Consider the following 72,089-nt stretch of genomic DNA (forward strand, 5'->3'; position numbering starts at 1 on the left):
CAGTTGCTAATAAAGGTGCAAGTGATTTAGAAGCACACATTAGCTCTGGGAAGCATAAAGGGTCAGCAAAAGGTGAAAGGGCTGTTGGTCTTGTGCCCTATCATCAACGGTCGGTCAACAGTTTCACAAAAAAATGCATTCGATTTCGGTTTGTTTCTCACCAAACCTTATCGTATGCTTTCATCTCAATCATGAGTCTCAGGGAATAATTTATTTGACTTCTGATTATTCTTTTGCATTCTTTTGAAGCTTGAAGATGTAGTCGCCATAAACTGCCATTGTATGACATTCACTGAGCACAACATTTTTCACAATTTCTCCCTTTGTGTTAAGAAAAAGAAAGAAAGTCATATATGATTATGACAACACAGGGATGAGTAAACAATGACAGAGTTATTTATTTATTTGTGTGAACTATCCTTTTAAGAGTTCCATTCATTCAAAAAGGCAGTCGGAAGTCAGCTGCCTAGGTTTTCAGATGCAGCCCTTGAAACTTTATTCGTTATTGCCTCCTAGTGGTCATTGAAATATTAGTAGTATGTTACAAGGACAGTGTATTGGGGTAAACAGTTCAGAGTTGGCATCTTTTTCAGTTGATATTAGGCTACTGTTTAAATATCACCTGTACATAGAAATTATAATTACAGTAACGAACCTTACAATTCCTTAATAGAAGTTAAATTAGAAGCTTCCTATGAAAGCTGTTTACCTTAGAGATTTAAGAGAAATTCTAAATAAAAAATGATGTCCCGAGCTTAAGAGCTTTTAGAGAATGCTACATGCCACATGCCAAGAGATGAAATAAAGCAAATGCACATAACTGACGATGTCGTTTTGGAGAATACAGTTTACATGCTAAACTTCCGTTATAGTAAATTTACTTCTCATGCAGAACCATATTTATAAATTCATAACCATTTCGGCCGTCACTGATTGTTGAGATTTCACGCTGATTTTGACATCTTGAGTCTGACAAGACGTTGATGTTGTTGTTATACAAAAGTAAATCACTAGAGGGCGTTAACACTATAGTAAATACACAGTTTCTGTTTCTTTTTGTGTCTTAATGCTGTTGGCGTTTGCTGTACGTTGTCAAAAAAAAAAAAAAAAAAAAAAAATCTTAAACATTTTTTCTCCACTTAGCCATGGTGATGTTTCGTATTTCCTCAACGACGAGGTCAAGTAGTGAGAATGAATCAGTTTGGGTTTTTTTAATGTTGCAATTCCAGTAATATACTGTAACAATAAAAGTGTTTTAAAGAGTATAAATCCACAAAACCTAATACTTACAAAGTAAATGTTTAGTGCGTTATTGCCTATATCATATGCAGCATCATGTTAGACATGCCAAAATAACCAAGTAGCAAATACATGAGGTTTGTTTACAGGCAGCACATAAACACAAAAAGTGTTTATGCCTCTTTGCACAAGACTCCTCCCAGTGGTTGGGTCATTTCCAGCTGTTTTCAGAAGAAGGAAGAACTCTGTTTGGAGTTCACAGACTGGAGTTCTTTCACAGGCAAAAAAAAAAAAGAGAGAGTGAGAAAAGCTAAAAAGAGAGGAGGAGGCAGAACTCTGAGGATACCTGATTGGCTGCCTGGCTCTTCTGCTATGAGACAGACACTTCCTCCATAGCCCAGCAGTTGTATTTTAAACTCTTTGGCCCTGTGCAAACCATGTGATTGTTGTTTAGCTTGTCCAAGCGTTGCAACCTTGACAGGGCACCTTTATCTGCCTGCTTCCCCAGTCATACTGGAATAGTCTGGAATGTCATGGCAGAATCCAGTGAGAATAGTGATACCACTCTGGTTTGAGAGTTGCCATTTCCAGTGACAGAAGAGGAGTGGCTGTGCAGGTTTTCACAGAGGAAAGTTGTTGCTATCTGCAGAATACTGAAGAAGCCCTGTTTTTGAAGGTACTCTCTATCTGTCATCTCACTGTTGTGTCTCATCTCCATCTGGTTTGTCACTAACTTTTTCATTTTGATGTCCTCAGTAGCTGGACATGTTCGCCGTCACTGTCACAATGCTCCGGCGAGGAGCTTGGAGATACTGGGACAGTCAGTGCCCCATAGCAACCATTGTGTCCGGCAATAAGACATCACAGTGAGTTTGAGTGTCTGAGTGCAAGGGCCCCTGCAGATGTAGGAATCAGACAGATCAACTGTCATTCATCTCTTTATGTCCAGACAGGTGAGGGAAAGACTGAAGAAGGAGATAGCAGAGATGAAGAATCAGTTCCCAGGATCTAGGCCAGGCCTGGTTGTGCTGCAGGTCAGTCTGCATCTCTCTCTCATTAATTTGCCCCATATAATTGGGGAAAATATATATGGGTGAGTAAATCATTATTATTCATCATAACCTGTAGTTGAATAGAGTAGTGGCATTTTAATTTAGAGTCTTTGTTGCTATTGTTACATCCCTGCTTTATACAAAAATGTTTGTCATATTTCTCATTATATTTTTTTAAGTGAACAACAGTGATTAAATGCATAATTTTAAATTGAATATTTGATTATGGTTTTTTTACATTAGTGATGTTTTAATGATATCAGATCTATTTTATAATACTTCTGTAAAAAAATTATGAAAACTGGGATAAGTTTTCCCATGTTGGCCTCTTACCCCAGGTAGGGGGTTATCTTATCTCAGTAGTGGGGCAATGACAACTCTATTAAATTTTTTTCCATTTATTTCTAATATACTAATCAGGAACTAAAAACGGTTCAAAGAACGAAAACAAAAATCAAAATAAAAACAAAAAAAAAACAAAAACAAACTCAATTTTTAGCAGAACGTACCCTAGAAAACGGAACAATGTGATTTTCAATTGTTCTGGAGTGAAAACGTTATTTTGAAATGCCTGGAAACCGGTTATATCCGGTTAAATTTGTTCTGAAAATGTTTTCATGAAACTTAAGGTCAAAGGGTTTATCTTAGTATATTTATGGAACTACACCACTTCATGTTGCCCGAATAAATGAAACATGTGCTTTGAACCTGAAGGAAACTGCTGCTAATTGCCCGTTGTGGATTTCATATTCTGTGAATGAAGACCTTTTTAACAACTATGTATAGTTACTACATTTACATGCACGGTTAATTCAGAAACAAGGAAAACATTATTAGATGTAAAAAATACTTTTCTTAGTTGTTTCCAAGTCTTCACTGAATTATTGTTAGATATGATGTATTAATACAGATTTTATGCTGCCAGGTTTTGACTCAGAAGCAGATCTTTAATTACAATTTTACTTAACTGTTAATTAACTGAATGCTTGTTATGATTTCTATTGTGATAAATCGCAATGTTTTTGTTTGTTTTGAGGCAAGTGGCTTATTTTGAGCTTGTTTTTCCAGACCAGATTGCTTGCTTCTCTTGTGAGATCTGGCAATGCTGCATTTGGTATTTCACCCACCCCATAGCGCACAGTATTGCCATTTTAAAAAATAACGTTATTATCCATTTTTTTGCTTTTAACTTTTATTTTGTTCTAACCGATAACTATTTGGAAAGGAGGCTGCGGAACTTTTGAACCAGAACGAAAATTTGTTTTTGCTCAGAACGAACCGAAATGAAAAACATTTCATTTTTAGTCCCTGATACTAATAATATTCAGTAACATTATCCTGTATATGCTGAACTGACATACATGTATGTTACCATTTTTAGCAAATGCACATATGTAGTTCTTAAGGGGGTAGTCTTACCCCATCTTCCCCTACACTTTGTGGCAGTAGCTGTATGATTTCATCTCTCCTGATAATCTGACTCATTCTTTTTCTTTATTCTTTTTTCCTCTCGCTCTACTCCACATGGTCATTTGGTAATGTGCCATTTTCTTTTCTATCATGGTTGTGGGTGTTGTGTTAAAATAGATTATCTCCCTATGCTTTTATGGCCATGTGTTGATAAATGCAATAGTGTGCAACGTGTTTGTGGAAGAAAGGTGTGTTGGTTTAAGGTCACATGGATAAGATAACATTTAATATTGGTCTGTCTGTGACTCATGGCTTCATCCATAATAATTTCACTGCTTGAGCTGTGTTAGTTTATACATTTTTAAAAAACACTTTTTTCTAAACGTTACATACAAATAACACAAATAAACAGCATAAACACATCAATATTAGACATAAGAATAATAATGCATTATTTTGTAAATTTCTAACTAACATTGCATTTGAGTGATTTGTTTACTGATTCTGTTTCACAGGATGGTCTACAAGTGTTAGAGTAATAATGTGTCATTTATGCAAATACTGTATACTAGATATCAGTTGAGATTTCTACCTTCATCTGCACACTCTCTTGTGTCCTGGGGTGTTTTGTGGTTTGTTCTAGGTCGGGGACAGAGATGACTCAAACCTCTACATCAGCATGAAGCTCAAGGCAGCGGCTGAGGTTGAATGAGCTGATTTATAAATTGATTAATGTTTATCATAAAGCTCTCGCTGACACTGTCTCTCTCCTTTGTGTAGATTGGAATCAATGCGAACCACATTAGGCTTCCCAAGACAGCCACTGAAGATGAAGTAAATGCGACAGGACCTATTCAAAAACCAAAGCTTTTTTGCTGTCTTTTCTCCTTTTTATATCTGAGTAGCATTGCTCACAGTTCATTATCATGGAAATCAGAGGCACTGGAAGTCTTTTGTTCACATTAACTGGGCAGAGTTTTTGGGCCTTAACAGTATTGATCTATTTTTGGTCCAGGGCTGCATTTCCCAAAAGCATCGCAAGCTTAAGTTGATCGTAGAGACCATTGGTGCCAATTGTTTCTATGATCTACTTAGGCTCTGGTCTACCCAGATCTTTTCAGATGCTGGCCAAGTTCAGAATAGTAGATAACAAGCTTTCTGAAGTAAATGTGGCACATGGCAAATTAAACTTTATTTGGTGGTATGAAAAACAATTGATGCTTTCTGAAGGCTTTTGCTGCTAATATTCTTCAGGTTCTACGAAGCATAGTTGCAGTCAATGAGAATCCTGCAGTCCATGGTCTTATTGTACAACTGCCCCTCGACTCCATCAACCCAATAGACACTGAAAAAGTGACCAATGCTGTAGCCCCAGAGAAAGATGTTGATGGGTAAGTGAAATGCTATATTTTTCAAGAATGATACTATGTGGCTATATGGGGGAAAATGTGTCTGGTGGTGGACTAGACAGATAATATACAACAAAAAACACAGATCATAGTTTGTCGACTCATGTCTCAATTAGAGATGTATAAAACAGAATTCTGAGTGCTACTTCACAAGGTTGTGTTGTCACATTTTACACCCTCTCTTCCTTTCTCACTATTTGATCCATATGGCCACTTCTAATTCTAACCACTCTGTTTGGCTCCCTTATCTGTTTTTTTCCACCCAAAATCAGAGGTGGGTATGTTGAATATACTGCCCTTTTTACCAATTTCAGATTTGTTGTGTTATCTCAGTAAAAGTAGTCTTGGGTAGACTTTAAATCTGCACAAATGGGCAATACCCAGTTGCAGGATCTTTAGACATCATGTGATGGTTTCATCAGCATCATGAATGGATTAGGTAGAGCACTAGGGGATACATATTAGTTGTGTTACCATATGCAATCTAAAATTTTGACAATATATTCAGCACAGTGTTTACTGCTGCAGCGTATCTGCGATTACTGCTAAAGGCATGGGAGAAGTGAGCTAAAATTACCTTATCGTTAGCTCAGGGCTGGAAACTGCTGGTTATCATTTTCATACTCTCACAGTAACACCCTAGTGAGGCAGGACAAAAGAGAGAGATCATTTTAAGTGTATATTTTATATACTCTACCTGTTCATAAACAGTTTTACAGATCCTGTTTGTAAATTAGGAGTTTCCAAAATTAAAAAAAAAAAACTCAAATGAGCCATTAATTAGCTTTGACAGTATCTCAATTAATTTTCATTAAAACTTTCGTTCAAACCCCAAAATAAAAATGCATGTTACTCTCTCTGGCGTCCCCGGCTGCTCCTTATCTCTCTCTCCCACTGACTCTCACTCAGTGCCAGGCATGCACCCTCATGGCCCGGCCATGCCCTCCTCCTCATCACACTGATATTATGTGCTTCATAACCTAATTATGTTCAAATGTTTGAAATGTCCCAGCCTGACCAGTATCAATGCAGGCAAGCTGTCTCGTGGAGACCTGGGGAGCTGTTTCATCCCATGCACTCCTAACGGCTGTATGGAACTCATCAGTCAGACCGGTGGGTGGAAATCTTGTGAACCCTATGAGCTCTTCCCATCATCAATCAGTCACCTTATGAAAAGATATGGAAGGATAAATATTATTGTTTTAGACAATCCTCCAAAGATGAAGAAAGAGATATGGAGAAAAACACATAGGGAAAGAGAGAAATGGCATTTTCATGCTCCAAAAATTTATATCTCATGATATTGTGCATGCCATAATAATGTATCATGATGGTCTATCATAACTGACCATAGATGGTCAAAGAAAAGCAGCCAAGTAGTAGCCGGCATATATGGCATCCCAGGTGGCACCTAATGAAATTGGAGAGAATGCTCAGTGTGTGCAGAAATCTAGCTCTGAAGAAGCTAAAATAAACAATTGTTTTGATTTGTTTAAAATGTTTTGGTAACTACATAATTCCCAAACATCCATTTGTGCTTTTCATAGTTTTGATGACTTTACTAGTATTCTATAATGTGGAAAATAGTAATCATATGGAATGAGATGGTGTGTCCAACTTTAGAGTGATACAGTAGTAGGCAAAAATCTGACATTGATATTTAACTTAAACAGGTACCAATGTTTAATGTTTATGAATGCACCAGGCAGAGTTGATGTAACACTGTGCAGTGTGATTCATGTTGTGTGCAGGTGTGACTGTGTCTGGGAAGAATGCTGTTGTGATCGGCCGCAGTAAGATAGTTGGGGCTCCAATGCATGATCTGCTGTTATGGAACCATGCCACAGTAACCACCTGTCACTCAAAGACACTTGACCTTGCTGAACAGGTTGGTTCTGCTTTGGCTCTTTTTCCTGTTTCTCTCTCTCTCTCTCTCTTTCATCTCTTTTCCCTCAACCCTTATAGTTTTTGAGCCGAGTCAACCCCATAGTAAGATTTTACGAAGAAGAAAAAAAGAAAAGCTAATAACTCTGCTGTTTAAAGGTGCACACAGTAAATTTGTTTGTTGCGCTGGGCATATGACAGCTGTCTTGGACTTATAATGACATCTAGCAGCATGGATAAAGTATCACGCATAAACAACAGTCTTCAGCTACCAATGCCATTGTAGAAGTGCGCTGTTCACAGTCAGCTATAATTAATTTATTCCATGAGTGTAAGTGCCTGATAATTGGAGATAAAATGAGTAGTATTTAGCTGGTCATGTGAAAAAATACTGAGTGTACCTTTTAAAGACACACAATGTTTTTCTTGGGTGTAAGAAGATATGCAAATGTATGCTAAATTTAAAGGGATAGTTCACCCAAAACAGTTGATGACAGGCAGAAGAAAGCCAAGAAAGGCAGAATCTTAGCCTCCGTGATCATTCATTTTCATTGTGTGGAATATAATCTCAGCAAAAAAGAAACGTCCTCTCACTTTCAACTGCTTTTATTTTCAGCAAACTTAACGTGTAAATATTTGTATGAATATAAAAAGATTCAACAACTAAGACATAAACTGAACAAGTTTCACAGACATGTGACTAACAGAAATGGAATAATGTATGTGTCCCTGAACAAAGGGGGGGTGGGGATTAAAATCAAAAGTAACAGTCAGTATCTGGTGTGGCCACCAGCTGCATTAAGTACTACAGTGCATCTCCTCCTCATGGACTGCACCAGATTTGCCAGTTCTTGCTTAGAGATGTTACCCCACTCTTCCACCAAGGCACTTGCAAGTTCCCGGACATTTCTGGGGGAAATGGCCCTAGCCCTCACCCTCCGATCCAACAGGTCCCAGACATGCTCAATGGGATTGATGTCCGGGCTCTTCGCTGGCCATGGCAGAACACTGACATGCCTGTCTTGCAGGAAATCTTGCACAAAACGAGCAGTATGGCTGGTGGCATTGTCATGCTGGAGGGTCATGTCAGGATGAGCTTGCAGGAAGGGTACCACATGAGGGAGGAGGATGTCTTCCCTGTAATGCAGAGCGTTGAGATTGCCTGCAGTGACAACAAGCTCAGTCCGATGATGCTGTGACACACCGCTCCAGACCATGATGGACCCTCCACCTCCAGATCGATCCCGCTCCAGAGTACAGGCCTCTGTGTAACGCTCATTCCTTCGACGATAAATGCGAGTCCGACCATCACCCCTGGTGAGACAAAACAATTTTTGCCAGTCCTGTCTGGTCCAGCGAAGGTGGGTTTGTGACCATAGGCGATGTTGTTGCCGGTGATGTCTGGTAAGGATCTGCCTTACAACAGGCCTATAAGCCCTCAGTCCAGCCTCTCTCAGCCTATTGTGGACAGTCTGAGCACTGATGGAGGGATTGTGCGTTCCTGGTGGAACTCGGGAAGTTGTTGCCATCCTGTACCTGTCCCGCAGGTGTGATATTCGGATGTACCGATCCTGTGCAGGTGTTGTTACATGTGGTCTGCCACTGCAAGGATGATCAGCTGTCCTTCCAGTCTCCCTGTAGCGCTGTCTTAGGCATCTCACAGTATGGATATTGCAATTTATTGACCTGGCCACTTCTGCAGTACTCATGCCTCCATGCAGCATGCCTAAGGCACATTCACACAGATGAGCTGTGACTCTGGACATCTTTCTTTTGGTGTTTTTCAGAGTCAGTAGAAAGGTCTCTTTAGTGTCCTAAGTTTTTATGACTGTGACCTTAATTGCCTACCATCTGTAAGCTGTTAGTGTCTTAATGACCGTTCCACAGGTGCATGTTCATTAATTGTTTATGGTTCATTGAACAAGCATGGAAAACATTGTTTAAACCCTTTACAATAAAGATCTGTAAAGTTATTTGGATTTTTACAAAATTATCTTTAAAATACAGTGTCCTGAAAAGGGGGCGTCTTTAGATGCAGTGAAACTGAATGGTGACTGAGGCTAACATTCTACCTAACATCTCCTTTTGTATTCCATGAAAGAAGGAAAGTCATACAGGTTTGGAACAACATCAGTTTAACTAAATAATGACATGGCATGCAGTTTGGTGGAATGAATGTACTGTAGTAGGTGAAACTTAAAAATGTTTTCTTGTTTTCTTTAGGTGGGCAGAGCAGACATCTTGGTTGTGGGTGCTGGCAAAGCTGAGATGGTGATGGGAGAGTGGGTGAAGGAGGGGGCGGTGGTCATAGACTGTGGCATCAATTACATACCAGGTCCCTCAGCTTGAATGTATCTGCTTGTTTGAAAGCAGTTATGGAATACCAAATAGCTGCAGGTTTTAGCTCACATGTTCACCTTTTACACAAACAGATAGCAGTAAACCCAGTGGGAAACGTGTAGTGGGAGACGTGCACTACTCCACAGCTAAAGAGCGAGCTGGATTCATCACCCCAGTGCCTGGTGGAGTAGGACCCATGACTGTAGCCATGTTGATGAAGGTATAACATTGGGAAAAGTTGGATGGCTCGATGACTTGAATAGAAGCAAATTAATTAATATCTCTTAAATGAGCAAAGGACCCTAATGAGGTCAAGATACAGTACTAACTTATTGTTTTTAATAAGACAAAAAAAACAATTATATGTACAGATGTACAGTACTATGCATTTTCACAAACATGCATTCTCATACATTATATGTACTCAGTGATCTCTCCAGTCACAGTCATTGCACTGTCATTTGTATAAAAAAAAACATAGACATTGGACCGTGTATTTACTGCCCTTTGCTTAGTAATAATTGCTTAGACAAGCTGTGCACATTTAATTACTGAAAAATACTCATGTGTCACTTTCAAGTGACTTTTTTGAAATTGGTGGAAGGTTTAAGCTGCTTTCCCTGACCAATGTTTCTGTAATAAATTAAATAATATTATTGATATCACATATTAAATGATACTGTACAAACACAAGGCATGTTTTTACAAATGCTTATTTTATAAATACCGTATTTTAATTTGGATTTGGATCAGAATACAGTTGAAAGTGCAAAGCGGTTTCTGCAGACATACAGACCAGGGAAGTGGAACATAGTCTACGCAAAGAAGAAACCACAAAGGCCTCAGCCAAGGTACTGACATGGCTTGCATGTGTGTATGATATACAGTATTGGGAAAACTCTGTAATTGTGCTTTCATTAGTCCAATATTAATTTGTGTGATAATAAATTGAAGATAGGTAGCTAGCTGATGCAAATATTTACATTTAGCATTTTTTCAACGTTAAACGTTTAGGTTACAAATGTATATGAATGTATAGTGTTGTAACAAATGAAGTAATAAATAGGTTAAAAGTACAACTGTTCTATGTAGTCTTTCAATTTATATGAGATCAAAAATGCATTCATAATAATTATGGAAGGATTAGCAAAATGATGTTTAAAATATTTTTAGATGGAGTACAGCTTGTCACACCACTGGATATTTTATGTTCCCATGTACAGTATTTCCACTATCCACTTAAGTATGTAAAGGAAGATTGTTTTAAATATAAAGCATATTCATAACAAATTTTATTGAGTTTGTTGTACTATCATTGAAAAGAACTTCTGATGACCCTAGTGATTCTAAATTGACACTATGGTCACTGTAAAGTGGCTCTTGCTGATCCATGTATTAAAAAATGCCTGTTGCATCTCCTCAGTGATGTTGAAATCTCCCGTTCATGCTTGAGTAAACCAATTGGTCAGCTTGCGAGAGAGGTGGGCCTGTTTTCTGAGGAAGTGGAGCCATATGGCAGGAGCAAAGCAAAGATACGACTGGATGCCCTAAAACGAATGAAGAAACAGCCTGATGGGAAATATGTGGTTGTCACTGGGTAGGATGCATCTTGAAATATAAAAATGTATGTTAACATAATCTCATAGTATAGTAACTTTCCGCAAGCACCAAATGTGAGCCTGCAGTACTTCAACAAACCAGGCTAACACACTCTGTTTACATCCAGCTTAGACTGTAATTGAGAAGTTATAAAAGAAACCAAACAAAGAAACTAAGTAAAGAATAAATCTTTGTCACTCAAAATTAGAGTCTTAGGCTGATAGGAGCTACAAACCTAATGCATTGCTTTTCAAGGTCGGTCTGTCTGTGTTATTGTGATCAGAATTACTTCTACTCCAATGGGCGAGGGAAAACGCACCACTGCTCTTGGTTTGGCTCAGGCCTTAGGGGCCCACCTGAATATAAACACTTTTGCTTGTGTGCGAGAGCCTTCTCCAGGATCCCGTTTTGTTGTCAAGGGTGAGAAATATATATAATTTATTTATTTTTTTATTTATTTTTTGAGTTTCTAAGACTGCTGATATCTTTTTTTTTTGTTGAGAATGTGTTACGCAATATGGCCCTTAAAGGGATAGTTCACCCAAAAATGAAAATTCTCTCATCATTTACTCACCCCCATGCCATCCCAGATGTGTATGTGTAAGGCATTTGTGCTAAAAACAAACGAGAAAGATTTTTAGAAGAATATTTCAGCTCTGTAGGTCCATACAATGCAAGTGAATGATGGCATTTCAAGCCCCAAAAATCCCTTAAATGCAGCATAAAAGTAATTCATAAGACTCTAGTGGTTTAATCCATGTCTTCTGAAGTGATATGATAGTGTGGGTGAGAAACAGATCAATATTTAAATCCTTTTTTACCATAAATCTCCACTTTCGCTTTGACATACAAGTGAAAGTGTAAGTGGAGATTTAAAGTAAAAAAGGATTTAAATATTGATCTGGTTCTCTTAAAAAGCAATTGAATCTCTTCAGATTACATATATTAAATCACTGGAGTCGTATGGATTACTTTTATGCTGCCTTTGTGTGATTTTTGGAGCTTCAAAGGTCTGGTCACCATCCACTTGCATTGTATGGACCTAAAGAGCTGAGATATTCTTCTAAAAATCTTAGTTTGTGTTCAGCAGAAGAAAGAAAATCATACACATCTGAGTAAATCATGAGAGAATTTTCTTTTTTGGGTGAACTATCCTTTTAACCCTATCCAAACTCATGTAAAAGTTTTCTGTTTGTACAATATCAGTTGCTATGGTTAATCAGGTTCATTGTAAGTTGTCCAAATTATTTATTATAAAATTAATGTAGTTCTGACTCTAAATTCGAAGCCACTGTAAAATCACTATAAATGCACACCTGTGACCGCACATTCTATATGTATGCACCAAGTTGCTACATTGCTTGGCTACCGCAAACAGCCTACAGTTAGACTTGTGAACTATATTACTTGGCGAAATAATTATTTTTCTGATCATATTAATTATGAATTTAACAATTCTTTTTTTAGTTTATGAAACATCTGTGTTTATCATGTTGCTGTTCCTGCCGATTTGCATCATGCCCAAGAACACCAGGGGTATAATCACTGTAACACATGGCTTATTGCTTTATTTTATTTTTTTAATTGAGGCATAGCTTTTTGTTCACAGGGGTTGCTGTTGGAGGTGGATACTCACAAATTATTCCTTTGGAGGAGGTACTGTATGATTAGTTGTATGTTTAAAAACAAAAATCATAAAATGGAATGTGAATATGTTCCAACACATTTGAACACAGGTCAGTTTTCAGCCTTCAGGCCACAGTGAGGTCATCTCTACTGCCAGTAGACTGGTGATGGACACCATTAAAGCACATGCTCACTTTGAGACCAAGCTCTCTGAAAAGGTCAGGTTTGTATTTGTTTTATGTGGTTGTGGTGTGATGTGTGTGGATACCTTTGTGTTTGTATGATTTGCATTTAGTATAATATCACATGCTTGTATCTTACAGGCTTTGTTTGATTTATTGGTTCCTCTCAAAGTGGGTCAAAGGTCTGTCTCCCCAGCTCAGCTCAACCGACTAAAGGTAGGTCACACAAAACAAAACTTACAGTCAAACATCTATTTCAAAAACAGTGTAGAAGAATGTTGACATGATCACTGTGTCTTTTGTGATCTGTAGAAACTGGGCATTGAGAAATCTGACCCCTTGACCTTAACAAAGACTGAGATAAGACGCTTTGTTCAACTCGACATTGATCAAGCCACCACAACAGTATGTATCAATATCCCAATGTCAGTTTGTCCCTTTGCCATACAGCTGACATAGTGGCTGTAGTTTATTAAGTTTGTATGATTGTTTTGTTTTTTTATTATTATTTGCCAGTAATTCTGTCTATATCCCACAAACACCTTTTTATGTGATACCTATGTGCACTGTATTTTGGTTCATGTTTATTGTTATTTCAAAGTTATTGCCACATATTCTAAAAAATCTAAGTTTAGAAATCTTTTAAATAATGTTCATTATTTGTATATTTTATTCTCATTAAAGATAATACAATATTGAAAACATTTATTATACTAACCATTGTGCTTAGAGTGATCAGGAGTTATTTCAAGGTTAGGCCTGTAAGGGGGAGATGTGTTCCTTTAAGTGGGTGACTGTGCTTTTCAGGATTGTGGCTCTTTGGAAAATGAGATCATGGCTGTACTGTCACTAAGCAGCAGTGAGGAAGATATGCAGCAGAGGCTGACCAAGATAATAGTGGCTACAAACAAATCTGGAGATCCTGTTACCACTGAGGATTTGGTCAGTGTGTGTGTGTGTGTGTTAATGTGTATGTGTTTGTGTTTGTGTGTCTTTGTGTACAGTGGTGCTCAAAAGTTTGCATACCTTGGCAGAAATTGTGAAATTTTGGCATTGATTTTGAAAATATGACTGATCATGCAAAAACATTTTATTTAAGGATGTGATCATATGAAGCCATTTATCATCACATAGTTGTTTGGCTCCTTTTTAAATCATAATGATAACAGAAATCACCCAAATGGCCCTGATCAGAAGTTTACATACCCTTGAATGTTTGGCCTTGTTACAGACACACAAGGTGACACACACAGGTTTAAATGGCAATTAAAGGTTAATTTCCCACACCTGACTTTTAAAATTGCAATTAGTGCCTGTGTATAAATAGTCAATGAGTTTGTTAGCTCTCACGTGGATGCACTGAGCAGGCTAGATACTGAGCCATGGGGAGCAGAAAAGAACTGCGTAACAAGGTAATGGAACTTTATAAAGATGGAAAAGGATATAAAAAGATATCCAAATCCTTGAAAATGCCAGTCAGTACTGTATAATCACTTATTAAGAAGTGGAAAATTTGGGGATCTCTTGATACCAAGCCAAGGTCAGGTAGACCAAGAAAGATTTCAGCCACAACTGCCAGAAGAATTGTTTGGGATACAAAGATAAACCCACAGGTAACCTCAGGAGAAATACAGGCTGCTCTGGAAAAAGACAGTGTGGTTGTTTCAAGGAGCACAATACGACGATACTTGAACAAAAATGAGCTGCATGGTCGAGTTGCCAGAAAGAAGCCTTTTCTGCGCCAATGCCACAAAAAAGCCCGGTTACAATACGCCTGACAACACCTTGACACGCCTCACAGCTATCTGGCACACTGTAATTTGGAGTGACGAGACCAAAATAGAGCTTTATGGTCACAACCATAAGCGCTATGTTTGGAGAGGGGTCAACAAGGCCTATAGTGAAAAGAATGCCATCCCCACTGTGAAGCATGGTGATGGCTCACTGATGTTTTGGGGGTGTGTGAGCTCTAAAGGGATGGGGAATCTTGTGAAAATTGATGGCAAAATGAAAGCAGCATGTTATCAGAAAATACTAGCAGACAATTTGCATTTTTCTGCACGAAAGCTGCGCATGGGATGCTCTTGGACTTTCCAGCACGACAATGACCCTAAGCACAAGGCCAAGTTGACCCTCCAGTGGTTTCAGCAGAAATAGGTGAAGGTTCTGGAGTGGCCATCACAGTCTCCTGACCTTAATATCATCGAGCCACTCTGGGGAGATCTCAAACGTGTGGTTCATGCAAGACGACCAAAGACTTTGCATGACCTGGAGGCATTTTGCCAAGACGAATGGGCATCTATACCACCTGCAAGAATTTGGGGCCTCATAGACAACTATTACAAAAGACTGCATGCTGTCATTGATGCTAAAGGGGGCAATACACATTATTAAGAACTAAGGGTATGCAGACTTTTGAACAGGGGTCATTTAATTTTTTTCTTTGTTGCCATGTTTTGTTTTGTGATTGTGCCATTCTGTTATAACCTACAGTTGAATATGAATCCCATAAGAAATAAAAGAAATGTGTTTTGCCTGCTCACTCATGTTTTCTTTAAAAATGGTTCATATATTACCAATTCTCCAAGGGTATACAAACTTTTGAGCACAACTGTATATGTGTGATCTAATATACAAAACCTTGTCATCGCAGAATGTCAGTGGTGCATTGGCCATGCTATTGAAAGATGCACTACAACCCATCTTAATGCAGACTGTAGAGGTAAGATGTCATAATACAAAATGTCACACGACCACTGCGAATGTCTCAGAAAGAAATATGCTGAAAGATCGTTGTTTTTAAGAGCAATTATTCAGTATACACATTTCAGAATTACTGGTCACATAATTTCAGTATTTTCCCTTGAATTCTTATTTCTTGCTGTTGTCAAATTCTGTCTCACCACATCTCAGTCGTCCTCTCTAGGGTACACCAGTGTTTGTTCACACCAGCCCATTAGCAGACATTGCCCATGGCAGTCCCTCCATCCTGGCAGACAGAATGGCTTTAAAAATGGTTGGACCTGATGGATATGTAGGTGAGGTACACTTTCAGTAAATTCCAGTTCTTTTTTTAATTTAATGGATTCATAAATTTTTTTATTATTATTTCCATTTATGTTAGATGTAAAAATACTGTGCAAACACTAAATCAATCATATGGTGTTTGCTTTCACAGTATGTTTAAAGAGATGGTCTAGACTTCTGCAGCCTGTTGCAACAAACCCCTTATAGGGATAGTTCATCCAAAAATAAAAATACAAATTCTAATCATTTACTCACCCTCATGCCATCCCAGATGTTTATGACTTCTTTCTCCTGCTGAACACAAACAAAGAAGAATATCTCCACTCTGTAAGTCCAGAAATCCAAGTGAATGGTGACCAGAACTTTGAAGCTCCAAAAATCACATAAAGGCCACATAAACATAATCCATAAAACTCCAATGGTTTAATCCATGTCTTCAGAAGAGATATGATAGGTGTGGGTAAGTAACAGATCAATATTTAACTCCTTTTTGAAATGTGAAGTGAAATGGGATATTTATAGTAAAAAAGGACTTAAATGTTGATCTGTTTCTCACCCACACCTATCATATCGCTTCTGAAGACATGGATTAAATCACTGGAGTCTTTTGGATTACGTTTATGTGGCCTTTATCTCCTTTTTGGACCTTTACATTTCTGGTCACCATTCACTTGCACTGTAAGAACCAACAGAGCTGAGATATTCTTTGCATGTGTTCTGCAGAAGAAAGTAAGTCATACACATGATAATAATCTTACAATTGAAATTAAAGGGATAGTTCAACCAAAAATGTCATCATTTACTCCTCTTCTTGTTTTTCTAAACCAGTTTGACTTTCTTTAGTGGAACCCAAAAGGAGATATTTGACAGAATCTTATCCTTAAGCAAAATGCTAGCCTCCATCACCATAACTTCGTATGGAAACAGTGAATGGTGACTGAGCCTAACGTTCTGCCTAACATCTTATCCTATCCTCACCTGTTGTGTTAAATGGAAGAAAGGAAGTCATATTGTTTTGGAACACTTGAGGGTGTGTAAATGATGACAGAATTTTATTTTGGGTCAACTATCCTTTTAAGGCTTTTCTTAAGTTAAGGAGTTTGTTTCAACTGGACTGGAATATAAATTACAATAACAAATAAAATGTACAAACTATCACAATATCCAAAAACTAGCTGAACAAAAGCTCCTCTCTCAAATCTTTTTAGTCACTGTGTATGGTCATGGGGCTGACATTGGCTTGGAGAAATTCTTCAACATTAAATGCTGCTATTCAGACCTGCAGCCAGATGTTGTAGTGATGGTGACCACTGTTCGTACCTTGAAGATGCACGGTGGTGGCCCCACAGTGAGTCAGATCCACAAATCCATAGAGAGCTTTCTGTTATGGGTTCACTTGAGCCAATAACACATCAACTGTACTTAATTTAATCATCAAATTTGTGGTTTTTTGACTGAGGCAATATCTCGCATTGTCTTCATAATTATGTACATAGTGATTGATTGCATTTTTCCCTCATTAAAGCTATGAAATTCTGTTTACCTATTCTGCCCATGAGGTGTATACGATATTCTGAGGTCGTTTTTGAGATAGTCTCCTGGTATTTAAGGTTCAGTGAACATGATGAAAGAACTTAATGTCCACATTATCCACTTAATATTAGTTCTTATTTATAGGTCCAAGCAGGCTTGCCCTTTCCAAAAGAGGATTCACAGGAGGTAAGAATGTGCGCTGATAATAACCTATGATTTACTGAATGTTGATGTATGTCAGGTGGTAATTAGTAGAGTGATGTTTATTAAATTTTATGAGTTTTGAAAATGCACCTTGAGGTGTTTGCCCTGTTTCCAATGCAGAACCTCAAGCATCTAGAGAGAGGCTGTTGTCACTTGAGGAAACAGGTGGAGAATGCACAAGCATTTGGCTTGCCGGTTATAGTTGCTGTCAACAAATTCAGGTACAACATCAAATAGCCTACAAACAGTGCTTGTTGTGCTACATGTCGTCTATGTTTTTTGTCAAACTACTGTAACTGTTCATCAATTATTTATAAGTATAATTTCATTCTGTGTTCTTTCTAATCATATTTCTAACTGCACTGCAAAAAATATTTTCAAAATCAGTAGATCATTTGTCTTGTTATCCAGTGAAAATATCGCAATATTCTTAAAACAAAATCAATTTGCTTGAGAAGCAAAATCGCGTAAGATATTAAGACATTTCAGAGAATATGTATTGAATTAAGTTTGTTTTTCTTACTCGTTGGCAAAAAGTTTTTCTTGTTTTAAGCATATATTTAGCCAAAGGGTTTTGATGTTTGATTGCCAGTGGGTTGAAAAAGAAACTTAATTGAAGATCAATTCTCAAAATTCTTATTATCTATCTTATTATCACAGTTTTACTTCTCAAGTAAATTATCTTGTTTTAAGGATGTTTAGATATTACTCATTAAGAATAATTTTTTGCAGTGTGATCACAGTTACTGTAATAATATGAATGCTGGAGTAAGAGTAGATTTTTATCCTTGGGTACACTAATTTTATGGTCAGAAGCCAAACTGAACCACAAACAGCACTCCCACTCTGACTGAATATATGTGAACATGGGCTCTGACTGTATTTGCCATAGCTCTGATACCAATGCTGAACTGCAGCTGGTGTGTAGCCAGGCCAGGCAGGCTGGTGCCTTTGATGCAGTGCAGTGCACTAACTGGTCTGAGGGGGGCGCTGGAGCGCTGACTCTGGCTGAGGCTGTTCAGAGGGCTGTGCAAATGCCCAACCTGTTCAGGTTCCTTTATGACCCACAGGTAAGAAGTGCCATTGTGGGGGATAGTTCACCCAAAAATTAAAATTCTGTCATCATTTACTCGCTCTCATGTTGTTTTAAACATGTAATACTTGAAGGAAAGAAAGTCATATGGGTTGGGAACAACATGAGGGTGAGTGAATGATGTAAGAATTCATACCCCTTTTAGATTGTTAAGATCTGAGCTGATAACACAAAGAAAGGTTTGAACCCCACTGAGATTTCAATCCCATAACTATCACCTCTGTGCCGTTGAACAATGTTGCCCTTGGGGGACTTTTGCTGTATTGAAATCGCTTAATTAGAAATGAAGAAGAATATGGTTGAGCAGACGCTGGAGACAATTTACAGTAGAAATATTAAATATATGAAAAACAATCCATAAATGCCTTATGTTGTTTACTTTATTTTGTCATTCCACCCTTGAACAAGTATACAATTGAGCTATTTTATTTTTATTCAGGTTTAGAGTTTTTTGTTTTTATTATTATCTGTGCTCTGCTTTTCCACACTTTTTTTTTTAAGATCAATTAACACTTTATATAGAGAGTTGTTTTATTACCTGCCAATGATTTTATCATGCATGAAATCTTTTATAATTGACAAGGCCTAAATATAACCAGCATGAAAACTGCTCATCACACATATCCAGTTAATCTGCAGGAGGCTTGTATTTATTAAGTATAAAATAGTCCCATTAGAGGAATATGCTAAAATCCATTACTCAAACTAATGCACTATTTAATTCAGATAAATGTGATCTTTCAGATTCCAGCTGTCGATAAGTTAAGGACCGTGGCAAAAAGGATGTACAATGCGAAGGACATAGAGCTCTCACCAAAAGCCAAGGAGAAGCTTGCACTTTACACAAAACAGGTCAGTTTCCTTTCCTCAAAAAAGCAATTACATTTAACATACAATAAATGGATAGTTACACAAACAGCTCTGTAATGCACACTGGGACTATATTCATCTGATTTATAAAGATTTGTCTACTATAGCTGGCAACTGCATTGATCCAGATGGCACAAAATGAAAGTGAATTCTGTTTTCATAAAAGTCTTATTCTCCTTCCTCCTCCTTTCATTCTCTTTGTTTTTCCTCTCTACAAGGGCTTTGGGAATTTGCCAGTCTGCATAGCCAAGACACACCAGTCCTTGAATAATGACCCCATGCTGAAGGGGGAGCCCACTGACTTCTTCCTGCCCATTACAGATATCAAGGCCAATGCTGGAGCTGGATTCCTCTGCTGTTTGACTGGCTCTGTGAGTTTATACTTGTTCATCTGTTCAAAATAATACTAGAGCTTTTAAAAGCATACGATTCACACACATAATGTTCATAAAATCTGCAAGCAAAGCTTGATATCTCCAAATTGCATGTTTATATAGACCCATATTGACCATATAATGGTCAATATGGGTCATATAATTAGTGACTTTTTCAGCATTGTAATTTATTACATCCTATAACATGCACTACAAAGTCACAAGTTTGGATACACCTACTTATTCTTTATTATTACTATTTTTCACATCAAAACTATGAAATGATGCAAATGGAGGCATGGGAAATATGCGTCCATAAATAAAAAATAAAAAAAAACTCTGCTCACTTCTCTCTTAATCAACTTCATGAAGTATGGATGCTATTTAAACAGTATTGAATGAGTTCCCATGCATGCTAGGTACTTGTTGGCTACTTTTTCTTCACAATTTCATTCATTTAAAATTTTTAATTAAATTTTAAATTTGTCTGAAAAACTAATTTCACACATTAAAGATGCTGTAAGTGATTTTTTTGTCATGGAAAGGTATGCAAAAAAATGTCCTACTCCCTGAAAGATATTACTGAAATAAGGCCTGTGAGATATCTCACCGGTCTCTGTAACAGCAATAGACTATGTAAACAGCAAAAAAATGTGCTTTGATGCTTCCTGCCTGTCAGTTATTTTGCACATTCTCATAGTTTTGTAGTTGCAGCAAATTATTGAGGCTTAATTCCATTTTTATGCCATTTTATTCACAACAGTTGTCAGTTGAGGGCGCTATTTTCCTGCTGTTGTTTTAGATAACCACTTCTGCTCTCAGTAAAGCTCATTTGGTATTTTGGAGTGCAGGGCTTTGGAAAGAGAGGACATGGCTAATCCAACTGCTCAGCTTGTGGAACTTCTAGAATGGCAAAATCGCTTACAGCACATTTAAGCATAAGCCTTTAGATCAGAAGGTTTTTCATGATCATGAAAAACAGAAAATTCAGTCATGTTTGTCCAAAAGTTTTCTGGTAGTATATATAAAACTGCAAAATCAGATGAGCTCAATTGCACAATAGATCAGTTAAAATTAAGTAAAATCATGTTAACTTTAAAACATTAAAGTGATTGTATTTGGCCATGTCTTCAGTGCTAATAATCACTGGCTGAAATAGACACATCAGTGGTATCACCTCTATTTAGATGATACATCATTGGGTCAGTTCTATCCCATCTCCCTCAGACACTTAGATTGGATGAGTGTACCGTGTAGAATAGATAGAGAGAATATTTGGTCACACATGTTGTGGATATTTTTATCCAAACACGTTGCTAGGCTGCATGCCTGTGCTGAACATGAGCTGTTTCAACAAAATCCACTGGTGGTCCAAGTGACCTTCCCCAACATTTATGTTCATTTCAAATTACACATGTACTGTAAGTCAGTTTTTATAACTGCTCTCCAAGGTAGCAACCATTTCTATACACGATCATGGTTAACATGGCTCAGCATGTAGCCACATGGTTTTGTTTAGCTTGGTATTTTTTTTGTTCCTTGATGGCTTGATGTAGCTTTTGTTTTTTGTCTCAGTAAAAACATAATGAGTTACAGTATTAATCTAAATCTGCCTCCTTTATATTTGCATCACACTCACTAATTTCTTCAAACTCTCCAACAGAGAAATACAGAAATGGATGATCCCACGTGGCCCTGTTTCCATGACAACAACTTTTACAGTGACAAGTAGCTGAATGGTTACTTGCAAAGGTGGTCAAACTGAAATAGGTTTAATTAATGGTCAATCAAAGTTTTAATAATTGCAAGGAAATGTTTCTTTTTGATATGGTTAAATTATTTTTTTTTAACTCATGAAGACTCTTCAGTTGAATCATGGCATCAATTTTTGGCACCCTAGTCACCTGAAATCCAGGTGTTTTCACTCGAAAAAGTTCTAAACAATCTCTCAAAACTACATCCACTGTCCTGTTGTGACAGTAGTGCCCTCTCATTTTCCTTAACTTTTGGAGAAGACCAAATGTCCTCATATTTACACAAATGGTTCATTCATCAAATCTTCAAAATAAGGACTTTAGCAAGTTTTTGATCAGTAACTGTCTAATTGTATTGTTTTACATCCTATGAGAAAACAGTTAATTATCATTAACTGTTTCTGTTTATTATCTGTATATTTGCAAACTGTCAGTTGTTTTGCTGGGTGGAGCCAATTGACATCATTAGTGTATGACAAGAGAATGTTTTATTTTAGGAATTCTTCACTCCAGATCTCACAGTTATTACACTGTGTCTTGAAGGATAAGATATTTTTAGCCATTAATTTTTAGCCACGACCAAGCAGAACACAGATGTTGTGACAAGAACTGATTGTCTGTGTGTTTCTTATCAGTGTGTTCACTTGTGAAATCAAGTTAGTTTTAAGAAATTGCTGCTGTTATCTGATTGAGTCAGCTAAATGTCATTAGGCATAGCAGGTTGATGTTTGTCAGTATTATTGATAGATTTTTTTAGATAATGGGACACATTGATTCTAGTAGATAGCTTAGTCTCTATACATTTATTCTACATATTTACCTGTGCTGTCATCTCTCTCTCTTAAACAAAATCTTTTCTTGACCTTTAATGAAGTTCCTAGTTGCTATAGATACTAAGCTGACAGCCTTATTGTTGGCTATAATTAGATAATTGTATATTTGTTCAGCCTGTTAGTCCAGTTTAGTTTAGCCTGTTGTTGTCAAGAAACGTATTACCCTGCTGCTGTCTACTAGTCAATGTTCACTATCAGTAATCTATAAGTGTCCTTCCCAGACATCTGGGGCTGTGATTAAATCATGTAGCTGTGAGAGGTGTAATTCAAATGAGTTAAGAAAACTCTCATCTTTCCCTTTTATATCCATATAACATGAAACTTAAATTCCTCCATGATTTTGGCTTAAACCCGAATTCATTCCGAATTCAGTCAAGTAATTTTGTGTCTGTCCACTACATATTTGAAAGGGCAAAAATTTAAATGTATAAATTGCAGCATTGAATGATAAAATGTTTACTGTTGAATAAATGGGCTAATCTAAAGCTAAAGTTTTTGGAGTTTTTGCCTCTTGCCTTCTTGATATTTGTCTACAAGTTGTTGTGATTTTTATAATTTGTGCAAAAACTAGTGTACAGTGGCATGCAGTGTTTTTGCATTACAGTACATTGTGTCATCTCATACATATGTGAAACAAATCTGTGAAGTACTAGAAAACTTATACTTACTGTATGCATAAAACTGTTCAAAAGCATGTCTTCTTTGTATCCATATGCTGAAGGAAAATCTTAAAATAATAGGTATTATCATATTTCCCATTTTGAACTGAATATTAAACTGGTCTATCACTCTGTAACCAGATGTGAGATACTCACTGTGTTGCCTGGCCTGTTTCACTCAGGGGATAAGTTCAGGACATTGCCTTCAGGTTTACAATGCATTACGAGGTCACCCATTAAACATTCTCTGAGTGAACTACAGTAGGTAGGACAGAAGTTTTTGTTGAGTACTCTGTCCCACTAGTCAATTAATTTTTTTTTCTTCCTTTTCTAGAGAGGCTTTCAGGACACAGACCTCTGGGACCACATTCACTAAGCATTAGCATTGGTGTTTTTGAGCCTGAAATAATATTTTATGCATGATATGCCAAGATTTGTGCTCTTCTAAAGTCCCTCAGTCCCTATTCTAAATAAAGCTTAAAACATGGTGCCTAAATGCTAAAAAGGCTGTCCAACTAAAAGGTCCATAAGGAAATTTCTGCTGCCACCATGGCTATAAACAGCACCCCGAGAAAACTAAATAACTGAGGTTATATTTGCCCATATGTCATTCACAAACATCAAACCAGCTTCCAGATGAGAATTGAGTCCTGCATGCCACCTGCTTATCATTGTAAACTATGGCTGTGAATTATGGATTTTTTTTGTTTTTTTTTTTAAATCTTTGATGTAGAAGTATATGTATACGTGTCATAAAATCCGTGGACATGCTGTAATTGAATGTTGTGCAAAACCTTCTGCTGTTTTACAGTAGATGTTTTTAATAATCAAATGGGCAGATTTAGTACATATCAAGCTTTATTGGCAAGATAAACTTAAGTGTACATTGCCGATACATTATTAGACACTATACATACAGATATAAAACAAGCTGAATGCTGAAGTGTAATCTCAAACTAATATTTTCTCTGGCTGCCATTCAGTCTATATCAAGCAGGCTGTATCTTTCTCATGCGGTTTCGCTTTTTCAGATGACTGTGAGAGCATTTTTGGGCGATGCAAAGACATATGGCAGCTTGCCCATACCTCTCCCATTCCTGGCTCACCGCTTGCGGGTGAAGTCTCCATTCTCTGTACAGTAAATTGGCTCTCGTGTTTATAGTGTGCAACAGTCTGTTTCCAGAAGCAAAAATCCCATTCATTTTTTTCACAGATGAAAATCATTGATTTTCAACGATAACCTACCATGAGCTCTGAGGTTGTTCATCGATGGTATATGCTTCTGTTGAAGAGATCAGTCTGCGTTATATCAATTTCATTGTTTAAAATTTGTGTTTGATAGTGGAATTCCTGTTAAACAACTACATTACCCATGGTCCAGCAGAGAAAGCTTCACCAATCAGAGAACTGCAGCCAACATAGCCCACTAAACAAGCCCAGGAGTGACTGCCCACTCGAAAAACGCTTTGTGAATGACACAACCAAGTCAGTCTCCCTTCACCCTTAAACTACTTATATATTTGTACATAACACAGTATTTTGCAATAAATGTAAAATATATTGTTTTTTACACTACTAATCAACAACTTAAAATCAATAGTTTTATATATTCTTATAGTTTTTTATTTAATAACATAATTCACTGTGCTTCATGGGATTGTAGTTTGTGCTCTCATGAAAAACAGTAAGCACACAGTCTTGTACCCTTGTCTTTTGTCCAATTTTCAAATACTCAAAAAAAGGTTTGTAATGTATTGATTCACCTTGGAGCTGGTTGCTGTGGTTCACGGCTTACAACTCTTTTATGGAGGATTTTATGCAAAACATATGCATAAATTGAAGGGGGATAATACTTCCGGAACTCAGACGACTGAAAAAGTGTCCGAGCACTGTTGCGCTCTTTCATGCCCGGGACATGCGTTGCGCATAATCATAGGTGTCATTTACTGGTGGGATATGTCCCCACCACTTTTTGCCTTTGCCAATTTTGTACGGTACGTTGAGTGATAGCGGGCAGCGATGTTCTCTCGATGCACCTAGACACACACTCTTCTTGCTCCGCTGTTGAGCAGCTTGTGATCCTTTCAAGCGAAATCACAAAGCAAAATGCACACAGATGTGTCTCTGCCATAGGCAGAGCTTGTGTAAGCCTCCCCTGGACACGGGGCACAGGCATAGGGCTGCTAGGATCACTGTGACAACCGCCCCACCGCGGTGGTGGACTGCCACCGGCAGTGATGTGAACGTAAATGTATCAACTCATTAAACCGTGCGAAAACCTTAAATAAATTCATGATATAATAACATACAATCAGTAAAATATTAGATCCAGGGCCGTTTCTAGCTATAGACGGGTCGTTTTTTTAATTATTTATTTCTAAATATACTAAATGCTGCGAATAAGACTTAAACCATTACAGGGCACCCCTTGTAGCCAGAGAGGGAAGAGAGAATGTAACTGCAATTCTTGGTTGGACCTAAAAAATGTTTCAATATATTTCACTTAAGTTAGGCATAATGCCTTATTTTGCACATTGCAACTGTCCTAGTGTAGTGTTACAACTGTACCTGGTATGGGGACAGTTGTAACAAACGTGCTTCTTGTCTTCAAACACTAATTGCAGAAAACAATGTATGCAGGTTTTTGTTATTTATTTTGTTAATAGACATATATCTGATGTGAAAAAAAAAAAATCATGTTTATTCTGCTCTGTATTTGTGCAGTACAGCAAAAAGTGTTGCAACTGTACTCGGTCTGCCCTACATCTATGAGATGTCTGTTTTACATCTTTTCATCTTGAAAGCATCACAATCTAATCAACATCTGCAAAACATCTTACAAAGATCATTAACGTCTCAAAGACATCTGGTCAATGGCTTAATGACATCCAAGAGGAAACGTCTAATAGATGTATTGCAGATGAGCAAACAATGTAATAATAATAATGATAATATATATATATATATATATATATATATATATATATATATATATATATATATATATATATATATATATATATATATATATACATACACACACACACACACACACGTCATTTAACTGCAAGGTCAGACAGTTTATATTAATTAAATTGCATGTGCAATGAATATTGTATTGCCCACAGAAGTGAACTTAAGTCATTATGCATGATAAATATTTGGATGCTACTAATCCTGTTCTATTAATATTATAACATATTTTACATACCAATGTGAAGCAGTATTAGGAGAACAAAGAAAACTAATCTATAAGAGAATGCTTCATAGTGCCGTTCTTTTGACTTTTAAATGTGGACAAAGATAGCGAAAAGTAATTTTGTCTGCTAATAAAAATGTGCTGTTGTATGGAGTGTTATCTCAATGATGGATATCAACAATATTTTCGCATTGGCAGAGCCCTTGCTCTGTGATGGGTGGTTGGATGACCGAGACGCTCATGTAAAGTGTCAGTCAGCTGGTCGTCATGGTAACAGATAGGCGCGTAACCAGCTGAGTGAAGGCAGCAGTCTGAGCGCGCGGTGCATCTGCGAGGGGATTTATAAACGCTCTTTAAAGCTCATAGCCCTTCTCCAGCGCGTGACAACAGTTTACATGTGCGCTCTTCATTGACAGGTAGGCGCTTTTTCTTTAAAATTTCCACTGTAATCTACTTTTCTTCACAAGAATGATTATATTTTAATTAATTAAAATGTAAAGGGTATTAACAGTTGTCGCAAACTTGATTTAAAGATTAAATTATGGTCGGTTCAGAACCACGAGTAGCCTATATAAGTTTTTCCTTTAAACTGAGAGGTGGACAATCGGCATATCATATTTATTTCTGTTGCCTAACCTATATAATCTAAAGAAAGAATTTGGCAGCTCAGAAAATAATTTTACTTTAGCCTGTTACAGAAAAAATATGTAGTGTTATTTGCTATTTTTATAGCACACTCTTATTTTTAGCACGTTTGTTTACCTGCTAGTTTAAATTATTTAGATATAACAGATGTTTTTTTAAAAAGACTGAGAAATTTGTACTGTCACGCCCATCGTGTGTCTGTTTGTTCGTGTGCACAAGTTTTTTGTCTTTTCCGAGTTCAGGATCAAGATATATTCAAAGAATGAATACTAAAAAAAAAAAAATTTAAAAAAGAAAAAGAAAAAAGACAAAGCAATGAATCAATCAATCAATCAATCAATCAATATAAATGTTTCAACCAGAGAAACAAACTAAATTGTAGAATCCTTTTGAGTTCACCAAAATAATGTTTTGTTTTTGTTGCTGGTTTGCAGAACCTCCACATCTCTGAGCTGGCAGTATGTAAATGGAGAAACACCCACTTATGTAATTGTTCCAATATTCTCCGTGAGGACTAGGCCTACTGTTTACTTTGGTACTGTTTGATCAGCCATGTCAACACAAGAAAATGAATTTCCAGACTGCCAGGAGAGGGTAGGTTTGAAGAGAAAACTGACGGGTCCACCAAGACTTCTGCTGGGAAAGTCCAAATCGAGGGAGAAATCAGACAGGAAATCTCAGAGAAGGCAAAGACGAGGTATATGTTTTGATGATACACCAGATAATAATGATCTACAGCAACAAGACAATAATGGCAAAGGTGATGAATCGTCACATATTACCCACCACAGTCCTCAAGAAGCCTCAGAGGAAAAGGAAACGCAGCGAGATGTTCAAGGAGAGACCTTAGGAATTGGTATCACATTGGAGAAGAATGAAGGCAAAGAAGAAAATGTGGAAAATAAAACTGGAATGACTAGGAGCACTTCGAAAACAACCATTAAAAGGACATTTTCCTCACTCCTCAGGTGTGGTGTCAGAAAGAGGAAGAAATCTCACATTAGTTATGCAGAGGACAGAGTAGAGAACAAGATTGTGAGTCCACAAGAAACAAAGAAAAACAGCCATGCCAGAAAAAAAGCTCAAGACAACATGGGTAGCTCCATGCACGAGAATAAATTGTGTGAAGCAAACAGTAAGGAAGCTAATGGAAAAGGTAAAAGGAAGGTTTTCTTCACAGTGTGGCCCAGTTGTAAGAGATCTTCTGTCACATCCAGTGTCAATCTGGAAAGGGGGTGTGAAGAGCAAGATGATAACATGGTTTTTCAGGAGATAATGTCACCAAAAGGTTTGCCATTTAAAAAGCTCTACCACATATTTCCAAGAAGGAAGAAAGCACAGCCTCCTGTTAATCAATTTGAGTGTAGTGCTCCTAAGACGTCTCAAAATAAAGAAGTAGGGGATCAGTTGAATCAATTAAGTACTGATGTTATGGACATTCCCATTACTCATAATGAAGAGTACCAAAAAGAAGAACAAGTAATCAAGGAAAGTTGTGCAGAGACATTTACATTCAGTGCAGAGGTGAGCATTAACACAAATATTGGGTCATCCAACATCAATGACAAGCTAGAAATCTGTCCTGACCAAGATGAGAGCAAGATTGTCCTCTCAACCATGAATGAAAAACAACATCAGCTGTTAGAGTCAACAACTGAGGTTTCACAAACTTGTGGTCTTTTGGATTGCAGTAGCGGTAACTTTGACTCTGAATTGCCTGGCACATCATCATGTATTGCTGGTAATGATATGCTAACCTTAAATAATACAGACCAAGAAAAGCCTATTGAAAATGATATGAAATGCAGACCAGTGATTACTATAGAGCGTACATACTCATTGGAGGAAGAGAACCTGGAAGCCAGTGTGAATGAGGCACTGCAGTTTGATGTTCTCTCAAGGGGTCTTACAATGAATGGATCCTGGCAACATCTGCAAATAAACAGCATAACAAACAACACATTACATCCTTCAGATCTAAGTGTATACTCTGAAATAGACCATAGCCAACGTAATGAGACCTTGCTGATTCAGACAGCAATTTCAATGGTTCAAGCAGCCATCCGTGGTGCTCTGGAACAGCTTACAATCGAACAGCAGCATAATCAGATAAGTTTGGACCATGCATAACCACACTTCTGCACAAATGCACACATTTAATCCCTTATTTAGCAAATGGTTTCCTATTCCTCTTAGTTGTTGTATAAAATCTGGAAATAACAGATGAATGTAGAGAAACAAATGGAGATAGGTATCCTGTGACTTAATGTAAGATGATCTCTGTGTATAACATATTAGTGACATTTAAAATGATTAAATTATTGATGTCAGATAATGCAATTTTGTTGTAAAGTAAAATATTTAGTAAATGTATAAAGTTTTCTTGCATGTCTATATCCTCTCAAATGAGGAATATCAAATAATCAGTACTACAGTCTCAAATCCTCAGAAAGCCCACTGTAATTTGAGATTTTTTACATATAACATTTGTTCAAAAGTTAAATTACTGTTTGTTTGCACATTTTATTTAACGTTACATGTTACTGTTCATATTTTATATTGCAACACTATCTCTCATGTCACTGAATTGTAAGTCTATTTTCTATAACAATGAATATCCCACACATGACTCCAAGAAGGCATAGAGCCACATGCTTGTGGTATAATTATTTATTTATTTTGTCTCTAAAAAAATGACTGTTTAAATGTTTTGTAAAACTCTTTAAAATTAATGGTTACCTTTTTGTAATGAGCAGCATGTGCTCTATTGTAATGGTCACTGCCTCCCATTGGCATTAAAATGAAAATTCTGTCATCATTCACTCACCCTCATGTTGCTTCAACCCCATATGACTTTCTCTCTTCCGTGGAACACAAAAGTTGTTTGACAAAATGTAAGCATCAGTCACCATTCCCTTTTATTGCCTGTTTTTTACATACAATGAAAGTGAATGGTAACTGAGGCTGCCAGTCACTCACATTTTTCCCTTTGTGTTTCATGTATGACAGAAAGTCATACTGGTCTGGAACAACATGAGGGTGAGTAAATGATTACAGTGTTTTCATTTTTGGGTGAACTGTAACCCTTTAACCTTAGACCACACATATGTGGGTCAAAAATCACATGGCAGTCTACTTTTTGACTGTAATTTTTACATGAAGTGGTCTTTTGATCTGCTACTCCAGGTATTCATCAATTCAGGTGTTTTTGACCATGTGTACTGAAGTTTTTAACATCTAGTTGAATATTTTTTTTACATTTTAAGGCTGCACTACATAACTGTGTGCTCTCTAGCAACATTTGTGGTTGAAACTTAAAATTGCACACAATTTGTGGAAGAACACTTTATGTCAGTCGTGTTTCGGCACTGCTCTTCTGGCGGATGAATGTCATGATTTAAGCTTACCTGGACATCGCCTGTGTGTGATCATGACTGGGAGATATTCAGAGCCAGAGTCATAATGTGTATTTTTATGTTGATATTATGTTATACAATTAAACATTTAAAACTGAAATATTACTTGCTTTGATGAAGATAAACAACACTCATATTTACATATTTTGGATGAATTAATTTTACACTTATAGCGCTTTTCTGACACTACACTCAAAGCCCTTTTACATTGAGAACAGGGGACTCAATCACCTCAATCACTACCAGTATGTTTTAATATGATTTTTCAAGTGTTTTATCTACTATTAATGCTTGTATTGTGCTAAACTTATCAATTTAAGAGGTGAAAGTTGTGATATGGCTGATACGAGTTCAATGGAAGAATTTATTATATTGTACAGTCTCAATTGATAAAGCAAGTGATCCATAATACTACAATAGTATGTCCATTTAATGCACACCATAATTCTGTAAACTAAAAACATAAAACGAGGATTCAATAATGATCTGGATAAAATATACTTTATTAAACATGAAAATAATATGCTTATATATGCAATATAACAATTACAAGAAGTCAATTTCAGAAGTCATACATATTAGTAAACATTTCACAGTAACTTCCCCTGACAACATAGATACATTGCGATGATCGGTTAACACACATGTAATGTTCAATTCATCCAAGTATGACAAGCAATATTAGCTTCAAAAACCCTACCAGACAACATATCCAAGCAATATAGCTGGTAAACATCTTCGCTAAATGGATAACGAATAAACATCCATTCAGATTGCTGCGATGCTGTCCTGAACTCTGTGAGTGTGATTGACTGAACTGAACGTACTTTCTCCAGCCAGAACATGAGGCAGACAGTTCTTCTGTCCTGTGTTTATGGACATGATGTAATGACACAAGGATGTACAGCAAAATCCAGCGATTTCCGACCCAACAGCTCAAAATACACATCATTTTTATAGGCTTACCGTAGTGAGTCGGGGTAAGGAAAGGACATTGTTTTGAACACTGACTGTTTATGTACTCAATCAATAATGGTAATTTGTTAATGTTTAACCAAAAATCTTACGTAGTGCAGCTTTAAGAGAATTTGCATCACTATCACTGTGTATGTATGAATATGTGGGTCCTATATGTTTGCTATGGTGTTTAATGCATTTAACACTGGTATTACTTGTAATACATTTATTGTTTTCAGTTTCCATTTGTTATGTAATTAAATATATGTTAAATATCATGTTCACATTCATATTGTGTGTCATATGCAAGTATAGCAAGTTGTCATTCAGCTAATGCTTTTATGCAAAGTGAATGACATCATACCCATTACAGGGACAGTCCTCAAAAGCTCTAGGACCACTTCTTAGTATGTTTGAATCTTTTGTCTTTTGTCAGTACCCTCCACCACTTCAAACAACAATTATAGATACAGAGAGTAACATAGAAATATAGTGTCATACAGCAATATAGAGTATAGTTTATTTTTTTTTTCTCAAGTTTATAATTAGTTTTATAAAAAAAAAAAAAAATAAATAAAAAAAAATAAAAATGACCCCAGTCCACTATAATGTATGTATGTGTGTGGGCAGAGTTGTTGAGATATTTCATATTTTACCACCAAACATGGAAATTGCCCATATTTCTGTTATACAGCCTTCTTTTCCTACATAATTTTAAATGTGTGTGAAACTCTTCAGGATTTAATACAAGATATATCAACCATTTAACATTTAAATTATAAATAATATTATCATTATAGTTCATTTTCCTTGAAAAAATAAGTAGGTTTATAAAGAATAAGCATCTTTTTAGATCCACATTATGCAATTAAGGGGGGTAAGGTGCGTTTTATGTTTAAGGCAACATTTTTATGTAAATAAGTGGTCTGAGAGCCCAGGTGTGTGCATCAGTGTTTCAATACATATTTAAATGAGGCCCTAACTGAAGCATACAGTGCAATTGTTATACACAATACTAAGTCACTGACTACTGTACAAGAGTTTGGGAGCTTCTCTCAAAGAGACTCAAAGATTTCACAGAATTGGTGAAAGGGAAGTCATGCAAAATGTTTTTGTGTCTACATGCTACTCTCTTGTGGTACTAAGTTGTTACTACAATACACTAGTTATAGGGATAGTTCACCCAAAATGAAAATTATCTAATCATTTACTCACCTTCATCCCATCCCAGATGTGTATGACTTTCTTTCTTCAGCAGAACACAAACAAAGATTTTTAGAAGAATATCTCAGCTCTGTAGGTCCAAACAATGCAAGGGAATAGTGAACAGAAAATTTTAGCTCCAAAAACCACATAAAGGAAACATAAAAGGAATCCACATGACTCCAGTGGTTAAATCCATATCTTCAGAAGTGATATGATAGAGAAAAAGATGAGATAAAATGGTGAGAATTTAAATTTTTGGGTGAACTATCTCTTTAAATCAGGTAAAGTTAGTGCCACTGGAACCAATGACAAAGTACACATAGATGCATTATAAATCACTGTTTATTCAATGTGCCATTTATTTAAAAAAATAACCAGAACACAGTATCACACAATGGCGCTGAGTGCTGATGATTAATTCAGTTGAAAAGGGACTGTTTGAATGCACTACAAATGTCACACAAATAACACAAATGCAAGTTTCGCTGATTTTAAAACACTCATCACAGTACACCAACCTCAGTTTGAGTATTCAATAAATATAACTGCAAAGACTGGTGTTTAGACGGTTCAAATACAACACAAAGGAAACCATGTCTACCATCCGTGATGTCTTAAAGTTGAAAAATCATGTGATTTTTTTCATATGTCTCAGATCAGATGCTTCAGCCTTTATCTGTCTAGAGGTGTTGTGTTTGACAATTACAGTATAGCATTGTCCCATCTTTGTAATTATGCTCTGTCCCAGTTTATGTAGTAAGTTTTCTAGCAAAGTTGGTTTGTACTTTACATTTCGTACACAATATAATCTTGAAAGTATTTTAGCATATCAAAATACTTTTAGAAAAGCACCACGTGCACACATTCTTAATACAGATTACTCTGATTGTGTAGACGTCTTGGACAACTTTGCAAAAATAGGCACTGTTTAAATGTATGTTAACTTTAAAAATGAAATAGAACCTCTGGATTTGGTTAAACTGGCTAAACAATAGTTTAAGTGCTTTTTATACAGAGATGTTTGGCAAAAATATTCTAAGGCACTGAACCAGATTTGAAGAAAATTTGTTTCGATTTATAGGGAAGGAATCATTTAGAATATCTGCTCAGTCAATTTCAATCATTAGACCACAACTGAAAAAATACAGACATAGTTATATAATAAGCTTAAGATGACCTCTAAAACAAATATTATGATTGTGGTCATTCATTGAGTGGCACTTTATATTCAGTGCTGTTTGAGTTTCATTTGCACATGCTTGTCAATTTAACACTTTCTTTGAGTATATTATTGACCTGTAATACCTGTCATAGAAATCCAACAGTGTTCAGTCATCCAAGAGTCAGCAACATCATTAGACATCAATACTACAATCATCAACACTAAGTCTTAAACAAAATTCTTGTACATACTGAATAACATATTGATAAGGACTTTTGAGACAGGACATAAGTGTATTAATGCTGAGGCAGAAAACAAAATTCATTTGTATAGATTTATGTCAAAGACTACATACCCATACATCATTCCACAGTCACTGCGTCTACACTCTCCTGAGAGACTTCAGAGTCCAGTGAGTAGCAGGAACTGCCATTATCCTGAGTGTCCTTGCCTACTTCCTCTCCCGTGGCTGCTGTAATTTCTGGCTGGACCTCGTAACCGTGGAGTAGCTGCCCACAGAATCGACTGTAGCGGTGGTATCGTAACGGCTTGCCCACATGGGCAAACATGTGCTCCTGCAGCTGGCTCTTCTGGGAAAAGCCTAGGTTGCAGACGGCACAGGCCATCTTTCTCTTTCGTTTGAAGGCTGCCAACGGACTGGCGCTTCTTCCAGTCCCGCCACCTCGCCTAAGTTCTACAGCCAGCTCTTCTGCCAGGGCCTGGCTGTGCCGTAGGGCCTCCTCCAAACTACCAGTGTCCACACGCTCCTTATGCTCCCCCGTTTTGACCTCTGAAGAGCCCTCCATCAGACTGCTAGGCTCGAGGGCACAGGCTGCGTGGGTAAAAAGGTGCTCTTGTAGGCCTTCGGGTGACAGACAGCGTTCACCACACTGAGGACACAAAAGTGCTAGAGGGCCATCCTTGAATAGGCCTGCTTGGCAGGGGCTCTCCTGGGTTGGGGATAGAGAGCAAGGCTCCTTCTCGCCTTCCTGTTGTTGTTGTTCTTCCTCCTCTATCCTCTCCTGCTTGATCTGTGCAGAAATGTCAGTGTCATCCCAGGAGGCCACTGAGGATGCGGCGCGGAAGCTTTGAGGCTGCCGCTCAGACGTGCCCTCTAGCCCTACAGCAAGTGTTAATCGTCCATTTGTGCGATCAGCCCTAGTACTGGAGCGCCCGTCCTCAGGGTCCCGTGAACCACCAGCCTTAAAGCCTGAGTTCTCTTTATTGGCTAGCTGTGAAGAGATCTGTATACCATAGAGGTTGGACATACGATTGGGGTCAGAGGATGCATCAGGGCCACCTTCACCTGTTTTACGGCAGAGCTGGTATGCATGAAGGAACTTGATGCCCTCCTGAAGTCTGCCCTGGTCTACAGGTTGTTTGGGTCCCATGCCAGTATACATTATGTGTAACAGGTAGCTGAAGACATCTGGTTGAATATCTGTGGGCTGGATCTTGATACACTCACTGAAAAAAAAAAAGAGAACCAGAAAGGTAATTTGAATTACAGCAAGCAATTTATAATTTCCATCTACAGTATGCGTGAATACATTTAGTAATTGTCATTCAGACTATATCTGGTGCCGTATTAAAATGCCACAACTATGAGACAAATTAGCACTAGTATGAGGATTTTAACGCATTAATCCCACCGGTTACATTTGAGACCAAAATTTAGTTTGAAACTTAAAGGGTCTACAAAGAGTAGTTGATGTGTTTTACACAAAGTTGTCAACTATAAATGAAAGTGCAGTCTGTCTTGATTTTATTTTTACATTAGAGGTGCAAATAATCACATCACCAGAGCCACCTGAGCATCTGAAAGATGATGTTTGTGTCAAAGCTCCATAAAAGGAAACAATAAAGCCTGTCATAATGCACATACAACTACCATATTTGGTGCATATATTAAAGTGTCTATTATTGATTTAATAATAAGATTTATCTTGATTTCTCTATAAATCATGCTCACAGTTAAAAATGTAAGTGGACACAATTTTGACCAATGGAAAAACACAGAGCCTCATTTTTCAATAGGTAACTGATTGAGTCCAGTTATAAAATTGCAGATTTCAAAGTATTGTTACAATTAATGAAATAAAGAAAAATTAAAAAGAAATATACATTTATTCTTGGTTTATCATTTCCAGTAAAAAAAAAAAAATATTTTTACAATTGTGATCAAGAATAAAGCACATACTTTCACTAACTTTTTATTTGTATTTAGTTTTTTTTATAAGAAAAGGCATGCAGTTGGTTTCATTGGGCTATCCAAGAAGTAAAATATATGTGCCCACTTAGCTGAGGAAAGATAAATGGGTTAACATTTTAAATCAAGCATTCTTCCTTCACATGCATCTTTGATTATCTTATGTATATTTAAAGCATACATACCAATATGTTGGTATGCTTCACGATAAATTATACTGGACATTCCAAGGGGGAGTATTAGCTAACCTGGACTGATGGATAAAGATCATTTTGAAGTAGTTTGAGAACGCAGCGAGGACTGCACGATGAGCCTTGAAGTATACGTTGCCAATGGCAACAGTGCAGTCACACAGAAAGCCAAACTCCCTTTGGACGTTCAGCTGCTGCAGGAGGAACAGACTATGGGCAGACACATCCATCTCAACCTCCTACACCCACATACACAGAATGCAAAATAATGTCAACAAAATAATGCACAACATAAGCCTAACTTGAGAAGCCTACTCTCTCCAGGATGTTATGATAGTATTATTTCAACATATATTAAAGGGATATTTCTCTCGAAATGAAAGTTCTATTAAGCCATCATATTCCTCTTAACCTATATGACTTTCTTCCTTGCAACACCAAAGGCAATGTTAGGCACTTCACCATTCACTTTCAAGGTATGTAAACAAACAAAACAAAACAAAAACATGAGGCGAACATTCTGTCTAGCATCTCATTTTGTTTTCCACAGAAGAAAGAAAGTCATTGTGGTTTGGGACAACATCAGGGTGAGTAAATGATGACAGAATTTTTGGGTAAACTATCCCTTTAATCAGTGCAGCTATTTAGTCCGTGCTGCTATTGTAACTGTAACTGGCGACCTCTATTGATTAAAAATGGTAATACCATTTAAACAATTTTTGAGACATAAACCAGATGTTTACATCTGCATAGGATTGTGATTTTTACAGTGACGTATTCTGTGACAATGCGTCTGTAAATGACATTCTTACATTGCTCATACGAATATATTATTCGGACATTTCACAATATCTTAATAATTGTTTTAAGCGGTACACTTCTTAAATTGTAACTTGTTCTAAAGTGTCATATTTTATTGTTTTCATAAATTATACTTTTCGTAAGCTGTACGTCAAAACGCAATGACTGGCTTGTATTGACTGTTTACAGAGCAACATTTTTAAGTCTTTGCATTTAAACCTGACCAGACAATACCTGACAGTGATTCCTAAAATCATTACACAAAAGGGCATTTAGAAACAGCAATTGTTCGTCGCTTGGAAAAAAATTACATTCTTGAATGAATGGATAGTACACAAAATATCGTGGAGGAGCAATTGATAACATGCTTTTGTCATCTGTTTCTCTGGCTTTCAGCAGATTTGTCCGCGACAGAATCGTAATAATTTTCACACGTCTGGTCTATACCGATCAAGTGTTGTCGAAGAAACGGTGTACGTTTTCATGCACCTTGGCAAACAAAACATGCATGAATCAAAGCACACATATAATGCATTCATACGGTCCTCAAAAAATGCATTCTTACCAACTATATGAGAGAAACGGATAATAATTTCGTATTTGTTGCAGCAGGAAAATTCTCTTATGGTCTCACGGATCTTCCTATGCGATTGACGGCTTAGCTTGTTATCCGTCACGTGACCATACTGTACATTGGCCGATCCAGGCGCACACCTACTAAAAATCATAAAAAAAGCAGATGCTTTGTTTTTTTTATGTATATGCTCGCTTGGTTATTGTTGTTATTCTTTTATGATGAATGTCTCAACCACGGTATTAATGAGCTTGACAAGTGTAGTGGTAAACTTACTACCTAAAATGGGTGAAACCAATGATTACTTGCATGCACGAGACCGCAAAGGCAGTTGTGAAATAAACCAGACCTTCTCTTAGGATCTCAGGTGCTCCTAAGAGATCTTTTGTTCAACAAAAATATTTCCCCATCCTTTGACTTTGTAGTGGCTAATTATTTGTCTTCTTTAACGTGTATTCAGGTAGCTATAGGATGACTCGTCCTGAAAAACACATTTTCATACATGGTTTGGTTGCATTTTCACTGTGCTGCGCGTGCTGGGGAGGGCTGGATTTGCGTGAGCGGGGCCGGATCTCAGTGCGGTGATAGAGCTCGAGCAGAGCGGCTGTGCGGAAGTTCTTTCATCCGCGCTGCAGAAGGGGCTTCGCCCTCGAGATTAGCTTTTCTCGTCCAAAGTTTTTGCTTGGACGAAGGCCAAACGACGTGGAATTTCTTCAATCTGTGTTTTATCTCGCAGTTTCTCGTTCGCTACAAGTTAGCGCCCATTACCGTCGGTGAGTATTTTCAGTGTCTTTTGCGTGTAAACATGAGCTAAATGTGACGCGTATGTGCGGGAAGCTGCGCGGGGGTGGCACTGCATGCTTGCGTGAGAGATCTCCCTACGACTATGGTCAGATATATTGTATTCTGGCGTCTCTCGATAGCAGAACCTTTTAAAACTTTCTATTATGAATCTTGTTAATCGTATGACCAGATATGTAGTTCGACGTTGTTCATATAGTTTGATTTTACTTTCAAGTGCGGTGTGATTGACAGCCACAACGCCCGCAAGATTCTGTCTCCGAAATAGGCCAATGAGAACCCGTGGGCGGGATGTAAACCTCACCGTTTGGCTTTATGTTTGTTTCAAACCAACTCTTGAAGCAAATTAATTACTTTATAATCAAACACAATGATTTTCTTCTTCCAGTACGTGTCTTTTCATGATATACTCAATTGTAGAATACAGTTTTGCACAGAAACTGTTATTATCCCAGTGTAAACTGTAGAATTATTAGAGCTTGACCAGAATATGAGTTATTTATGAAGTAATTCCACCCTTGTGTGGAATTTTAAATTTTTAGTTGCTATACAGTGCAACGCACAATATAGGACATATTATTTGTACATATAATTTTCAGTATGAAGCAAAAACCATGCCTATAAAATTAAAATATAGTAGTCAAATAATAGATCAATAACTTTTAAATATTTTAAATTTTATATATTGATATGTTGTTCCATAGAGATATATGGACATGGCTTATTAATTTAAAGGAAGATCAGGTGTTCAAAACTTAGTCAAGCTCAATCGACAGCATATATGGCATAATGTTGATTACCACAAAAACTTATTTAGACTTTCCCTTCTTTTCTTCAAACATTCTGGGTTCCAGTGGGGCACTTACAATGGAAGTGAATGAGGCCAGTCAGTTTCAAAAGTATAGCCACAAGATGTAAACAATATGCATTTTAACATCATTTGTGTGATAAAATCGCCTACTAACCTTTTCTGTGTAAAGTTATATGTAAATGTACAACTTCGTTGCTATGATAACGTAACATCTGTGACAAATGAATAGAAGTTAATCCGCCTAGAACAGTAGTCCACTGCAAAAACAAAGTTTTAAACAAACGTATAACTCAAATAATACACACGTTTTATAAGAATGTATGTAATTGCTTTTATAAGCTTCACATTTCTGCCTTTAAACCTTCCAAAAATTGGCTCCATTCACTTCCAATGTAAGTGCCTCGCTATAACTTAGACCTTTTTTTTTTCTTCTTCTTCTTTTAAAGTGGGATGAGTGGCAATGTATTTTTGTGGTGATCAACATAATGCCACAAATTCTGTTGATTGAGTTTAACTTGTATTAAAACTTGCATATTCCTTTAATGATCAGCCATTCATTTTGTAATATCAAGAAATTATCATGAAAGTCATAGTTAATGGACACCTGTGAGAGTGGTAAGGTCTCTACAAACTTGAGTTTTGCTGATGCGCTATTTTTTCTTGATGATCCTGCACAGGGTAATGGCACGGCCAAGCCACAGCGAGCATGTCCTGCAGCAGCTCAATAACCAAAGGGAGTGGGGTTTCCTCTGTGACTGCTGTATTGCCATAGGGGACATTTACTTCAGGGCTCATAAGGCCGTGCTGGCAGCCTGCAGCTCTTACTTTAGAATGATGTTCATCAGGGACCAGCAGGCAACTGCACGATTTGATCTCAGCAACATGCAAATCAGCGCAGAGTGCTTTGATCTCATTCTGCAACTCATGTACCTTGGCCGCATTGCTGTGGATCACTATGAATTTGAGGAGCTGAAATCCTCCATGGCCTACCTACAAATGTACTACATCCCTGACTCACTTGAGGAACTCAGAGACATCCGGACGTCCAATCTGACTCCTTCGTCCTCTGCGTCATCCTCTTCATCATCTAGCTCCTCATCCTCATCCAGCGTAGTGGGAGGTAAGATGATGTTTGGTGTTCGAATGTTTGAGCAGCAGAGGCCTAGCCCTGTTGAGACTGAGCATGCTCCCACGGCTTCAACCGCAACTACTCATCAGAACATTAACATCTCCACTGTCAGGCCTGCTGAAGATGTGGTCATACCACACCCTCCACCACACTCGGAGACCATTGTGGACCAGCCATGTGACTTGAGGAAGAGGACTCCGGGCCGAAGCTCTGCTATGAAAGAACGTCCTCGGTTTGGTCGCACTTACACATGTGATGATTGCGGCTTTGTCTTCAGCTGTGAAAAGCTGCTCATTGAACACATCCTCACATGCACCAATCGCAAAGCTTTCCAGGCACCCAAAGTCAGTAAAGAGGTTTATTGTGACACTGGCAAAGCAGAGAGTTCAACCTCAGAGGGGACAGATGAACACAGAACAATTTGCAAGGGGGAAGACGACTGGCCAGACCACAAGCCAGACACAGAGACTGTGATCAGGTCTGTCTCCACTTGCGTGGACAATGAAGCTACGTTCTCCAGGAATATAACCATTAAAGTGGAACAAGATGATGATTCCGAGACAGGCTTAGAAATGATAAAAGTAGTAAAGGTAGGAAATCATAATGTAGGGAGCTGCAAAGTTCGTAGCAGGGTATACAGAGATAGTATTGCAGATCAGATTAAATTTGACAGCGAGGAAGAGGCTGGAGGATCTACCATGGATGGTACCACCCATGCTTTGGAGGGTCAAAGTAAGGGGTTAGGCACAGATGCAGAAGTGCACAGGATCAAGGAAGAAAAGCAAGATGGTGCTTGCATTCCGTGTGAATTGTGTGGAGTCCTGCTGACAGAGGAGGATCAGTCTGCTCATTACATCTCCAGCCACATGGGACATATCTGCGCCTGTGGAAGGTGCGGCCAAGTGCTCATTAAAGGCAGGCAGCTGCAGGAGCATGCTGAGCGCTGTGGTGAGCCCCAGGGAATTGAGACTGACTCCCCAGGTGAGGATTCACCTCTCCTTGAAGATGGCGAGGCTATGGAAGAGGGCTTACTGGAAGGGACTGACTTGAGCTTTCGCTGTCCTCTCTGTGGTTTGATATTTGAAAGTGAGAGTCTTGCTGTTGAGCACACATTGGCTTGTCCTGAACAGGAGCCATTCCGGCCTGTCCTGTTAGACGACGGTGGTGAGCCCGACCATCGGCGCAAGCATTTCTGTGCCATTTGCGGTAAAGGTTTTTACCAGAGGTGTCACCTACGGGAGCACTACACCGTGCACACCAAGGAGAAGCAGTTTACCTGTCAAACCTGCGGTAAGCAGTTTCTGCGTGAGCGACAGCTTCGGCTGCATACTGACATGCACAAAGGAATGGCACGATATGTGTGCCCTGTGTGTGACCAGGGTACCTTCCTCAAACATGATCATGTGCGACACATGATCTCTCACCTGTCAGCTGGAGAGACTATCTGCCAGGTGTGTTTCATGATTTTCCCCAGTGGTGAGCTCCTGGAGAAACACATGGATGTACATCTGTACATCTGTGGTGTGTGTGGAGAGAAATTCCGCCTCCGCAAAGACATGCGGAGCCACTACAACTCCAAGCACACCAAGAGACAATGAGAGGCAGAGTTAACAACATACACTCTGCAAATGAATCTTTGAAATAAGCCATACTGTAAATGTGAGATCAAATCTATGCACTTAGACACCAATTCTAACCTTTAAAACTGCACTTTCTGTGTGTATGCAAATCTGGACGTGTTGCTCAATGTTTTGGTGTGTTTATAGTGCATCAAGCTTTTGTCCTCAGTTTCATATGAGATATATATAGAGATAAATATCAAGATAAAGCCTTGACATCAGCTAAATGACACTATCACTGGTGTTGCAGTTGAAAATACTATATAGGTCAATGCTTGATCTGCAGTTATGAATCTGGCTCATAACTAATAGATTGACATCTCTCATTGCAAGAGAAAGAATTAGTCTATGTCCATCTATTAAATAATTTCTGTTCATAAAGCTTTAATGATGGTCCACATTGGCCAATCAAAGTTTATTTTAACTTCGTATTTAAGAGAACATTTGTCAAAGGGGTCATTGTTTTTTTATGTTATTGGTGGTGCTCTTATATTCCTAGTAAACACAGAAGTCCAAGCACAGATGTCTTTATCCATTCTGCTTTCATTTGGCATTATTTCAAGTAGCTTTGGTATCATTACTTAAATGGTTATAATTTTCCACACTCATTTGCCCTTAAGGCACTAAGATATTAATGGAGAATAGATAATGCAAAGTACACTGGTCCTGTTACCCCTTGTTACCAGAACACTAAAAATACTGCATTTGATAAAAAGCAGAGAATAACACTCCTGATGATGCCTTTAGCTAGTTGTACCTGCTTAACAATTACACATACACAACCTAGGAATCTATGCAAACTGTTTTAAATTCAACCCCAGTTTAGTTTACACAGAGTTCATATGAAATCAAGTGTCACATTTGTGTATAGTTATATCAGTATACCAGAGATTTTCATCTACTGTTCATCTAAACAAACTTACGAAATCTTAATGAAAGTTTGTAAGCAAGCATCTGTTTCTAATAAGAATGACATGTTACACAATACTTATTAGCCTACACGGTTTCTATTCAGATCGACCAAGCTGTATCAAAATGCTTTTAATAGAGGGTCCATCTAAAGCTTAAAATAGGTCTTAACATTTGAATTAATAACTTGATTAAAGTCTTGATGTGAAATCTGAGAATGTGGAAATGCCATTTAGTGCTTGCACAAGGGTGTAGGGTAATTTATTGCATTATTGTGTTAATAAACAAGCACTTCAGCTATTGTTATCGTGTTTAAATCTCCCATGAAATCTCCCACAAATAGGTTTGTTTTGAGTTTTGTTTGTTTTGAAGTGACACTGATTCTGGCAAGTGAGCAGATAATGTATTTGGAGCTGTGGTCCAAGAAAACTGTCAGTGGGGTCATATGGTCATGCAGATTAATCTAGACACAAAGAATGATTCGATTAAGAACAGGCAGTCTGGCTTAATTTGGGACAATACTCAACACTTTTGTTTGAAACAAGTCGTCCCGTCCAAGCAAACTAACCTTTTCAGGCTTGCATATAAAAGTTAATGTAATGTTTTGTGTGAAAGTATATAAAGACAATGTTACAGTGGAGTTTATGCAGTTTACATGTAGTCTTTATTGTTATAAAACTAAAATTGGAGTTGTAATTAAGGACCAAAGCAACCATGAGTAATATTAATTGTTAACAGCTCAAGCGTTTGCACTGGGCGTCCAGCAGTTTATTTGGATCACGTGATGATCTGAACCTGGTAAGAATATTTGTGTGACTGGAACATCATCACTATTGCAAGTAATATATGGAATTATTGTTTTTGAGCTTATTTTAAAACTTTCCTTCAGTGTTTCATATGTTCTTGGATTTTAAAATGTAAAATAAAATTTTTTAAATACTGGTAATTTGTGTGACACTTGATATTATGATCTGTTTTTGCAAACATGAGTGCTAAAGCAATTCTTACAGTCTTTACAGTTTTATCAGACATTTCTGTAGTCAGACTACAGGATGACTGCTGCTTTAATAAAGCCCTCTCACTGCTGGATTAAGGCAGCACCACATTTGCCATGCAAATGTTCACTCAAAACCCATCCAGGATATTTTATGCCTTTACTTAATAACATCTGGCCTCTTTTTGTGCATGAGCTTGAAAACGACATACCCAAAGTAAAACTCTTCCAATTCTTGAACCCTTTGGTCTACAAACACAAACTTGGGCTCGTTTGAAAGTAGACACTTAGACATTTGTTATTCAAGAGTAAAAATGTATCATTGTAGTATTAAAAAAATTAGTTAGAGCTATTCAAATATTTTGAATAGTGACCGCAAATATTATTTATAAAAATTTTTTTTTTTTTAAATATGCAAGACTATGTGCAGAGCCCCAAAAACACATCTGATACAAAGCCACAGGTCTGATGAAGGTCTGACACAATTTTGAAGTCGATATGGCCAAAACTCTTTGTTCCATAATGATTTATGTAAGTGTACTTCCAAAAAAAGGCCATTTGGAGGCGCCAATAGACTACTTGTAGTAACTCCATAAACCAATTATCAAAGTGGTTCAAAACACACAATTAAAAAAATTCCACACAAACCAAAATATACATGAAGATATAATTTTTGTATTATTTGGGAATATATTAAAATGCTTTACATATATATTTATGAATTTTATAAACAATGTGAAAAGAACATTACAATTTGAAATGTTGCAATGGAAATAAACATTTACATACAATAAAGATGTTGCTGTTTTCAGAGCTTTTGCTCTGCTGTTCACCCAGAATCTTTAAACACTGCCTCAAGCCAGGGAGCCTTGCTCTCCCCGGCTTCAATCACTGTCAGTGAAGCCCGGAGCACACCTGCTCCCAATGCAAATTGAACGAAAAGCAGTGAAAAAAAAAAATGCACTGGGAGCGCGTGTGCTCTAGGGTCTAACTCATGGTGAGCGAAGTTGGGGAGTGTGGCTCATCTCGGCTTGAATGACATGCAAGAGCCCCCTGGATGTGCAGTTGAACAGGGGGTTTGATGAAAAAATGCAATCGGGAGGAGTGGTTCCTCCAGGCCCTCGATGATGATGACTGAAGCCAAGAAGGATGGTTCCACTAGAGTTGAATGGCATGCCTGAGCCCCCTGAATGTGCAGTTGAACAGGGGGTTCGAATGAAAATGCAGTCGGGAGGAGCAGCTCCTCCAGGGCCTCGTGATGGTGACTGAAGCCGAGGAGGGTAGCGCCTCTCAGCTTGAGGCAGAGGCTAAAGGCCCTGGGTGAATGGCAAAGCAAAAGCATTGAAAAAATGTCAATGCATTGGGAGCGCGTGTGCTCCAGGGTCTAACTCACGGTGAGCGAAGCCAGGGAGGGTGGCTCATCTCGGCTTGAATGACATGTCCGAGCCCCCTGGATATGCAGTTGAACAGGGGGTTTGATGAAAAAATGCAGTCGGGAGCATGTGTCCTCCAAACTCTCAGTGATGGTGACTGAAGCAGAGGAGGGTGGATCAGATCACGGGTCCAAAAGCCGAGTTCTTTGTCAACAGTACGGCAGTAACATGCTTTAACTGCACACCGTGCGTAAAAGCGCAAACACAAAAAACACATTCCACAGTTTTCCACTACAAACCTTCGCGAATCGGCATCAGGGATATATATATATACAACCCTCATTTCGTTGTTTTCATCTTTTCATTAGCTACACGACCCATCAGTCAAAAATGATCTAGCTTTTCATTGGCCGGCATTATTCAGAGACAAACATGGATGACGCAAATTTTTACGTTACTTATTTTGACTGTCCTGTTTGGCTATTTTGAGTGACTACCCAATCACAACTGCACAGAAAATTTTGAGGGAAGGTTCATTTTTTCATAAGACTTTCCCAAATATCATGTTTGGGTGCTTTCCTACTGAAACACTACACAGAGTGCAAGATTTAGCAGAGAATGGACATGAATGATAACGTGTTGAATATGTAAAACCTGAACATTTCTTCAAATTTGTACATTTTTGGACTAAAATCTCTAATGGATTTTATTTATTGGACTCTTGCAATGAAAAGCATACTGAAGTTTAGAGGATTGTGCTCGTCTGTGTTTGGCTGGAAGACAATAAACTTCAGAACTTCCGGTTTCATTTTCCATGTTTTGATTTTTACTCTTGACACGTTTAATACAATCTTATTGTTGTAACTTTGCGATTGTCAAAATCTCTTTAAAATATCAAATCTTGAGACCCAGATCTTTCAAATGATAAATTGGATGTCAATATTAGTTTACAATTTCACAGTTTAAGCATGCATTAAACAAATTAAATGTAAATAAATATGCAAGTGGTCATTTTTGACCCACCCATCGTTAAGAGGTTAACCGACCACGGCAAACACAATAGCTTGCATATATGTTTTCCCTTTTAATGTAAATGACTAATTTAAGGTTTCAAATCATAATTTTGTGCATGATTTGCTCTACCTGATCCTGTATCTGTAGTTCTTTAACTGGCCCATTTACTTATTTGTAAAGACATAATATTAAGTGAATGGCTTGTAAAGATATAATATTTAACTTATTTATTAATATGTAATTTTATCATTTTACTTTATTTAACTATTTTTTGTTATGCTTTAAGCTTTTCAGTAATCATAATTATTATTGCTTTAAGATACTGACAATACTACCTGTTGTCTCCAAAGCATATTCGAAATGTATTCAATTTGTAAATGTAGAACTTTTATTTTTAAATGGAGCTGCAAAGTTGGAACAAACGATGATCTCAGGGCTGAGTTTGGAATGGCATACTACCATACTACTCTTGCTATTTCATACCTATTTATGGCAGAAATAGTAATAGTAGTATGGTAGTATGTATGAACTCAGCCTAGGTCTGTGGGAAAGTACAATCATATAATCACTGGCAGGGAAATCAAATGATTTTTTTTTCCTTTTTTTTTTTTTTTTTTCCGGTTGCATGTAGTAAGACTTGACTCATGCTCATTAGTTTTTACAAACCATTAATTATAAACCATTAATTTGTTTACCAGTTAGTGCCATCTCTCGCCTCTAGATGGTGACATTTCTGTCATAATATTCTGCCCAAGGTTGTAGTCCCACTCTGTAGCCTTTATTTTGGTATAATTCTCAGTACAAATGACCAAACAGACCATAGATTTATCTCAAGCTCTCAAATTGGGTTGTTCTCATGTCTGGTTAAAAGCTTTTTAATGTCTCCATGTTCCCCTAACAGCTTTACTGCATTTGCAGCCAATGAGCTTGTGGTTTTGGAAACCGTCTCTGAATGCCTGGAAACAACTTGCGGCGATCACTGTGACGCATGCAAACACTGTATTTATCCAACCAAATTAGTTTAGCATGGAGAAGAACTTTACTTTCTCAGTCGGTAAATACCGGACTAAGGGGCCGTTCACACCGAGCCCGTTCGGACGCAGTGCCACGAAAAATCAGAACGCGCATGGCTCGTTGCGCGTTTTTAACAGTTGAAGCTCTGTTCAAGGCGCCTAAAAACACAGCGAGAACGGGTCTAAAGCATGTTTACGTAAAAAGCGTAGACACACTCAATAACAAGTTCAGTGTGAACGGCCCCTCAGTGGCTGTTTAATAAAAGCCTCTTGATTAGAACTGTGGAATTCTTCTATAATGAAACCAAGCTGTAGTCTATACAACAATTTTATTTCTAACATATGTTGCCCTTCACCTTAAAAAATTGTTAATTTTCTATTCGTTTAACTATGCCTTATAATTCTTAAGCATGAATGTGTTATGTCTTTTCTCGGTGTGACCAAACATGGTTTTGGAATTAGCTTATATTCTTTTTCATATTTGTTTACTGAAACGCAAATCACACTGGCTCTGGGAAGAAAGCCTTCTCGAGTTTGCATGTTTTCTGCCAATGTGTTTGCTTACCCACTCGGTGGCACTGTTTCACCCATGTCTTTGCTTGTACAACTTCCTTTACCAGGTTTTGAACAGGTTATGTACTCATGCCTCATGAGACTATTTCAGAAGCTTAATGTGTCTTCTATATTGTCAAAATGCACTCTACTACTTAATAAATTATAGTTTGTGCTTTTTTAGTTTGTGTTTTCTCAGATTACTTTACTACCATTTTGATTAATAAGATACAATAACACAGATTTTCTTTAGAAAAAGGGTTCAGTGTTAAAGGGATAGTACACCCAAAAATGAACACAAAAATACTCACCCTCATGCCATCCCAGACGTGTATGACTTTTTTTCTTCTGCTGAACACGAACAAGCTCCAAAAATCACATAAAGGCAGCATAAAAGTAATCCAAGACTCCAGTGGTTAAATCCAAATCTTCAGAAGCAATACGATAAGTGTGGGTGAGAATAAATAAATATTTAAATCTTTTTTTTTTTTTTTTTTTTTTACTATAGATTCTCCTCCCTACCCAGTAGGTGGCAATATGCACAAAGAATGCAAATCACCAAAAACAAAAGAAGAATGTGAAAGTGGAGATTGATGGTAAAAAAAAGGATTTAAATATTAATCCGTTTCTCATCCACACTTATCATATTGCTTCTGAAGACATGAATTTAACCACTGGTGTCCTATGGATTACTTTTATGCTGTCTTTATGTGCTTTTGGAGCTTCAGAGTTTTGGTTCCCATTCACTGGCATTGTATGGACCTACAGAGCTGAGAAATTCTTCTACAAATATTTGTTTGTGTTCAGCAGAAGAAAGTCATACACATCTGAGAAGGCATGAGGGTGAGTAAATGATGAGAGAATTTTCATTTTTGGGTGAACTATTCCTTTAAGGCACACTAGAGATGACGCGATAATGCAAAAAGAATCACAGACGAATGGCCCCAAGATGAAATAGGATCAAAGGCATTTGTGCATTCTACTAAATGTTTATACTAAAGGTTTTTGCTTTACCATTCCTAATCCTCAAACAAAAGCAAAGATGACTTAAGCTATATTTACATTTCTCCAAAATGGCATTATCTGTGACATCTCATGCACACTCTTTCCGTTACACCCATCTAATTGAATTTCTTGTCCATTATCCTTAATTATATGTTCTGAATCAGCAGAGTTCTGCCAAGCATCATAGATCTACAGTGCCTCTCCCTCATGCCCCTCTGATTTGGTCTGGTTAACATGATGTCCTTTTAAGGCAGGTCTGTTTGCCATGTCAGTGGGTGTCTGGTCCTCACGGGAGCTGGTCATGCTGACTTCAGTGGAGAGTCTTTCCATAACACATCATTCACCCACTCCAGTCAATTGTTTATAGACATGGCCCTCTTAAATGTGTACTTCACAGTACTGCTCAGCCACCTGGTCCTTTTGTAGTTGCCTCATTACTTGTCAGATGCATTGCAGCCACTTTTGTTAATTCAGTCATGCTTTTTGACAGATCTTAACCTGCCATATAAGGAAAACCACAGTACAATTATGACATATTATGCTTTTCCACATGTAATGGTTATTACAGTGTAATGTTACACTTACTCCATTGTCCTTGTTAAATCAACATTACATTTAAGGCATTTAGCAGATACTCCTCCATAGCGAGTTAAGACAAAACTCTGATTGAATCTGTGCCTCTCTGCCTGACCACACTCTGTTCAAAAAGTCATTCATCTGGGCTGGTTTTCAATCTCTATTTTTATCACTAATTCATAGATTCTTTTAGACTATAAAGGCTGCTTAAAATTTGGGCTTCTTTGAGATAAGCAAATCTCTTATTGATTGGCTGAAACATTTATGAAATGTTATAGAGTGCTGTGTTTCTATGATAGACCTATTATAAGGTTCTAAAGATAATGTCTATCCTAAAGTAAATACCAAATATGATCATTTAAATTGTAACACAATACATGACAATTTCATAATTTAAAAATTGCAGAAGCACTTTATTTGTCCTTTATAAATCCTACTCGAAATGCGGATTCTGGTCTCCTACTACATTATAGAATATAGTTGTTGCTGTTTTTAATCTTCTTAAAGGGATAGTTCACCCAAGAAGGCAAATTCTCTCATAATTTACTCACCCTCATGCTATTGCAGAGGATACAAATTAAGATTTTTACAAAAATATTTCAGCTCTGTAGGTCCACAATGCAAGTGAATGGGTGAAGCTCCAAAAGGACATAATGGCAGCATAAAAGTAATCCATAAGACTCCAGGGCAGCTAAATCCATATCTTCAGAAGCGATATGATATATGTGGGTGAGAAACAGAACAATATTTAAGTCCTTTTTTACTATGAATCTCCACATTCACATTATTCTTTTTTCTCTCTCTCTTTTTTTTTTTTTTTTTTTTTTTGAGATTCGCATTCTTCATGCATGTTGCCACCTACTGGACAAGGAGGAGAATTTATAGTAAAACTGGACTCACCCATACCTATCATATTGCTTCAAAAGACAGATTAAACCACAGGAGTCTTATGGAATACTTTTATGCTGCATTTATGTGCATTTTGGAGCTTCAAAGTTCTGGTCACCATTCACTTGCATTGTATGGACCTACAGAGCTGAAATATTCTTTTTTTTTTTGTTGTTGTTGTTGCTATTAACAGTTTTTATTGATTCCATCCATTCCATTGATCTATATGTATAAGAGATGTCATAACTTTACTTAAACATTTAGCAAAAATTTTGACAATATTTTAACGTCTAGCTGGATCACGGAAATTGGATGGTAACTCTTACAGTCGCTTGGATCTTTGTCCTTTTTAAGAATCAGACTGATCCGGGCTTGTGTCATGGTTGGCGGAAGCTTTCCATTCTTTAATGATTCCATATAAAAAGTGGAGCCAGTTCTGTAGCATAAGATCTAAAAAAGTCAGCAACAAAGCCATCCAGCCCTGGAGGCCTTAATTACCTTGCCAAGCTCCTCCAAGGTTAATTAATTAATTTTTTTTTAATTTTCTTTATTTATCACATTATATATTTGCACACATACAGTGAAATTCTTCTTTTTCACATATCTCAGCTAGGCTGGGGTCAGAGTGCAGGGTCAGCCATGATACAACACCCCTGGAGCATAGATATTAGAAAATAGATTATATCTGTATTTCAGTCGGGTCAATTCTCTGAGGCCATCAGATGACATTCGGCGCTTCAGCTCTGCCTTGGCCCTTTTAATATTCCCTTCCAACTCCACGAGTTCTCTTTGGATTTTTTGATGAATGAGGCATACTGTATGATCCGACCCCTAAGAACCGCTTAGAGTGCCTCCCATGCCATGCTCACAGAGGATACTGAGGAACAGTTGGTCTCCATATAAACATTGATTTCAGCCTTTAACATTTGTTGGAATTCAGGATTTTGAAAAAGGGATACATTAAAGCGCCACCTATATGATTTCTTTTTCTCTGTTTGTGGCAACACCTCTAAACTCACCAGGGTGTGATCTGAGACTAAAATGTTTCCAGTTGAGCAGTTAACAACAGATGAAATGAGGGATTTAGATATATATATAAAAAAATCTATTCTAGAATAAAGCTTATGGACTGATGAAAAAAATGTATAGTCCCTACCAGATGGGTTCAAAAGTCTCCAAATATCTGTAAGACTACACATCCTGTGAAGTGTCAATGTTGCTCTAGGGGGCTTACACACTTTTGCTTCACTATGATCAAGGACTGAGTCCATCAAAAGATTAAAGTCTCCACCCAATATTATATTATGAGGGGTGCCAACAGCTTGCAACATCCCTTCAAAACCTATAAAAAAGCCCTGATCATCAGCATTAGGTGCATAAATATTAGCCAAAATCAAACTTTTGGTCCTGAATTTCTGCTAAAACAATAATGACTCTTCCTAATTTATCTTTAATCTGTTTGAGCCATTTGAATTGTAAATGTTTACTTATCAATGTAATGACTTCCCTGCTCTTACTTGAGCCAGCACTGAAGAAAACATGTCCACCCCATATCGTCCTGCAGGGAAAGATGTGTTTCTTGAAGAAACACTATATCATATTTCTTACATTTAAGAAAAGAAATAACCTTCACATTCACATTACACATGGAGATAGACAATCCACACATATTAACATTTGACATTTTGACATTGTAACAAACTTCACAGCAACAGGGAAGCAGGTTTTCTAGGCTCAGGTAAGACTTTTAATCGGCCACTTCAGTGCTTTTCAACGTCACAAACTCATCAGCTTCACAGGCACGTAGTCACTTAAACACATTCGATTTTACAGGCACGTAGTTACTTAAACACATCAGCTTCACAAATACAACAGAATGAATGCAACAGCTTCAGGAGCACCGTGGCCTTCCTTGTGCCAGACTCTCCTTGCGTGGCTGCTTATATGCCGCTCTCCCCATGCTCACTGGAATTAGAAACAGGTGTTAAACATAATCTAGCTCAGGTGCAAGCGCCCTTACCGCTTTCTCTCTCTCTGGATGGACGTTTGACCACGCCCCCGTTGCCACATACCCACACTGCCCAACTCAGGCCAGGGAGACATCCAGCCTGTCTACCACTCCCCCCCCCCATTTCTGGAAAGGAAGTCAGCGACAGCCATCTGCACTCCTGGTCTGTGGACCACCTTGAATTTAAAGGGCTGGAGAGCCAGATACCACCAGATGATCCACGCGTTGGTATCCTTCTTGCGATGGAGCCATTGGAGTGGGGCGTGATCCGAGCAGAGGGTGAAGGCCCGCCCTAACAGGTAGTACCGGAGAGTGAGGACCGCCCACTTGATGGCCAGATACTCCTTTTCAATGGTGCTGTACTTAGTCTCCATCAGCGAGAGCTTGCGTCTAATGTACAGCACCAGGTGCTCCTCCCCCTCCACCACCTTTGAGAGCATGGCCCCCAGCCCTCTGTCTGAAGCATCCATCTGCAAGACAAAAGGGAGAGAGAAATCGAGTGAATGTAAAAGCGGCCCCCCGCAAAGTGCGGCTTTAACCTGCATGAACGCCTGTTGACACTGCTCCGTCCACTGGACCGGATCTGGAGCTCCCTTTTTAGTGAGATCAGTCAGCAGGCTGGTGACATCCGAATAATTAGGCACGAATCTCCTATAATAGCCAGCCAGCTCCAGGAACTGTCTCACCCCCTTTTTGGTCTTGGGCCTCGGGTAGGTCGCAATCGCCGCAGTCTTGTCAATTTCGGGACGCACCTGCCTGTGGCCCAAGTGGAACCCCAGATACCATACCTCCACCTGCCCAATCATGCACTTCTTGGGGTTTGCTGTGAGTCCCGCTCGTCTCAGGGGTCTCAGAACCGCCTTCAGATGCTGCATGTGCCTGCAAGTAGGCAGCGGCGTAAGCCGCATGCAGTCTGAGGATTCGGTCCATGAGATGCTGAAACGTAGCCGGGTTTCCAAACAAACCGAACGGAAGCGTCACAGATTGGTGTAATCCATATCGCATTGCATAGTCCACTAGGACCAATACAAAGCGATGTTTGCGTGCTGACCGCTCTAATGGCCCGACGAGGTCCATTCCAATTTTCTCAAAGGGGACCTCGATCAGCGGAAGAGGGCGCAATGGTGCTTTTGGGGTGGCCGGTGGATTCACCAGCTGGCATTCGCGGCATGCCGCACACCACCTGCGGACATCGCCGCCAATGCCCGGCCAATCAACGCGGGCTATTAGGCGGTTCAGTGTTTTTCTTTCCCCTAGATGACCCGCCATGGATTATAATGAGCCGCCTGGAACACCATTTCCTGACGGCTCCACGGTATTAAGAGCTGGGTTGTATCTTCCTTTGTTTGAGCATCCTGCATCACTCTATACAACCGCTCGTTTATATGAAAGTGGGACACCCAGCTGGAGTTGTTGACCATCGATCACCCTCACTTGTTCAAAGGCATGCTTGAGGGTTTCGTCTCGTGACTGCTCCAAAGAGAAATCCCCTGAGGACGGGAGGGGCTGCAGCCTCTCCCCCCCCTCACGTCATCCTGATGTGGAGCAGATGAAGATGGCCCTGGCTCCGCCTCCCCTGCCAGAGCATCGCACATTTCACATCTCATCGCTTTTGTGCAGGACCCATCCGCGTATATTCCCTTTAATACATTTCTAAATTCAGGCCAATTAGTCCCCAGAATCAGCGGATGGGTGAGGCAGGAAATAACCGCGGCCTCCACTCTATGTTTTGTTCCCCGGAATTTAATCTCAAGGGTCACCACAGGGTAGTTGCGAATATCACCATGCACACACTTCACCCTCACAGTTTTAGCTGTGCCCAAAGCCTTGTGTTGAACCAAGCGTTGGTGGATAGTGGTTTGATTACAACCTGTGTCCACCAATGCTTGGTGAGTACCCCCCTTGACTCTTACCGGTATCCGGTACGCTCTGGCCCGACAGGGGGCAGCCTGCAGAATGTCGGAGATCAGGACCACCTTTCCGAGCTCCATCACAGGGCATTGATCCCGGAAGTATCCCGGATCCCTGCAACTCCAGCAGTCCAGCCCAGGCACCATGCCTGCACCTGCATTGGCGGACACTTCCACCTGAGGGGGAGAGCGGCAGGGCACTGTTGATGCTGTGGGCGACAGGAAACCCTGCACCCGGGGAACTGGCTTCAGTGGCGGGACTCCTCGCCTCCGCGGGGCAGGAATGGGCTATGGGGAGAAAGCAGAGTGAGAGAGAAGAGGGGAGGGGGAAGAGATCGGGGAAAACATAGGGGAAGGGGAGAGAGAGTGGGAGGGCTCTTCCGCCCTCTGGTACACCGCCAAATGGTCCTCTGGCAGTTGGACAGCTTCCTCCAGCAACGCCGGGTGGTGTCACTGGACCCACTCTGCCGTTCCTCTTGGCAGTTGATGGATTAGCTGCTCCAGCACCACCTGGTCGACAACTCACGTGATGTCATGATCCCCCACCAGCAGCCATTTCCGGCAGGCGTATCGGAGCCGTTGGGTGAAAGCAAATGGGTGGCCGGACTTCTCCAGCTTCATGGACTGGAAGAGCTGCCAGTACTGCTCTGGACTACAGCCAACCCGCTGCAGGATGGACTTCTTCAGGTCTTTGTAGGTCATGAGGTTAGTCGCTGGCAGTTGTTGTGCAGCACGCTGGGCTTCCCCGGACAGCAACGGGAGGAGCCGGGCCGCCCACTGATCTCGTGGCCAGCTCCAGATCTCGGTGGTTCTCTCAAACAAGTCGAGGAAGGCTTACGGGTCGTCTTCCGCCCCATCTTCAGAAGTGTGGGTGGGGGCAGGGGGCTGTGGTTGTCCGGGGTCACGGCCGGGGCTCTCTCCTGGCTGAGGAGGCTCCAAATCGCATTCCGGTCCTCTGCTTGAGCTCATAGGATCTCAAAGAACCGGCGGTCTTGGTCTTGATGAAGCTCAGCAGGGATTGTTGGTGTGTCTGGTGTAGGCCGGCGAGGGACTTGAGGATCTCGGCCAACTGCGAGGACTCCATGGGGCATACTTCAGGATCCCGGGTTTCAGCACCAGTGTAACAAACTTCACAGCCGAAGGGAAGGAGAACACAGGAAAGCGGGTTTTCCAGGCTCAGCAAGACTTTTAATTGGCCACTTAAGTGCTTTTCAACTTCACAAACTCATCATCTTCACAGGCAGGTAGTCACTTAAACACATTAGCATTTACAGGCACGTAGTTACTTAAACACATCAGCTTCACAAATACAACAGAATGAATGCAACAGCTTCAGGAGCACCGTGGCCTTTCTTGTGCCAGACTCTCTCTTTCTATCTGCTGGTGGCATGGCTGCTTATATGCCGTTCTCCCCATGCTCACTGGAATTACAAACAGGTGTTAAACATAATCTAGCTCAGGTGCAAACGCCCTTACCACTTTCACTCTCTCTCCGGACGGACGCTTGACCACACCCCCGCTGCCACAGATATATAAGGAAAAATAGATTGTGTGTAAAAAATTTTATTATAGAGACCACATTCCAACATTAGTGCTACAAACAACCCCAGAACTTCCCCAGAAAAAAAAAACAAAAAAAAAACAGTGCCAAACTCAAACAGTCCATGTACGCCTACTAGAGGCCCCGCGACAACTTTGCCATCGGATTGCTCAAGTCCGGTGCTTCTATAAAAATTTTGTGAGACAGAATTGCACAACAGAAAATAATCTAGAAAACAAACTCCAGCCAATAGGCGGAATAAACTTACAAAACATGTAGATTCATCCACATAACTGTCCCGAAGGTGTGTTCCTCCATAAAACAAGCTCCAGCCGCTAGCGGAACCAGCACAAAAAATAAATAAAAATAACGTTCAGTTTCCTCAGGCAGTCAAACGAATGTTCAGTGAGCCGGCTCATTCGGCTGTTACATGAGTGTGACACACTAATGATTTGCAAGAAATATTCCACAAAACAAACTCCATCCAATAGGAAGCATAAGTACAAAGGACATGCAGATTCATCCACAAACTGTCCCGAAGAAGTGATATTCCAAAAAACATACTCCAGCCGCTAGGCAGAACCAACACAAAAAGAAACAAAGAAGGCACCCAGTTTCCTCAGACAGTCAAGTGAATGTTCAATGAGTCAGGTCCACTCAGCTGCATAGAAAGAATCACACAATAACTTCCTCATTCCATTGACTTTATGAAGGACATCGTTTGCTGTGGGCATGTAAATATTTTGCGGCCACATTATCTATTCTCAATTTGGTCGGGAACATCTGTGCAAAAGTGACCTTCCATTGATGTAAGAGTTTCTTGCATTCCTTGAATCGATCACATTTCTCTCTTGATGAATTCGCAAAGTCTGGGAACAAGAAAATGCTGTGGTTCTTCCAAGAAAGCCTTCCTCTATTCCTCGCCTCGCGTAACACAAGATCTTTATAGGATGATCTCAGATATTTGGCCAGAATTGATCGGGGCATGTCTCCCTCCGTGGATCTCCGAGCTGGAACTCTGTGAGCTTGCTCGATTTCCGAGCTGAAATATTCTTAAAAATTTTTTTGTTTGTGTTAAGTAGAAGACAGAAAGTCATACACATCTGGGATGGCATGAGGGTGAGTAAATGATGAGGGAATTTTCATTTTTGGGTGAACTATTCTTTTAAGACTGAAGACTCTGGCCCTTACATACATTGTCTTTCTTTGCACACCTTAGAACACATTATGATCTCTTGTCTTTCTTATATCCACACTACTATTTTGGTGATCCAAACAATGTTTATTCTTAACCTGACCTTTAATTTAAACTAATGAAAAATTGTGGTGTGAATTTTCCAGGACCAGGAAATACTCATTTAGTGCAATTATTCTCTGACCATATTTGGCCCACAGATAACGTTGCCTTAAAAAGGCATAACTATGTCTTGAAATATTTCAAAATGGTAACTGACTCAAGACGGCCAATGGGCGCCAATGTGGATTTTGCATACACCCCAAAAATGGGTATTGCGCCCCTGCATCTTTCTATGACATGAAGAAGTCATTACATTTGCATGCTGGCTAAAAATTTAACTGACATTATATGCCAAAAACATCAGCTGCAGGGGTATAAAAACAATCTAACTGTAACTAAACTAGAAAAACATGGGGTATAAAATTATTTTGTAATGATGCATAACAATATACACACACATTCTGTTTGTTGGCAGTGTGTTTAATTACATCCTCATCAGCTCATGCTTCTCTGACATCAGAGGTGTGGATTTGTTATGGCTGACTGTGCAAACAGGTCTCTGCTGGCTTTATTTTGTGGTTAGTTGCATGTGTGTATGTCATACATCAAACAGCACAGTCATTATCGGCAGCACCATCAGATTTTTACAGAAGTAATCTATTTTGGTCTGAATGATGAGTGTAGATATTAATCAGAGATGGCACCTAATGCTATTTGATAAGATTAAACATGTGCGTCACCAAGGCCCATTTCCCCCTCTTTGTGTATAACCTTGACAGAAAAAAAATCATACAACCACTTTTGGCCACCAAGTGCAGGCTGGATCCTAAAGTCTGCTTGTGTAAGGTGTGCCGAGACATGTGTTTTTCTTTAAAATAATCTTGTTGTGATATTCCTTTTTACTTAAGCAATAAGGTACGAGAGGCCATGATATATTGTGAATATAGTCAAGGCTAAAGGACATTTTTCGGCACGACATGAAGCCTACATGAATGCATGCAACCCCTTCTGCCTCGAGTATCTTAAGTAAAGTCAAGTCATTTTTATTTGTATAGCGCTTTTCACAACACACATCGTTTCAAAGCAGCTTTACAGGAAATCATGCATTAAAATAATAATAATAATAATAATAATAATAATAATAATTTAAACTGTAATATCTATAAAGTCTTAGAGTGATCATTGTGTAGTTTGATTAAATATGATTGTAAATTGTGTATAAAAATTAAATAATTAATTAATAATTGTATTTAGAACCCCTGTGAACAAGCTGAAGGCGACTGTGGCAAGGAACACAAAACTCCATAAGATATTGGTTAATGGAGAAAAATAAACTTGGGAGAAACCAGGCTTACTGTGGGGGCCAGTTCCCCTCTGGCTAAACAACATGAATATAATGCCAATATTAGTTATTTGTGTGCAGTGCAAGTCATGGTTTAAAATTTGTAAATTAAGTAAGCGTTAAGGTCCAGAGTTTAAAAAAAAAAAATATTTTTTATGAAATTTAAGATTAATGACTAATGTCCATCCTGGATTAACTGCAGAAGTTCACACAGATCCATTGTCCTTTGTTAGTTGGCTGATGAAGGCTTTTGTTGGTAATTAAATGATAGTCTATGTATTCCATTTCAAGAGTGTAGTCCATCAATAGACAAAGGTGATACAGGCAGAGATCAGTGTGGTGCATCGCAGTTCAACCGGCAGATATGAATCCCGTGGATGAGACATGGAAACAAATAGAATAATGTTAGCGTAGATGCTATTCAATTTTATGCAGAGTTATAGATCATGATAGACGTTTCTGGTTCTGATAGACCTAACTAAAGCAGCCAAATTGTGAGCTGATGGATAAATTAGGTGTATGCCTAGCTAAATAGATGAGTCTTTAGTCTAGACTTAAACTGACTGAGTGTATCTGCATCCCGAACAGTGTTAGGGAGAATGTTCCATAGTTTAGGAGCCAAATATGAAAAGGATCTGGAGATATGAAGTGGATATTGATATTCTTGGAATTATTAACCAGCCAGAATTTTGTGATCGTAATGAACGTGATGGAATATAGCGTGTCAGAAGGTCACTTAAGTACTGTGGAGCTGGACCACTCAAAGCTTTGTATGTAGTTAACAGAATTTTAAAATTAATACGAAATTTAACAGGTAGACAATGTAATGACGAAAAAATTGGGCTAATATGATAATATTTCTTGGTTGTAGTCAGCACTCTGGCAGCTGCATTTAGAACCAATTTAAGTTTATTTATTGAACTTGCTGGACATCCTCCCAGTAATGCATTACAATAATCTAGTCTTGAGGTCATGAACGCATGAATTAACTTTTCGGCAACAGAGAGCATGTGTTGTAACTTAGCAATATTTCTGAGGTGGAAGAATGCTGTTCTACAAACATTGAAAATTGTATTTTCAAAGGACAGACTGGTATCAAATATAACACCTATGTTCTTTTCTGTAGAAGATGATGTAACAGAACATCCATCGAGAGTCAAATTATATTTTAGCGGCTTATTTTTAGAGGTTTTTGGTCTGATAATTAGTACCTCTGTTTTGTTGGAATAGAGTAGAAGGAAATTTCTGGCCATCCAATCTTTGATTTCATTTGTACACTCTGCTAATTTGGAGAATTATGAATTTTCAATGGGTTTAGAAGAAATATAAAGTTGGGTATCGTCGGCATATCAGTGGAAACTTATTCCATGATTCCTGATAATATCTCCCAGGGGAAGCATGTATAAGGAGAAAAGCAGAGACCCTAAATCTGATCCCTGTGGCACTTCATACTTAGCTTTTGTTTGATTTGATAATTCTTCGTTTACACATACAAAGTGGTAGCGGTCTGATAAATAGGACCTAAACCATGCTAATGCAAGCCACTAATGCCAACATAATTCTCCAGCCTATTCAAGAGAATGTCGTAATCTATCATGTTGAAGGCAGAACTAAGATCAAAAAACACTAGAAGAGAAATGCAGCCACGATCAGGTGATAAGAGCAAGTCATTTGTAACTCTGATAAGTGCAGTCTCCGTACTGTGATGGGGCCTAAATCCTGACTGAAATTGTTCATATATACCATTTCTCTGTAGAAATGAACATAGTTGGGAGGACACAACATTTTTTAGTATTTTTGACATAAATGGTAGATTTGAAATCGGTCTGTAACTAGCCAATTCTTCAGTATCAAGCTGTGGCTTCTTAATAAGCGGTTTGATAACTGCCATTTTAAAGTTTCTTGGGACATATCCTAAGGATAGCAAGGAGTTAATAATATTAAGAAGAGGTTCTGAGATTACAGGGAGTACTTATTTTAAGAGCTTAGCTGGTATTGGATCTAACATACATGTTGTGGCTTTTGATTTTTTGCTAAGTTTTGTTAGCTCTTTATGACCAATGACAGTGAAGGACTGAAGTTGCTCATGAGGGAAATTATGAGACACTGTTTTCTGAGGTGCTGTGACAGTTGATTGCATAGTTCCAATTTTATTTCTGATTATTTTAATTTTATCAATAAAAAAATTCATGAAGTTATTACTATTGTGCTGTAATGGAATATCTCAGTCGATGCTTTATTCCTATCTGCCACAGTACTGAATAAACACCTAGGATTGTTGTGGTTATTTTCTATGAGTTTGCTAAAATATGCTGACCAGGCAGCTGTAGCTACAGACACTATCCTTCCATGCACAGCAAAATACCTCTAATTTTGTATTCATCCACTTATGCTCCATTTTCCGAGCTGCTCTCTTTAGAGCATGAGTGTGATTATTGTACCGCAGTGCGAGGCTTTTTTCTTTAATTTTCTTTCATTGAAGGGGGGCGACACTATCAAGAGTGCTAGGGAAGACTTTATTTATATTTTCTGTTATTACATCAAGTTCTTCTTGATGTATGTGAGAAACTTCTGGAAGATTATTAGTGAAGCTATCTTTAGTGGTCGAAAGAATAGTTCTACCTGAATGATAGCGTGGTGCAAATTGAGTGACATTAGCTGATTGCAGCAAAGAAGAGACGAGGTAATGATCTGAGATGTTGTCGCTCTGCGGTAGAATTTTTATAGTATCAACATCAACTCCATATGACAGAATAAAATCTAGTGTATGATTATGGTGATGAGTTGGTCCTGTCACATTTTGTCTGACTCCAAGAGAGTTGAGAATATTGCTAAATGCTAATCCCAGTGTGTCATTTTCGTTATCTATGTGAATGTTGAAGTTACCAACAATTAAAGCTCTATCTACATTAACTACTATATCTGATAGAAAATGTGCAAATTCACCAAGGAAACCAGAGTACAACACGGGTGATACTGTAGCAGGGGCAAAAGATGTTTTTTTTTTATTTATTTATATCTGACGGTGTCACATTAAACATTATTAGTTCAAAAGAATTAAACTTATATCCTGTGCTCTGAGTAACACCAAAAACTTCACTGTAAGTTGAAGCAACACCTCCTCCTCGACCCTTCAGACGAGGCTCATGTTTATAACAATAACCTGGGGGAGTAGATTCATTTAAACTAATATATTCTTCCGGTTTAAGCCTGGTTTCAGTCAAACAGAGCGCATCCAAACTATGATATGTAATAATTTAATTTACAATTAGTGCTTTGGTAGAAAGAGATCTAATGTATAGTTGCCCAAACTTTATATGATGTTTATTTTCAAAAAAACATTTTTTTTCAAGTATGACCTTAATAAAAAAAATTCTAAATGATTTAGTAAGGGGTCTGTGTTTGGTAGTTTGGGGAACAGACACAGTCTCTATATAATATCTAGGTGATACAGTCTCTATGTGTTGTATTTTATGTGACCTGTGTGATATCTCAAGGCAGCTAGCAGATGCTCAGATTAACCAGTTTGTCTGCTTCCTGACCTGGGCCCCAGTTAGTCAGATACTATCACTATAAAGACTATGAGCCACATTACTAGAGAGGAGAGTGGCAACTTCCCTGGAGGGATGGAGTCCGTCTCTCTTTAGCAGGTCTGGTCTACCCCCAAAACTCTTCCAATTGTCTATAAATCTTATGCTATTCTCACCACTCAGACATCCATCCATTCAGTGACACTAATCTACTATAAACCTCTTCACCATGATGAGCAGGGAGGGGGCCAGAGCATATTACAGTGACACACACCTCTTTAACATTATCTGTAGTGATCTCCGACTGGTGAAGCCGGACATTGTTAGTGCCTACATGAATAACAATTTTACAAAATCTACGTTAATCATTAGCCAGCACTTGTAAATTTGATCTGATATCAGATGCCCGAGCCCCGAAATGCATTTAACAATGTGGCTGGAGTCTCTATTTCCACATTCCTTACAATAGAATCACCAATTATTAAGGCTCTTTCAACATTTTTCACAGTGGGTGCATCACTGAGTGGGGAGAATCGATTGGAAACCCTAACAGGAATGGAAGAGTGGTGTCACTTTGTTGAGCGAGTATGCTGCCAAGACACCCAAATGCCCTGCTGAAGGGGCTCTTCAGCCGGAACCAAATTGTGTGTGTTGCTAGCTGTACTGCTGACGGAAGAAGCTATAGTAAACATGTGGCATGCAAAGCAGGAAAAAATAACATGAGTGGATGCCATGACTTACCACAATTGTTTGTTGCTGTTGTTGTTATGGTTGTTCTTGAGCGGCGAGAGTTAGAAGTCGATGTGGTTCGATATGGTTCCTAATCAGCAGATGTTTAAGATTGATGCAATAATCCATGTAAAACACAGAGGAGAAAACAACTGCACAAATTCGAGACATGAGATGTAGACAAGCGGAAAAAAAGAAAATAAAAAAACGAGAGAAATGGTTGCGCGCGGTAAAACACACACACAGTTGAAACAGTAGAAAAGCGTAAAAACCCGAATCACACAGTAAAATGGCAAAGGATAAAATGATGAACGTGAAAAAGCAAGAATAAGTAATGCTAAGCAGGCTAGCAAGCTACAAACACAGACTCGTGCAGCATGCCGGCAGCAACCGGAAGAGGAAGTCAGTTGTGTAATACAAATATTAAGGACACAAGTGTTCATCAAAACATAATTGCCATCCTTCCGCTAGAAGATATCCACAGCTTTCCTGACCAACCACTGGGTGGCGCCATGATGATTCTTATTGACACTGGACTGTTTCTGGCTCTGGTTGCCATAAGAAGAAATGTAAAAACTACTGAAACAAGAGATCCAGATAGAGAACCATTTTAAGTGTTAAATGAGTAAAAACAATGGAAGTAAATGGTGCCCATTTTTGGAGGGTTTAAATGCAGAAATGTGAAGCTTATCATTTTATAAAAGCACTTACATTTCTTGTTAAAACTTGTGTATTATTTGAGCTGTAAAGGTCATTGTTTCATTGTTTAAAAGGTAATTTTTACAGTCATATAAGGGCTTTAGGGTTTGTTGATATTACATCGTCATGACCACGAAGTTGTAAAATTGGCTATAACTTTAAAGAAAAGGTTAATAAGTGATTTTATCACACTAAAATCATGTTATCATGCATATTGTTTATGTCTTGTGGCTATACTTTTGAAAAAGCGAGTATTTTAACTTTTACGGATTGGGCCCATTCACTTTTTTTTAAAGAAAAGGAGGGGCAAGTCAAAATTTATTTTTGTGGTAATCAACATTATGCCACAATTGCTGTAGATTGATCTTAATTTGTATTAAACCCGGAATTTTCCTTTAAACTTTGACAGGTGAGGCACTGTCAAAAAACGGTCATTGAGCCATGTTTTTTATTTGGCAATTTGTACAAATTTAGTACGCTAAATATCACATTATTCACTAAAACACATACGCCGATGCGAGTGAAAACACTGGAGACTGGAAAACAAAAACAGGCTTCCGTTATGAATCGTGGAACACTTATGCATTTAGGAGAAAAAAAAAAGGGATAATCCCTGACAGAAATAGTGATATGAGTAGAAGCTTGGTGAAGAGCACTTCATGATAAAGCACAGCTATTGACCAATTACCATCCAAGACTGGAACTATCCATTTTATCATAAACATTGAGGTAAAATGTGTTGATCATTCTTGTGTTATGGGTGAAATACAGATATTCTCTTCTTAGAGCACTTGGATTGAATGAATTAATTTTACACTTGTCAGTCTTCTGACACTACACTCAAAGCGCTTCACAAAGGGAACAGGGGACTCCACCGGTGTGTAGCATCCACCTGGATGATGCAACTGCAGCCATAGTGCAATAGTATGCTCACCACACACCAACTATTGGTGGAGATGAGAGAGTAGTGATTAAGACAATTCGTGGATGGGGATTATTAGGAAGCCATGATTGATAAGGGCCTGTGGGGGAATATGGCCCTACTCTTATACGAGTGTGTGTGCGCGTGTGTGCGTGCTGCAGGCTTGTCCTGTGAGAACACCTGTGAAATGTCAACTTGACACGTAGACAACAGTCATCAATAGACATTTTGTCATTAAAGCAAGCAGAGGGAGTTTACATATGGAAAGCAGAGGCCCAGCCAGCACCCCCAGATCCGGCCCTGGATCAGTACATATGTATTTTTATGCGACACTTTCTTCAAAGGGAGAAACAACATGATGTGTAGCTTACTCTCTGTATGTGTAGAAATTTTCTTGAACCTGTCCGGTGTCACATTGAGTATAACTTCCTGCAAGAACTCTAAAGATTGTCAACGGTTCCTACAGGTATAGTTCACCCAAAAATGAAAATTCGCTCATCATTTACTCACCCTCATGCCATCCAAGATGTGTATGACTTTCTTTCTTCTGCTGAACACAAACTAAGATTTTTAGAAGAATATTTCAGCTCTGTAGGTCCATACAATGCAAGTGAATGGGTATCAATAATTTGAAGCTCCAAAAACCACATAAAGGCAGCATAAAAGTAATCCATATGACTCTAGTGGTTAAATCCAAGTCTTCAGAATTGATATGATAGGTGTGGGTGAGAAACAGATAAATATTTAATATTTTTTTTACTATAAATTCCCTGCCCAGTAGGTGATGATATTCACAAAGAATGCGAATCGCCAAAAACAAAAGAAGAATGTGAACGTGAAATTGGAGATTTATAGTAAAAAGGACTTAAATATTGATCTGTTCCTCACCCACACTTATCATATCGCTTCTGTAGATATGGGTTTAAACACGGGAGTCTTTTGGATTACTTTTATGCTGCCTTTATGTGCTTTTTGGACCTTGAAAATTTTGGTACCTATTCACTTGCATTGTGAGGACCTAAAGAGCTGAAATATTCTTCTAAAAATCTTCGTCTGTGTTCTGCAGAAGAAAGTCACTCACATCTGGGATGTCATGAGGGTGAGTAAATGATGAGATGATTTTCATTTTTGGGTGATCTGTTGAACTCCAAGTGGTGCCTCAAATATCTTTTTATTTTTACAATGTTTATTTAAAAAAAAAAAAATTGCTTTCAATATGCATGGAATGTCCAAATTGTTTTGTTTTAAATAGGGCTTAGAGGTAGAAAAAACTGTGAGATTCCATTTTACATTTACATTTGCTACATGGTAAGTGGTCTTTGTTTATTTGTTTGAAGCTAATGGGAGTCTGCCAAGTGAGAGTCTGGTTGCTTGATTGAATGGAATGCTGAAGATTAATGCGATTAAGATGTCCCCATGGAAAACTGATGGCTAGAGGCTACATAGTGTGAGTGAGACATTTATTCTCAGGGTCACTTTAGGTGACTTCAGTTTTCGTCTCACATATTAAACCAAGTCATAACCCCATTGTTATTTGTGTCACTTTCAGTCATCACGATGCTAGATATTTATTACATTACTATGGTTTATAAGGACACATACCTAGTTGCAAGTGGATGATGTAAAAGTCAATTCATTATTAGACAGCACTCCACTGATTAAATCGTTTCTCTAATGCAGTGCCCCTTGATCCATTAATTTCTCATAAAACACAAATTCCCCATTTACAAAATGTTTTGTATTGTATCTATTCATGCTTGTCAATTATATAAAATGTATACAATTCTATAGGGTTTGGCCTGCATTTTATATCCTTCTCACTAATATTAATGATTCAGTGATGGCAAATATGAGCTTCTGATCAGTTTTTAGCATCGGTGCCCCATTTAGCATTGTGCAGCCACCTGGTATTGGTTGCTAAAACAGATTTACTGTCACTGTCCCGCTGTCCTCTTTAATGCTTTTAAAAGAAGTCAGACCCACTAATCTGGCTGACATCAAACAATTATATGCATGCTAACAGTCTGTCACAAAGTGGAAAATAAAAAAATAAATAAGGGTACACATTAAAAAACTGCACTGGCATATTGCTCATAATCAGACTTCTTTGTGGAAGAAAGGAACAGTCTGTAATAATAAAACATTGACAAAGGCAATTTAATGTAACTACATTTTAAATAATTTATATTATTAATTTAAATATATATTCATGAGTAATTAATTTCATGAAGCATTGTATCAATGGTAAAAACTAAGTCACTCTCCATCAGAGGATAAAGGCCTATGCTTAAAAGTAATATTCCAGGTTCAATACAAGTTAATTAAGCTCAGTGACAGCATTTTTGGCATAAATGCTGATTACCACAAAAATTTATTTTTAAATGAATCTGGGTTACAGTCACCTAAAATGGAAGTGAATGGGGCCAATACGTAAACATTCAAATACTCACTGTTTTAAAATTAGAGTCACAAGACGTAAAAATATGCGTTAACATGATTTTTGTGTGATAAAATCGCTTACTAACCTTTTCTGTGTTAAGTTATACCCAAATGATGATGTAACGCCGGAAACCCTGTAATACCACAAATACAACGATTTAAACAATTTTACATCTCAAATATGATTTTTAACAAAATTATTATTGTAAAAGCTTTTATTAAATTATAAGCTTCAACATTCTGCCTTTAAACCCTCCAAAAATGGACCCCATTCACTTCCAATGTACGAGGTATGAGTAAAAATGTATTTTTGTGTTAATCAACATTATGCCACAAATGCTGTCATTTGAGTTTAACTTGTACTGAACCCGAAATACTCCTTTAAACTACAGACAGTGAACTAATATTATGATACACAAAACTAATTGTTTACAGAAAAACATAGAAAGCTGAGTGTCACTCCTACCTTTGATGCCAGTTTAACTAAAGGCCCTTGGTATCTTTCTACTTAAAAACAAAACAAAAATTGCCAGAGGCCTGCTTATTACATAAAGGGGAAACATATTAATCTGGTTTGTCTTCAAACAAAATTGTTGCACAGAATGAAGAATATTTGTTTATTCATATATCATGTTTCCCTTAGCAGGTGATATGTCTTGCCCAACCCACACTGATTTATAAAAGATTGTTTCTTAAATATCATCATGGGTGAGTTAGCACAGTGTATATATTTCAGGGATATTCCATCCCTGAGCACAACTCAGGCAAAGTATTTTTAAGGGATAGTTCACCCAAAAATGAAAATTCTCTCATCTTTTACTCACCCTCATGCCATCCCAGATGTGTATGACTTTCTTTCTTCTGCTGAACACAAACAAGTATCAGATGAGTACCTCAGCCCTGTTGGTCCACACAATGCAAGTGAATGGTGACCAGACCTTTAATGCTCCAACCCCCCCCCCTCCCACCCCCCAAAAAACCCCAAACAAACAAACACATGAAGGCCACATAAAACTTTTTCAAAATGTGAAAGAATGTGAAAGTGGAGATTTATGGTTAAAAAAAAAGGACTTAAATATTGATCTGTTTCTCACCCACACCTATCATATCGCTCCTGAAGATATGAATTTAACCACTGGAATCTTACAGATTCATTTTATGTGGCCTTTAAGTAATTTTTGGAGCTTCAAAGGTAGGGTTGGGAACTGAGAAACGGTTCTGGGTTCAATGTTTAATTAAAGATACACGAGTTTTATAATACAAGGAATTTTATATTTAAATAAAATAAATTAATTAAATATGCCTTCACATTTCTTGTTTGTTTAGATCCAGTCCAGATATAGCCTAGTTAGGATCAATTATTGGATTGGATATATGTCTCTAAAAAGTCAGCAAACACACCTTTTACAAGAATTTTATTAAATGTATTTCTAAATTTGTTATATCTGCTCTGTAGAAATCTTAAAGGATCTCATCATTTGGCAACAGACAGCAGAGGACAGTAAATCCAATAAGAATTGCATTTCTCATTTTCAAATCATTCTTCCTAAAAAGAACTACTAGAATCGTTAATTGGAACCATTAAGGAGCTGGAATTGTTGAGAGGAATCAGAATCGTTAAATTCCTAACGATTCCCATCCCTATTCAAAGGTCTGGTCACCATTCACTTGCATTGTAAGGACCAACAGAGCTGAAATATTCTTCTAAAAATCTTTGTTTGTGTTCAGCAGAAGAAAGAAAGTCATACACATCTGGGATGGCATGAGGGTGAGTAGATGATAAGAGAATTTTCCTTTTTGGGTGAACTATCCCTTTAAATAGGTTTGTTTAACTTGCTCACAACTAAAACACAATTAAATAAATGCTACTGAAGGATGTATGTCCAATGTCCGTGGCATGAATGGCTCATTTTCCACAGTTCTTTCAAAGGATGAAACACCTCATATACATATTACATTAAAAAACAAAACCTCACGAGTAAGCTGTTACTCATGAGTTATCATTATTCTATTTCAGAGCCCATAATGTAACAACCATTATAGAACTTTCCAAAGCTGGTCAACACAGTTTCTACCCTTGAGAGAGAGAGAGAGAGAGAGAGAGAGAGAGAGAGTGAGAGAGAGAAAGAAACTGTATGACAAATGAGTCTTGGCTCTTATTTCTTGCACTGCACTGTCATCGCCATTAATGTCAAATAATCATGTGGCACACAAATAATCTGGTGTCACACACCAATTGCTTCATTCTCTGTGTCCTTGGTAACCATCTCCTCTTGCAACGGAGAGGAGCCCTCCATTAATTCCAGTTCATGTTCTGTCAAAGAGGAGACATCAGGTCCTGCACTGTACCTTGTCCAAGAAGCCTGGTCAGTTGTGGGCTGTTGAAATAGATTGAAATTTGGAGATGCTGAATCCCACAAGTATGACTCTTGGGTACGAATGAACTCCAATGGCTGATTCTCTGCGGCACCAGTCCCTGAACTGTAATGCAAGTCTTGTTTGGCAGAAGATGTGGAAATGGTTCCAATATCCACAAGTGAAACATGCATGTCTTTTGTGCCCTCTGTGACTCCTTGTGACATAGAAGGTTCACTTGATGCACCTGCGAGGAGAATACTAGAATGGCTTACTTTTGCTGTAATGAATTGTCCTGTTTTTTCGTGAATATGGCTTTGCACTGATTCTAAAGGTCCAGTGTGAGCAGTATTCTTTGCTTTGGTTGTAAAGGTACTGGAAAAGCCCACATGACCTCTGCTACTGGGAGTCTGTGTTGATCTCAGGTTGACCCTTGATGCATTGTTTGTCTTGCTCATGGATGAGACATCACTAGAAGTGATACTATTTGGGTTTATGGGGATAGTTGTGGCCGTCACCAAAACATCTGAGCGTCCAGACGAAGAAGCAGACGTCGGCTTCCATATCAAACTGTAATAAATGGCCAGTATTATAGCAGCCAAAGACACGGACAAGACATATGCAAAGACAGTAGCCAGTCTCACCCACTTTTTATTGGTTTTAGCAGCCATTTTTGCTTTTTTGTCTCCCGTGTATGTGGCAGGTTTGCCCCGTTCCATGTTTGGCATAAAGTCCCGCTCCCTCATGTTCCCGTGGTTTCTCCCTCTTTGCGCCTTGATGCCGTCCGTTTTAAACGTTTGCTATTAACCGCTAAATCAAGAGAACTGTTTCTTGGTTCATATATAGAATATACAGCATTTGTCGATTATCTGTGTTTTTCATCCATTCATCACTCCTATAATTTTGCAAATGTACCATACCATTCCGACAGCGTTTGGAAATTATTCCATTCAGAGACGCTTCCAGAGCACTACCGGACCAATGGACATAGCAGTCTCACCTTGCCTGAAGCACAACTAGTGCTCCGAATCCGGGCTGCTATATGATTCTTCTACTGAATGAGATGAGAACGGACATGCAGACACCCTCTCTGTTGTGCAATAGAAGGACCTTGTGGTATAGTGCGAAAATGAGGCGAGGCGAGGCGAGGCGGGTCTCAGAGCCCGAACTAAACAAGTGGCAGCAGCCCTCAGCAAAAACGTCATCATTCTGTCTGAACAGCCATGTTCACAATTTATTTTAAATCTTTAGCATCGCCTTTTAGTTTTTTTTTTTTTTAGTATTTTTTTTTAGTTTTTTAGTTTTTTTTTTTTTTCCATAATATAGTCATGCCATGTAACGCATATATCAATGTACAAATATTTCAGGTAGTCTCTCAATTAACAGGCATGACGTCATACAAACTGTATGAATGCTAATAATCCACTAACTGGAAAACGCTGTTTAAATGGGTTTAGCAGTGCCTGGATTTGATTTTCAGGGGCATTTTTACGTTTATGAGGACATATTTTTTTCTAACCATTTTACAAACTATGTCATACATTTATGTCAATTGAATCATTTCATTAAAGAAAAACCAGCCCATCTGGCACCAACAATCATCCATGAGATTATCTAATCAGACAATCGTGTGGCAGCATTGCAGTGCATAAAATCATGCAGATATGGGTCAGGAGCTTCAGTTAATGTTCACATCAACCATCAGAATGGGGAAAAATGTGATCTCAGTGATTCTGACTGTGGCAAGATTGTTGGTGCCAGATGGGCTGGTTTGAGTATTTCTGTAACTGCTGATCTCCTGGGAATTTCACACACAACAGTCTCTAGAATTTACTCAGAATGGTGCCAAAAACATAATTTTGGAATTATGGGCACCATTCATGTGCATTGTATGACATTCAAAGCTGAGATATTCTTATGAAAATCATCTGGGATGGCATGAGGGTGAGTAAATTATAAGCAAATTATAATTTTGGGGTGAACTATCCCTTTAATACAAATTCTCAAGAATTTGAATTAAACCTATTTGGAATCCTTTTACCCTAAGATTTAAATGAACACGAACTCATATTTTGTTCCATATTATGAATAACTAGGACTATAATATAATTTTAAGAACTACTGTATAAGATGTTATAAATAGAAAACTGAAGAATTCATTGCACTGTAATTTTTTTGCCCCATATTTTGAATTTCGAGGGAATTTTTGTCATTTTTGGTAGCATTTTTGCCCAGACCCTCTCTTAATTTCTGGCCCTGGTTGTAGATATGGTAGAGCACGTCAAACTGCAGTATACTGATGTCACTGCTTCACATTTCATGTCAACTACCAATTAACTCTCACCACCTCTTACGATGATTAGGTAGGCCTATAAGTAGTAACTTCATAACTCACAGTTAGCTATACATAAATAGAAAGTCATAAATCAACTAAACATTGTCAGGTGGCATACGACAAAATGTAATAGGGCTATTGATTATATCTTATCTTTGGCATATAACAACAACAACAACAACAACAATAATAATAATAATAATAAATAGAAAAAATATTTTTTTTCCATTGCAGATTCCAGTCAATAAGTACGTGGGTGCCACCACCTGGGCAAACACCAATACTGCAATATGCTTGAAACAACCAAACTACAATCTACCCTCCACACTGAGAACATAGCAAACGAGTCGTGTATACAGTACATCTAATAAGTATCAATATGTGCATATTTTTAATATAATCCATTTCACAGATCGTTTGTATACTGACCGTTTGCCGTTTCGTGTTATTGATGACACTAGATGGCGTCTGGAGATTCTTTTATAAGTGTTCAACCGGTGATGATTGGTTACTGTTTGCATCTGTTCGATTCAAGCTCTAACTTTGGCTGTTCCCTTCTTTTCAGTGGCACCAATGGGACTAATCAAACTGTAAATATTCTAGATGACTGTTGGCAATACAGGACAATAAAATTATTTTATGGAGTAGTGGTATTCAAAGTATTTTAAGATGTGGACATATATTGTTAGCAAACCTCCATAATGTGGACTCAGCTGAGGGTGCTGAATATGCAACAAAAGCCTTCTTTAATGGTATAAAAATAAAGAACTCTTTCCTGCTTGCATGGGATATTAATACAGATTGGCATCCTGGTCCATCATTTTTTTTTTTTTTTTTTTTAAATAGACACAGTTTATTTGCAAAACAATACTTGAGTCCTTTATCTGACCTCTGCCAAACAGTTATTTAAA

The 72,089-nt window shown here is 38.2% G+C and overlaps 5 protein-coding genes across 9 annotated transcripts; 3 read left to right on the top strand and 2 right to left on the bottom strand.

The window, feature by feature from the left end:
- Positions 1-1,653: 1,653 nt before the first annotated feature.
- Positions 1,654-22,914, top strand: mthfd1a (methylenetetrahydrofolate dehydrogenase (NADP+ dependent) 1a, methenyltetrahydrofolate cyclohydrolase, formyltetrahydrofolate synthetase). Of its 3 annotated transcripts, none has more exons than XM_051644783.1 (27): positions 1,654-1,915; positions 1,996-2,105; positions 2,189-2,273; positions 4,345-4,404; positions 4,482-4,535; positions 4,956-5,092; positions 6,123-6,223; positions 6,862-6,998; positions 9,218-9,329; positions 9,427-9,554; positions 10,088-10,185; positions 10,758-10,931; positions 11,217-11,353; positions 12,543-12,589; positions 12,670-12,777; positions 12,883-12,957; positions 13,054-13,146; positions 13,549-13,683; positions 15,395-15,463; positions 15,668-15,779; positions 16,977-17,116; positions 17,446-17,487; positions 17,626-17,726; positions 18,398-18,575; positions 19,343-19,450; positions 19,687-19,839; positions 21,506-22,914. In XM_051644783.1, the coding sequence occupies exons 2-27, from the start codon at positions 2,005-2,007 to the stop codon at positions 21,572-21,574; spliced, it is 2,754 nt and encodes a 917-aa protein (XP_051500743.1). In that variant the 5' UTR covers positions 1,654-1,915; positions 1,996-2,004; the 3' UTR covers positions 21,575-22,914. The 3 variants fall into 3 exon arrangements, with proteins under 3 accessions (XP_051500743.1, XP_051500744.1, XP_051500745.1); XM_051644784.1 differs by having other exon boundaries at positions 1,999-2,105; XM_051644785.1 differs by lacking the exon at positions 1,654-1,915 and adding an exon at positions 3,879-3,949 and having other exon boundaries at positions 2,055-2,105.
- A 3,757-nt stretch (positions 22,915-26,671) lies between these two features.
- On the top strand, positions 26,672-31,583 carry si:dkey-1h6.8 (uncharacterized). Its single transcript, XM_051644788.1, has 2 exons — positions 26,672-26,703; positions 27,367-31,583. Exon 2 carries the CDS (start codon positions 27,485-27,487, stop codon positions 29,060-29,062), a length of 1,578 nt encoding a protein of 525 aa, XP_051500748.1. The 5' UTR covers positions 26,672-26,703; positions 27,367-27,484; the 3' UTR covers positions 29,063-31,583.
- A 1,263-nt stretch (positions 31,584-32,846) lies between these two features.
- Positions 32,847-38,032, bottom strand: LOC127409873 (zinc finger and BTB domain-containing protein 25-like). 3 transcript variants are annotated; one of them, XM_051644789.1, is made up of 3 exons: positions 37,951-38,032; positions 36,131-36,312; positions 32,847-35,140 (listed from the first exon to the last, which is right to left on the bottom strand). In XM_051644789.1, the coding sequence occupies exons 1-3, from the start codon at positions 37,963-37,965 to the stop codon at positions 34,036-34,038; spliced, it is 1,302 nt and encodes a 433-aa protein (XP_051500749.1). In that variant the 5' UTR covers positions 37,966-38,032; the 3' UTR covers positions 32,847-34,035. The 3 variants fall into 3 exon arrangements, with proteins under 3 accessions (XP_051500749.1, XP_051500751.1, XP_051500750.1); XM_051644791.1 differs by lacking the exon at positions 37,951-38,032 and adding an exon at positions 37,798-37,898; XM_051644790.1 differs by lacking the exon at positions 37,951-38,032 and adding an exon at positions 37,440-37,536.
- An 8-nt stretch (positions 38,033-38,040) lies between these two features.
- On the top strand, positions 38,041-43,656 carry LOC127409869 (zinc finger and BTB domain-containing protein 1-like). Its single transcript, XM_051644786.1, has 2 exons — positions 38,041-38,221; positions 39,738-43,656. Exon 2 carries the CDS (start codon positions 39,742-39,744, stop codon positions 41,785-41,787), a length of 2,046 nt encoding a protein of 681 aa, XP_051500746.1. The 5' UTR covers positions 38,041-38,221; positions 39,738-39,741; the 3' UTR covers positions 41,788-43,656.
- A 23,817-nt stretch (positions 43,657-67,473) lies between these two features.
- zgc:153157 (uncharacterized protein LOC751674 homolog) lies at positions 67,474-69,951 on the bottom strand. Its single transcript, XM_051644792.1, has one exon. The coding sequence runs from the start codon at positions 69,587-69,589 to the stop codon at positions 68,714-68,716; it is 876 nt and encodes a 291-aa protein (XP_051500752.1). The 5' UTR covers positions 69,590-69,951; the 3' UTR covers positions 67,474-68,713.
- Positions 69,952-72,089: the final 2,138 nt, after the last annotated feature.

This window comes from Myxocyprinus asiaticus, chromosome 19 (assembly GCF_019703515.2).
Source record: "Myxocyprinus asiaticus isolate MX2 ecotype Aquarium Trade chromosome 19, UBuf_Myxa_2, whole genome shotgun sequence".
Taxonomy (NCBI): domain Eukaryota; kingdom Metazoa; phylum Chordata; class Actinopteri; order Cypriniformes; family Catostomidae; genus Myxocyprinus; species Myxocyprinus asiaticus.

What these genes read in the sequence shown, in the direction of transcription:
- mthfd1a (XM_051644783.1), top strand. Translation starts at nt 2,005, where the DNA reads ATGTTCGCCGTCACTGTCACAATGCTCCGGCGAGGAGCTTGGAGATAC. An exon ending in CTCAGCTCAACCGACTAAAG is followed by an intron (nt 12,958 to 13,053) that starts GTAGGTCACACA and finishes TGTGATCTGTAG; the next exon opens with AAACTGGGCATTGAGAAATC. An exon ending in CAAAAGAGGATTCACAGGAG is followed by an intron (nt 17,488 to 17,625) that starts GTAAGAATGTGC and finishes TTTCCAATGCAG; the next exon opens with AACCTCAAGCATCTAGAGAG.
- si:dkey-1h6.8 (XM_051644788.1), top strand. Translation starts at nt 27,485, where the DNA reads ATGTCAACACAAGAAAATGAATTTCCAGACTGCCAGGAGAGGGTAGGT.
- LOC127409873 (XM_051644789.1), bottom strand. An exon ending in ATCTTTATCCATCAGTCCAG is followed by an intron (nt 35,141 to 36,130) that starts GTTAGCTAATAC and finishes TTTTTTTTTCAG; the next exon opens with TGAGTGTATCAAGATCCAGC.
- LOC127409869 (XM_051644786.1), top strand. Translation starts at nt 39,742, where the DNA reads ATGGCACGGCCAAGCCACAGCGAGCATGTCCTGCAGCAGCTCAATAAC.
- zgc:153157 (XM_051644792.1), bottom strand. Translation starts at nt 69,589, where the DNA reads ATGAGGGAGCGGGACTTTATGCCAAACATGGAACGGGGCAAACCTGCC.